Source organism: Meles meles, chromosome 2 (genome assembly GCF_922984935.1).
Source record: "Meles meles chromosome 2, mMelMel3.1 paternal haplotype, whole genome shotgun sequence".
In the NCBI taxonomy this organism is placed as follows: Eukaryota; Metazoa; Chordata; class Mammalia; order Carnivora; family Mustelidae; genus Meles; species Meles meles.
The window spans coordinates 168,053,911-168,125,513 of record NC_060067.1 but is presented as its reverse complement, the minus strand read 5'-3'; the positions used below and the strand labels follow the sequence as shown (position 1 = coordinate 168,125,513).

Below are 71,603 nucleotides of genomic sequence, written 5' to 3'. Positions count from 1 at the left end.
GTGGTGAATGTGAACAAAAGGCCCTCAGGGGCTGGGGTCTGGAATTTGAGGGCTCACACCAAAAAGTTAAACTTTTTGGAGGAGAGGTTAAGACCAGGCTGTATGTGTGGACTGTAACCTCAAGTGGGTCTTGATTACTTTTGAGTGTTATACCCCTCATGTCCACAAGTGGGCAGCAGCTCGTCAGCCCTGTACTGGCTCAACACCACTCAGACACTTCAGAGGCAGCAACAGGCCAATCGATGATTCACTGAATCACATGGTTTTTTCTGGACTACACATTAACCTGGGGGCTATAAGGGACCATGCCGTAATAAAAATAAACCAAAATCGGTGCCAAGAGCCCTGGACTGGACTCGGAAGTTCTGGGTTAAAAGGATTTCGGAGGTCCAACTCTCCTGATAATTGAAGGCCCTTTTAAACATCAGAAGCATGGAAACCTGGTTCTGGTTAACATGGAACTGTCCGAGGAGGCCATCTATTTCAGGAGTTAACCTCTCTGATGGCTGGGGTGTTCCCAAGTCAAGGTAAAATGCTCTATAACTTTACCTTTTTGAAATTTTTTTTTTTTTTAACCTTGGCCTGTCCCCCAGGGCTCCTCCATGTGATAACCCTACACGACCTTGAAGATAGTTGCCACTTCTAATTCTTCAAATTTTTCTAGTTTCCTTACTTTATGGGTGATGGAGTTTTTTACCTCTTTAGTAACTGAATAGGATTAGGAACTGTATCTAACCTCCTAGAACAGGAATCTTTATACTTCTGTTATTAGCATGAAGGAGAAGTTCTCCATAGAGGCTCAGCCCATGAGAATCAAGTACCCTCCCAAGCATATAGCTGGAACCAAAGTTATCGAAACACTGTACATGGTCTTTGGGATCAACTCCCATTGAGGCAAGTACTCTGATTCAAGTTTAGGTTACTGGAAATCTCAATATGCTCTGAGGTAAGACATTCTGTTCTGGTTCTATTGTACTTTCTCTAGGATCTGCTTATTCAATAGCTCTCAGGTGGAACTCAAGCACTAGGGAAGCTTCATTAATGGTTTACCTAATAGATACTGTACAAGTAAGACTCAAAAAGTACAGATAAAAACAAAGAAAAATCCCATAATCCTACCACTCAGAGAAACAGCACTTTGTCATAAAGAATACCTTAACAATCATGGCTTTGCCAACTGTGGCTTTGCCCACTTAATCTCGTTAAGCCAAAACCCACGGCAATTATGGCTTCTTTCTCCCATAGACTATATCAGATTATGGGAATCATGTCAACAGGAGGTGTGGTTAAGCTACCAACTCTTAATACTTACAGAACAACTGTATGTTTTAATCTGAGTGCTATCAGAGTTAACACAGCTCATAACAACAATAATTTCAGATAAAGTTCTTTTGTTCAGATTTCTTCAACTACCATGAAGGGAATTACGGTTCCCTGGCAGTACTTCTTAAGAGCCCCCTCACATTGGCCCACTACTTCTATCTCCTTCAGCTGCTTTGATCAAGGTCACAGGCAGGTGTGAGGAAACTATTTTCCATTATGCTGCTTTCTATGCTTCCCTTCCCCTTTCCCATCATGAGACCTCAGGAACCAGAGGGGTCAGGCTGAACCCTGCAGGAGGGCAAGGAAGAAGAGCAGGCTGAGGTGTGAGGAAAGCTAGAAGCCCCTACCCTATCGGAAGGCAGAGGCAGCAGGATAAATGCTGAAAGGTTGGTATTGCTCATTTCTGGGCCATTTAGAGAGTGACTTGGCTCAAGAAGCGTACCCCCGAGTGCTTCAACAATGCCAGGCACAACACCAGTGTGTTTTGCCAAAGATTCTGAAAGATAAAAAAACAAAAAACAAAAGGTATGGAAGAAGTTTTAAGTCAATAAGGACTGGCATGGAGAAATTTAATCACAGGTTCAGGCTGCACACCATAGCTTACAGGAGAATCTGTTTTTTGTTTTTTTTGTTTTTTTTTTTTTTTTAAAGATTTTATTTATTTATTTGACAGAGAGAGAGGTCACAAGTAGGCAGAGAGGCAGGCAGAGAGAGAGGAGGAAGCAGGCTCCCTGCAGAGCAGAGAGCCCGATGCGGGGCTCGATCCCAGGACCCTGAGATCATGACCTGAGCCGAAGGCAGCGGCTTAATCCACTGAGCCACCCAGGCGCCCCAGGAGAATCTGTTTTGACAGATCATTGCCGAAAGCACTGGAATGTGCCCGGGACCATTGCAGGTCATAGAGTTGCAGATCATGCAGGAGAATGGTTACTCCTGTGTGTGTGTGTGTGTTACTAGCAGCTGTATTAATACATGATTTACCTGCCATACAGTTCACCCATTTAGAGCATGCCAGTCAGTGTTCTTAAGTATAGTCACAGAGTTGTGCAGCCATCACCACAATCGATTTTACACATTCTGTTATTTCCCCAAAAAAACTCTTGTACCAATCCGAAGGCACTCCCTATTTCCCCCGATCCTATCAGTTGCTGTGGGTTTGCCTATTCTGGACGATTTTACATAAATGGAATTATGTAATAAATTGTCTTTTGTAACTGCTTCTTTCACTTAACCTAATGTTTTTCGGGTTCACCCATGTCTAAGCATGTGTCATCTTCCATTTATTTTTATTACTGAATAATATTCCATTTTATTTACCCATTCACCAGTTGATGGATGGGTCTGGGTTGTTTCCACTTTGTGGCTCTTCTAAATAGCACTGTTATGAACAAAAAGTTTTTATGTACTTTTTTAATGTACTTTTTTAATGTACTTTTGTGTACAAGTTTTTATGTAGACACAGATTTCATTTCTCCTGAGTATGTATCTAGAAGTAGTACTGCATTGCTGAGGCATGTGGCGACTCCGTTTACTCTTTTGAGGAACTACTCTTTTCCAAATCAACTGCATCATTTTACATTCCCACCAGCCATGTGTGAGGGTGGGATTTTTTTTTTAATGCCAAAGAACTCTGTTTGCTTGAGAAGCGAGTGACTTCTAGAACTCAGAATTCTTACTATGAGATCAAGTGCTTAAATACAGTCCAAACTGAGAGACATAAATGCTGCATCCTGCCTTTTTACATAGTTGCCTAGGAAGCTGCACTTACCAAGCACTCATACAGTTTAATGACTATATAACACTTTATCATAAACAGACCATATTTCCTCTATTGTCTAACAATCAGGACAGTTCTAACTTTCACTTATGCTGTGATGAATTTGTTGGCATGTAAATAATTGTCTGTATTCTGAGATATTTACTCAAGATATTTCCATAAGTATAGGAAAAAGAATACAAACATTACTAAAGCTCTTGACTTGTATTGGCAGACTGTGTTTAACAAATATTTATGACAGCTCATGGTCCCACCATCAGTGTATGAGTATTCATTTCATTGTGCCCTCACCAGCACTGGGTGTTCTTTCTTGCTAAACAGAATCAAAAGCAAACTCTTAATTTTATTAAGAAAAAATTCCATTCAAGTAACATATATATAAATGTAAATCATTGATGTATATAGCTTGATGAATTTTCACAAATTGAACACACCTATATAACCAGACACAACTCAATAGACTGGAAATTTCCAGCACCTCAGAAGTTACCATGATGCTCCCTTTCTGTGACCCAATCATTCCCCACTCCCTCGCAGGGAAACCACTATCCTAACTTTTGATATCATGGAGTAGGGTAAGCTTTGCTAATTTAATGCATAAAAATATATATATTTTAATAGTTGAAGTAAATCAAGTTACCACAAAATTCCCAACCTTTTTAGCCATTTGTGTTTCTTTTGGAAATCCAGGGCTTTTACTTTGCAGATATATTTATTTCAAGATCACCCACTGGATGGGGAACCAAGGAGCCCACATGATTTCTAAATCCCAGGACCTCAGATTTGACCTGGGCCAGTGTGCCATGATTCTTGTGCCCTGTACCCCTCTTGGAATCCAGTGGGACTTTCTAATCATCTTGCTTAGGTATTGAGGGCTTTTTCCTTCCCCTTGTATATCATCAGACTAATCTCCACAGAATGCCACTCCAGGATTCTAAGCCAGCAACAGAATTTTCACACAATGAACGAAACATTTTACCCAAGACAAGACCACTGCTAAGCTCTACTGCTAATCAGTTTCTCTATAAGTGGTGAACTCCTTTCTAGAACAGGATAGAATAAGTATTAGGAAGCCGTTGCTCTTTTCCCCACAGACCTGGGTAGAAACCTGGAATGGGAAAAACTACTGTTTTTCCAGGTCTGGGAACACAGGATACATTTTTCAGAAGATTCTCCAGGCCTGCCTTGTCTGCCAGTTTCCTATCTTTCTCTTACACTAAAACCCAAGAATGAACATACCAGAAGTGATGTCCCCACAAATTCAGGAGATTAGAACACTTACTTCTATGCTGCTACCATGTAAAGAAGAAATAAGGAAAATAGTGTTTTCCTCAGAAACTCTTGAAAGATCCAAGTGTATTGCTGTTTTCAGCACTATCTACCAACCCCACTGAAACCCACCATACCATTAGGTTTTTTACAACTATCCTAAGACAGGCCAGTATAACCTTATTCCTTTTTATCCAAGAAGCAGAGAAGTCAAATAATTACTTGGATTTGCTGGTAGAATAAGAACTGTAACTCGGGAATCCTGAAATCTAGTCGCATGCCTTTCTGGCATTCTGTATCTTGACTGTGATGAGGAGTCCTCAGACTCTGGCAGCCTAGTGTGGATAATCATGGGCTTTGGAGAACAACAGGTCCAAGAGGAAATCTATGTTCTACGACAAAATTATTAGAACTTAGGCAAATTATTTACCATCTCTGACCCTGCTTACCATATAAGTGGGGACAATACCTACTCGAAACAGATTAAGTGAAAACACCACCAAACACCTAGCAGAATATTTAGGTTTAAATCTCTGCTTTGCCTCTTTCTTGTTGACTGAAATATTGTTTAATCTCTCATTCTTCATTTCTATGTATGTAATAGTATGACTTTTGTTTTTTTTTTAAAGGAAAGATATGAAAAACATTTTTTATTGATGATCAACTGATTCACAGTTATGGCGAAATTTAATGCCTACACCTCAATGAATAAATCAGTCAATTTTAGCTTCCTCAACTATAAATCAATCGGACCAGGTGTCATCCCTATAATCATCAGGTGGTAATACAAATCAAAAGTAAATGAAAACCGATTTATAATGCATGATCTAAAAACAAAGTAGAAATATCAAGGCTTCATGTTTCTTAAGAGTTTACGACCTTAAACCTTGAGTGTTCAGAAGAAGCTAACGCGTCTCTTGCATGGTGGCTTGTGAGATACTTTCCATTTTATTAGTGTCTGCACTGAAGCTAGATATTAAGTAACTCGCCCAAGGTCACATAGATGGTACACAATTGACCTGGGTTTAACTCTGGGTTTGTTCTCCAAAGACAATGTTTTTTAGAATAAGAAGTTCATGAACAAGACCTTAAATCTTATTAGAGAAATAAGACCTATAACCATAAAGGTGAGTCATATGAGTTTCTCAGTGGGCTGCCAGGATTGTATTCCTAAACAAAACTGTTTGAGGGAAGAAGAGGTCAGGACTGGCAACTTTTGTCAAAGAGCAAAACAAAACAGCACATAGTGACTCTGTACTGTCTTCTCTCCCCACCCACCACCATCACTCCCAACCAGATCAGCAGAGAGCCCTCAAGAGAGCATGGGACCTGGGACCTGGGAGATCCGACTATTCCACCAACCCAAGAAGACCTCTCGTCTCTGCTATGTGATATCCCCCAAGGACCAGGTCTCAGAGAACAGAGATGGCAGTGACTGAGAGCTCTCATAGTTTCAGGGCAAGATAAGATCCTGTGGCTTCTGAGGGACGCAGGAAGGTGCAGGAGCAGATATCAGCTCCAGAAAGCCTTTACCCTTCAAGCTCCAGAGAGTTTCGGCGGCATAACTCTCTCCCTTCCAAGAGAGCGTGTCCTGCCCCAAGAAGTTCTCAGAAGGCAGCCTTGGCACAGCCCCAGGTAGCAATTGGACATGCTTGAGAGAGGGATTAGGTCCTTGAACCACAAGTCGCAGCCACCGCTGCTCATGGTTTGATCATTGAAGACGTCAAATGTTGGGTGGGCCCTGCCTTTCAGGTGATGCCTACTTCATCCTCAGGTTGAACGCTGTTAGGAGACCATGCCCTGTTAGCCAAGACAGATCAGCATGGTGGCCCTGGAAGAGGCAAGTGACCCTGTCAAGTAGTAAAGGGACCAGGGCAGAGAAGGAACAGACGAAGGGGGTGGAAGGAGGAAGAAGGAAGGGAACAGTCATGTCTCCCGCCTGTCTGAGCACCAAGGATGCGCTGAGACCTAGACTGCCTGATGTTTTTTTCCCAAGTCCCTTAGCCCACCTTCCAGGGGTGGTGCTGAGACTTTAACCTTTCCTGAGGCTTCCTGCATCCTCGTGGGGAAAGAGCCTGTTAGATATTATTGGTGGGCACTGTGTTATATATACTTTCTCACGTCATATATACTTTTCCCATGATCCATGCAGGAAACACCCACTCCTATTGTACAGATGAGAAAATTAAGGCTTGTACTATAGCTCTCTTGAGCACAGCCCCACTGAAGCTGAGTACCAGTGAGAGTCACCACATCTGTGCTGATTCCCAATCCCCAGCTTTGGGAGCAGAGCCCTGCCTAGTCTTGGGTGCTGACTTTGGCTTCAGGGTTGGAGGTGAGCCAGATGGTGTTACTGGAGCGCCCCTTCTGCCAAAGGGATGTCTGTGCCTCCTAATCACCAAGTTCGCTCACTGATTCTTATCAAAACCATCCAGTGTCCTATCCCCTTCTTGTAAACTAGTTCAGATGCCCCGAAGGCTGCCTGGAAGAAAGCTGCCTGTGAAACAAAGAGTCCCTCGTGCCTTCCTCCCCTCCCCCATCATCACAGCCCCTGTGGGGACAGCAGGTATCTAAGCAAATGGCGAAGCAGGACCGCAGCTGCCGCCCAGCGCATTAAACACTATTTTCTTAATTCCCTCTCCTACTAAGTGGTGATTACCCGGACTGCCTGGGGGCTGATCCTTCCAGCCACCTGACTTGAGCCCATGCTGCTCGGAGCAGCTGGCGGGCACACTTCCGGCAGGGGTAGAATGAGGCGGCAGATGCTAGGCACTGATTATTCGGGGGGGGGGGGGGGGGGGGGGAGGCTGCGTGGAGGGGCCGCATTTGCACTTCAAAGGGGGACAGGCCCCATTGCTCCACTCTTGGGACCTGGATCTATTCTGGGGAAAATCAAGTTGCTTGGAGTGAGTTACCCATTGTGGCCCACCCCTTCCCTAACTGGGGTGAGGGCAGTTTTAAACGACCCCCCGCCCCCACCCCCGAATTAAGGGGCACTGGCTGGAGACTCCCAGGGCCCTCCTCACTCTCGCAGCTCTGCTTGGATGGGGTTTGTTTCAGTCTCCGCTGGGCAGCAGCGGTCTCGCTCTCAGGGACCAGCTCCCTTGCTGTATCGATGCCCTTTGATCTCAGACCTCCCAGTAATCCCTTGTTATGGGTGGACTTCTGTCCCCCGCAGAGATATATTGATGTCCTTACCCCCACTACCTTATTTGGAAGTAGGGTCATTGCAGATGTCATTAGTTAAGGTGAGAAGACCCCCTAATTGGATATGACTAGTGTCCTCAAAGAAGAGCAGAGACACAGCGAATGCCGGTGAAGGTGGGACAGGGAGGAGGTCAGGGAGATGCCGGCAGAGGTGTGACGGTGCTAAGGAGCATGTGAGCTCAGCTGCAGAAGCAGGAAGAAAAGGAGGAGTTCAGAGGGAGCAAGAGGGCGGGTTCAGAGGGTTCAGAGGGCGGGTTCAGAGGGAGCAAGACCTTACTAACCCCTTGATTTCAGAATTCTAGCCTCCAGAACCGCGAGAGAATAAATGTCCATTCTTTCAGGACACCCGGTTTGTGGTGTTGTGGTGCTCATTAGGCAACCCTAGGACAGTAACAGACACCTGAAAGGGAGGTGGCATTATCCTTATTTAACCAAAGAGGAAACAACCTCCAGAGCTCCCCTGACTTCCCTGACTTCCCCAGGAGCAGGAAGCTGAAGTTGTGGGGCCTCGCTGTCCACACACCAGCCGTCTTGGCATAATTTTGCAAGGACCTCCTTATAAGCCCAGAGCACTCTGCTGTGGGGTGGGGGGGGACAAGCCCTGGTGCCCTTCTCTGGCCCCCATGGGATGGGCTCCTGGGAATTAAGGTACAGTAACAGCACCACCCATTGTGATCTAATGGGTCAGAGGGAAGGCTGCTAGGATTCAAGGGGGAGGTTACATCCCCACCCACAACCTGCCCCCGCCCAATCCCCCAATTACCAGGAAGCATTTCTTTCAGAAATGTTGCCCATCAGCATTCCAGGGAATGCAAGCCAGTTTGGATAAGCTCAGGAGATCAGAGCACAGGAGGGGGAAAGAAAGCCAAGGCAGATCCAGGACAAAGTGTTGTTGCAAAGGTCATTAGCCACATGGGGGTGACTGCTGCAGTGTCTTAGTCATTCGCGGTCCTATGAAATAGGGATAGCGTACCTCACAGTACCGGGTTGCCATGGCTTCATGGGGCATGGACCTGAAGCCATGGAGCCAACATGCTTTTCCACAGGGTCCACAGTTCTGGGCTCTCTCCTTTCCATGCCTCTGAGAGAAAGGAGGGACTGTTACTGTGCCTGCCCTTTGGGGACACAAAGGGGAGAGGATCCCTCCCCAGCACAGTCCTGGCCCAGCCTTCTTTCCAGGATGCTGAAGCAGACTTCATGATTTCTACTCACCTCATTAGGCTATTGCATGGAGAGGCATCAGCCCTCCCCAGGCCAGTATCCCCATGGTCACAGTCATTTGTCTTCAGGCCTTTTCCCTATCCTCTATGTAGAGCACAATAGTCTGGAAATGTCTACTTCTTCTGTTATTTACTGTCTGGGATGGCTTCACCAGGCAGTCCAAGGGTAAAGAGACTTGTTATGTACCCTCCAGATCACCAGAACCATCTGGGAATGGGAAGCCAGGCCCTTGGAGTTAAAGGGTTTGTTCAAGGTCATTTGGGGAACTGGCAATGGAGATCCATGGGAAGTCTGACTCCACATCCATAGCCATCTGCCAACTACTAAACACCCAGTGTGGCCGAGAAGTTGCTGGGCCAGCTTCTGGGCTACTGCTCAGAGGTTAACTACAACCAAACTGGCAAGCTGGTTCTTGGGCAACCCACAGAACAACACAACACAGCACAACCCAGCACAACCCAGCACAACCCCCCTCAGCCCTCCTTCCCTGGCCAACTCTAACTCTGGTTGGACTAGCTGTCCTGTGGGCACCTGAAGTTCCACCATTGGAGAATTGCTGGAGACATCCAAGGATCCTGAAAAGTGTGTGTTCACTAAGCACACTGGAAATACTCAACAAATGTTCCTTCTGTCCTCTGTAATCTGTCCAAGTTTATAAACAAGTTTGGTTCTTGGCAGTGAGCATCTCTGAGCATCTGTACAATTGTATTTTGGAAGCAGGAAGGGGAGAGTTGTGAATGTTTTACCCAGGACCCTTGGTTTGGTGTTGGTGCTGTCCATGAGGGCTTAGAGGGTGCCTAGAGCCCCCACCGCAACCATAATGCTTTGGTTTGTCGTGCAGTGTTGGGGGGTGGCAATTATAAGAATGCAGAGAGGAGGGGGAGAAGAGAGCACAGGGGACATGGCGTAGGCCATGGTGGGTGGCCCAGATTCCCCCTCTAGGAAGAGACTCATTCTCTCACCCGCTAGCAGTGAGTGTAGTGGCTGCGCTCTCAGCAGAGTCCCTCTCTGAGATTAGCCCTGGGCACCAGAGAGCTTCCTAGAACATAGCCACACTGCTTCCCAGGGTCCCCAGGTGATGGCTAGCATGGAGGGACAGGAGAGATGATGGCACAAGGCCCAGTCCTCTCAGCTCATCTTTCGTGAGGCTCTGCTAAGGCCTCTACTGTGACTGCCTCAACGTGAAGTCCCCCCTGAAGCCCTAAATTTCAACAACTTAACAAACATCTAGAAACTAAGGAAAAGGAGCACTTTTTTTTTGTTGGTCTACTTCCATGTATGCGTGTGAGCGTGTGTGCTCATGGGCATGTGCAGAAGAAATGCGAATGATCCGCCTTCCTAAGCTTTTTCCTTTCCTGATACAGGTGCTATCTGGGAATCTATAAGTAGAAAAATGCCCCACCAAACCAAGATTTTTTTTTAAAGATTTATTTATTTATTTGAGAGAGTGAGTGTGTGTGTGACCAGTGGGAGGGGCAGAGGGAGAAGGCGAGAGTCCTCAAGCAGACTTCATGCTGAGCTTGGAGCCTGATTGGGGGGGGGGGGGGGGCTCATTCCCAGGACCGTGGGATCGTGACCTGATCTGAAATCAAGAGTTGGCCACTTAACCGACTGAGCCACCTCGGTGCGCTCAAACTAAGACATTTTAAAGATAGCAGTATGAAATTGAACCTGAGAATATTTTGCTTTTCTTGGGCTCAGGAGGCAGGAGTAGGGAGGTGGTAATGAGATTGGGGAAACAACACTTTGGGGTGGGGGCTTTTATTTTTGTTTTCCTGTATCTTTCTGTGATGCTAGTTCTTGCTTGGAGCTGGCCAGTTGGCATCACCATGGCCCCTCCCGCTTTCTAAGTACAGTTTTTGAGGCTAAGCCAAATGAGAGCCAGAGCCAGAAATTCCCTGGAAGGCATTTGCTTCCACAGGGGCAGGGGCAGGGCCAGGGAAGCTGATGCAGAAGGCTGGTAGGACTGGAGGTGTGTCAGTCCCTCCTCAGTTCTTCTTTCCTGGAGTGGGCAGGGTTCCCTTGGGCTCTCTGTCTATTTATGAAGGGCTTCAGTGGATTGTCCTGAGGTTCCTCTCAGGCTGACGCTAGACTGGTGGTGACAAACGCTGGGGCCAGAGCAAGCTCTAAGCTGCTCAGATTGGCATTTTCGGGGGCTGGAGGGTGGGTGGCTCTAGCAAGCCGGGGTCTGTCTTGTGGATAATGGGGGAGAAAAGCAAGATAACCTTGAACCAACTGACATTTGTCTACTAACCTCTGCTTCCGTGCTGTACCCTCTTCCCCTCTACCGCCACCCGGAGCCCAGATTTCTGCTGTAACTCCATTCTTCTCCACTTTGGAAAATGCCTCAGAAACTCATTCACTTACTCAGGGGTCACCTCTCCTGGGACACTCATGCTTTTGAAAGCTCAGCCCGAAGAAGAGCATTTCTATCAGTGAAATTTCAGGACTGTGATGGAAAAGGCCTGCATTGAGGGGAGTGTGGGACCTGTGTCAGTCTGCGGAACAGTGAGGAACAGGAGTTCAACCTTCTATTGCTAGTCAGGGACAGCTGGATCCAAGGGCTGGAATAGAGGTAGAAGAAAGAAGCAGCCTAGTGTCAGTGAGAACTTGTGTTGTGGCCACAGTTAGGCCCCACAGCTCCATCATATGTAAAATGTGGGGGTGTCGTGAATAAGAAATGCAGATACCAGCTTGAGAAGCCATCCAGCCCCCTTCTCCTGGGAATGCCCTCACTCCCTAGCCTGCTCTATTGTGCCCCTGTCTTCTTGCCTGGAAGAACTGATCAAGCAAAGGGAATCTCAGACCTGGAACTCTCAGGCTAGGTGTGGACTGCTTGGCTCTGGGGCCTGCAGCCCTAGAGGGTGCCTGCCGGTGATGGGTTGTAGCCGGCAAATTGTACTGTTACTTCTGGTGTGAGGAATTTAATTTGCCTCACCTGTCACTGATTACAAATGCTGCTCTAAGCTGACTTACAGCTCAGTTAGTGATAATGGAGGCAGTGGGGGATGGTGGACGCGAGAGGAACAATACAGTGGGGACTCTGTGTGTGCTTGTGTGTACGCTAGAGCCGGCATGGTGCTGCAGGGCTAAAGGAGGTCTATTTGACAGGAAAGGCTACACTTAGAGGAGTGTGAATTGGACTCTAATTGGCTCTCTTTGGGCATGGGGTTTTGGTCAGTGGCACAGGCTGGCTCCAGCCTAGACCTGCCCCACATGCTGCCTAACAAATCCCTCTCTGCTCCTTTCTTCTCCTAGCTATGTGCCCTCCCTCTCTCCCGGGGTTTTGCCACACAAGTCAGCCTTCTGGAGTTGAGAGCTGGAGAGAAAAACTTGGGCGGGGGGTTGACTAGAATAGTCAGCTCTTCCCCAAGGGATAGGGTTTTGCTGAATCTTCTGGAGTCTTGGGCGCCAGTGTAGTTCAGCACAGCTGGAAGTAGTGATATTTTTATTAACAAATAATAATGGTAGCAATGAATCATGATAGTGGTAATAAAAATAATAGCAATACTTTAGCTCCCTTTCAGAGGGCATTATGTCATTTAATTGTCAAAAAAATTCTCTGAAACAAAGGGAGGTTAAGTAACATATCCAATGTCATGAGCTCAGCAGTGACAGAGTCTGGACATGAACTCAGCTCTGGTTCTACAGATTGGGCACTTGACACTTTGTCACACTGTGTTCCACTGGGGTACCTCTGGCCAGGTCTTAGGGTTGAACACAGTGTTGAGGAACAGAACAAGTTTTTCTCACAAAGATTATAACTGACAAGAGGAATGTCTTGGCATTTATTGAGCTTATATGGATGGTAGGTGTGATGTTTCAGGAAAGTGCTCTAGGTTTGCCAGGTAGGTGTCGGAACCATGAAGTGCAGAGACTCAAGGCCAGGTAAGGGGATTTAACTTTATTTGGAGGTCAGGGGGAGCCCCTGAAGGTTTTGAACAAGGGAGAGACATGGTGGGAGAAGCACCGGGTTGGGGTTAGGTGATAAAACTGCATCTTGTATGTAAACAAATTTAATGGACCAGAGTGGGAACAAAGAAATCAGTGGGGTTATTAGATTGTCAAGGTGACTACCTCTATCATTCACTAGCTGTGTGACCTCAAAGATGTCTTCTCTCCTCTCTGGGTATCTCTTTTGTCATCTATAAAAGTGAGGTGGTTGTAATCAGAAGATGTCTAAGAGATCTTGGGCACTCTGGGAGTCTTTTGGTGACCTTAGCTGGCCAGTAGATGCAGGAAGGAAAGAGGGTGGAGGAAGGGCTTTAAGGAGATTCTACAGGATCTAGGATCTGATTGGATAGAGAAAATGATGGAAAGGCAGTGGGTCAAGGATGGCTCCAAACTGCAAGGAGAGCCTGGTGGAAGAGAAATATCCTGCAGGAATAATCTGGATTACACAGTCGGTTGAATAAACTGCTTGGGGCCCTAGCAAAGCAGATCCCTCCCACCAAAACAGACATTAAAAAATGTGTATATGGATACAATAAATGAAGCATAACATTTTTCAATCATGTTACATGGAGAGACGCTATTTTAACATTAGCATCCATATAAGGATTGTGTCATCTCACAAAATTCTGTTTTTAATTTTCTTGTGTGGAAGGACAATGTTTGATGCTAAATTCAAGCTTTCCCATGCTCTCCACTGGAAGTGATGGGAGGAATTGCTTCTGAGGGAGAGGAAGCTGAGGTTGTAGGCTGCTCAGGGCTGCTGGAGGAGAGGTTCAGGGCAGCAAGCGAGAAGCTGAGGAGGGCGAGGCCCTGCTAGCTCCCTGTGGAGAAAGTTTCTGCTGAGGCCCCCAGCGAGAGGTGGGACTTCCGGAGGAGGAAACAGGGGTGGGAAAGGCAGATCCGAGTCAGAAGGGATGAAGACTGACAGAGTCTCCCAAAATGTTGAAATAAGAGGACATTTTGGCTCTTCAACCTTCCTTTCCCCGTGTTGATTTTCCCCACGCCAGCCATCCATGCAGCACCACGTGCCCAGCCGGCTTGTGTTGTCCTGTTTCTCTCCTTCATGGCACTTACCTGATTGAATGAAAATCATCTGATTTATTTACTTCCAGAGTGAAAGTTCCTAAGGAGAAAGGCCTTTCACTATTTTTGTCCACCTCTGTGTTTCTGGTATCTAGAATAGGGCTTGGCATAAAATAGAAGCTCAATAAATATTTGTTGAATGAATATATGTATGCACAATGAGTGAATGAAATGGTGATGTTTCAGGCCTTCTGATGCCTGGGTTGGAGAGAAAGTTAGAGGCAGCTTGATCTTCTTCATGTAATTCAGAAAGCTTCTGCTGTGGAGGCCACCTGGGGGCGGTGGCCACTCTGCCTCCCACCTCACAGGCACAAGTGTACATAGTCTGTTCATGAAGTCATGGGAACCCTGGGACTGCTCCCGGCGCTGGTCAGGCTGAGGCCCAGCTGCTTCTTCTCAGGGGAGGAGGAGCCCCTCTTTCCCTTTTTCTTTTTCTTTCTCTCCCACTCTCATTTCCCTTTTGTTCTTCTTCTTCTTCTTTTTTTTTTTTTTTCCTAAAATGGTAAGTAGGTTTGGAGTTTAAGAAAGGCTTTTTCCTCAACAGTACTCCAGGGGAAGATGGGCAAGGAGAAGGCTTTGCTCCCTACTTTGCTGCCACTGCCACTAAAGCAGTCTTTTCCATGGCCCCATGACTTTCCAGGACTCCTGCCTTTCTTAGCCCAACAGACAGTCTAGTGGAAGTGGCAAGTAAGGGGGTTGCCAGAGAGTGTCTGGTTATCTATTTCTTTGCCACATGAGAAATCACCTTGAATTCAGTGGCTTAAAAATACTGCTACTTAATGTGCTCATGGTTCTGAGGTCAGGATTCTGGAAGGGCAGAGTGGGAGAAGCAAATCCCTGTTCCATGGGGTCTGATGGATCAGGAGCCTAGCTGGGACAACAGGATCCCTCCCACTCCATGGGGGTCTCTCCAGCAGACTAAAGGGGCTTTTTACATGGCAGTTCAGAGCCCCCAGGAATATAAAATTGGAAGCTTCCAAGCTTAGGCTGCCTTCTAAGCTTAGGCTGGAACTGGTGGAGCATCACTTCTATCAACTTCAATTAGTTTTTTAAAAAAGTGAGTCTCAGGTCCTGCCAAAACTAAAGGGGAGGGGGACACTTCTGGGTGTGATTAGTGGAAGGCATATTTCAGTGGGAGCCACCAATGCAACAACCTACCCACCATGAGCCAGTTCTAGGACAGAGAACAAGAAGGGTTACTCCAGGGCTGATATGACCCATTTGTCCAGGTGCTGGACCTTGGAATTAGACAAATACAGGCTCCTGTCCTGGCTTGGTCACTTCTCAGCTGCCTGACCTTGCTTGAGCTTTGGAGATCCACCACTCCCTGGCCTCCTGCCTCTCCTGTCACCTTTATAGACAGGCAGGGAGCCCTAGGCTGGTGTGAATGCCTGTCCTGGCTGTGGTTCCTGTCTTTCCCTTTCTGCCCACTCCTCTTCTGTCCCATACTTGTCCCCAGACCCTTTCTTGCCTGCCACCTTCCCTAGAGACCCTGATTCGTCCCACTTCAAAGGCATTGCCACTTATCCCTCATATGTTCCATTTTCTTTTTACAAGTCCCTTCTGTCTCCTGCCAATTGATTCGAAGCCCTTTGTGTGTAGGATTTGAGCCCAGAGCAGTTGGGAATGCTTGTCGAGGTGAACGAGGCAGGTTGGCATGGAGGAGGCTGGACAGATGGCCACCAGAGTGACTGCACCTTCCCAGCTGGGGGGCCCTGAGGTAGTGACAACAACAGCCACTCTGGTCTCTAGCCAAAGAGCCTGGCTTCGATAGGCCAAGAAATTGGAGAGAGAGGGAGAGGCCTTAGGTTGGGGCTGGGATAGGTCCTTCACAGAAAAAAAACACAGGGTTGGAGGGTGGTACAGACTGCCTGGAAATCTAGCTGATGCCAAGGCCCCTGCTTTCCCCCAGCCAACACTTCCTTCATCAAAGCTGTCTGCACTTCCTTCACTGGCAGGGAGAGACATCACCTTTCCTGTTCCAGAGGGAGGTGCCCAGAGGAGCTGCCATGCCATAGCCTGGAGAAGCAGGGTAGCTTGAGGAGACAAAAGTAGCTCTGGAGGGCATGAGAAATGGCATTCTTTATTCATAAATAGAAACATAAAATTATCAGAAATAGTTTACATGGACAAAAAGGGGCATCAAAAATAAAATGAAGCTGTCAAAAGCAAATCAAACAAACAAAAAAAAACAAAGAAACAACCCAGAGAAAAATAACTGTGTACATATTCTTCTAAAGGCCAGTCTATCCAAAGCCAGCCTTGGCTGGAGGTTCCAGCTTTGTCTGCAGACTTAGCACAAGACTGATCACACAAGAAGCATCTGTTGTACAGGGTACACAGCTCCGGCTTAGGAGAACTCAGGACCCACAGGAAAAGTCCTCTCACAAAGCTGCTGCTTCATCAGCAAGAGATGGTCCAGGCTGGGCCGGGACAAGAGCAGGACAGGGAGCAGAGGGTCAGCAAGTGTTTCTCAGGAGAGAGGTAACCCTCCCCAGTTCCTATGGAGCTCAGTGCCTATGGGGGTCAGAGTGCACCCAGGCAGGAGTTACCTGAATGACACAGCAGCCAGAAGACATACCTCCAGGGGTGCCCTGCCAGAGTCTGGTCATTGCAAGGCCTGGAGGCAGAGTCCCCTTTTTGGTAAGGAGGTACTGGGTGTTGCTGTCTCTTTGCAGGCAGCCAGAGCATATTCAGGCCAAGCATCCTTTGGAAGAGCAGAGCAGGTTGATCTGACTGAAGGAGCAAGCATGCCAGCAGGAGTATTCAGAGCAAAGGGCAACGAGCTCATGCTGGCTGGCCCTGGGCCAGGCCGTCTGCTCTGAAGCCCCATCATCTGACTTCCCAGTCCCTGCTCAGCCTCTCTTGTTCAGATCCTTCCGGAGAGGCTGGGTTTGGCATGGTCTAGGAATAGTAAGGATGTTTTTCCATAGGGAGGGGAAGAAAAACCACATGGTGGTAAGGTCACTATGTTACAGGACACTGTTGCACTCTGGTGCCACTGTGGGCCATGCTGGGGTCTTCAGCGGGGGGGCACCCAAGGGGGACATCTGGCCTTAGGCAGGGATGTGGAGTGCTTGGTGTGGTCACACCATGGTGGAGCTCAGATGTTGCCCCTGAGTGTCCTCCCCATCTCTTCTCAGCAAGGCAGGGCAGGGCACAGGGTTTTTGGCTGCTCTTTGTGGGCGGGGAGTGTGTATCATCAGCCTGGGGAGGGAACAGTAGCCCCTTTATCTCACAGCCGTCTCACTGGGAGAAAGAATTCAAACAAGGCACAGGCTGGTGGAAATAGACGGGGTGAGGGCTGTGTGTCGGAGTGCTGACCATACGGACGCCATCTTTGGCCCTCAGTTTCGCTCATGCTTGCTGGATGACCTCCCCTGGGGCTGTGTTCTGGGCCTCTAGGACGTTAGCATACACACATACCTTAGAAATGCCTTCCCAAGCTGGGATTGGGGGAGGCTTGTTTTGGCCCCATGAATCCGTTAGGACAGAGTCTTCCCTCTTGCTGAGGCACGGGTGGTGCCACAGATCTAATGAAAAGTTCGCTGTCAATCAGGGGCATGCAAACCCTTTGAGCTCACCATAATGCCCTTCCTCTGTGTCCCACAGCTTTATAAAATCTGTGCACTAAGTTCCAGGCTTTGTGGAGAATAAGTCCTCTTCCACCCGATTCTCCCGTCAGTAAATTACCCTGAATAAAACTCTGTGTAGACTGTGTGGAGTCACCTCCTTTGTTTTCTTGTCTCAAAGTACCTTCTCTGTTGAAAGAGAGTTTACTATCCCTCTCCCACCTGCTCCCAGAATGGCCCAGGGAATGGGACATTTTTGACTTGGGGGTCTGCTTTGTGCCCAGTGGAGGGTCCTGTCCTCCAGGCAGAAGGGGGACATTTCAGGTTTAAATCTGGCCTATGACTAAGACCAGTGGCTTGAAATTCCAGAAAAGCTCCTCTGTCACAGGTGCAGCTTAACCCCAGGGACCAGAAGGCAGAGCCTGAAGGCAGGGGGTGATGAGAAGCAGCTCCCACTCCCACTCTGGGTCCTGCAAGGACTGTGGTCAGAGAGAGGCAGAATCAGGGGTTTTGGTCTCAGACTGCTAAATACCCAGACTCGCTCGTCCCTCCTACCTCAGTGAACCCCCCTCAGCAAGCAGGCATGAAGCTCAGGAATCCAGCAAGGCTTGGCTGTCCTAAGAAAGAACAACAGCTGTAGTTTGAGTCAAAAATAGAACATGAAACAGTTCTGGTTGCCTGCTAGATCTGGCTTGCTTCTGAAAAGACAAGAAAGAAAAAAAGAACACCAAAAAAAAATATTTTTTTTTCTTTCTCTGAACCAAGCTACTGAGGAACTCCACCATTCCCTCCTCCCCCAGCTCTGCACATCTTCAGAAGACAGACACCAACCTCCCCCAGGCATGGCCCAGCCCCCAACAAACTGAAGCTCCTGGATTCTTGATAATTGGGAGTTCCTGTGGGGCCCAGGTAGAGGGAGGCTAGCCAGTGGCCCCCAGTTCATAAGGCTGTATTTGTGTCTCTTCTCCCTGCCTGGAGCTCTGGCCCATCAAACTCTGGGGATTGTTCCTGACCTGAAAGGAGTCTTGTCCAACTTTAGGACTGGAAATGCAAAGGGGAAAGGGTGTGCCCGTAAACTGAGCCACAGGCAAAGGAGGGAAATGTCAGATCATCCCTGCACCATTTTAGTTGTATATAGGATTATTCTGGATCAAGCAAAGGCTGGATTCTTGAGAAGAAAATAAATTCAGAGTAGCCACTGGGCAATTTAAACCAAGTGGGGAAACCCCTACCTCTAGCCCCATGAGGAGAGATCTGGAGGCTCTCCCAGGGACATTTGGAAAGCCATACCTTCCCTGTCACAGTGCCTTCAATCCTCCCTACCACAGGGCCTCAGTGTCTATGGCTTTAAAAAGAGTGGTCACTGAAGTCAAATGTTACCAGCTGTCCAAAGGCTGCTTACCTCCAGTTAGCAGGGCCCAGCAGGGTCTGACCCTCACTACCTGGCTTTTTCCTCTGACCCCCTCTGGGCTTTGCTGAGTCTAGACATTCCTGGGATGCCCCAGATTTCCCCTTCTTTTCGTGGCTTTCCAGGGTTGGGATAGCTCTGATGTTGCTAAGCCAGGTCCTCCATACCAAGATCCAACCCCTACAGCTCTGAGGCCAGAGAAAAACAGCTCAGGTTATGACTGGGTCAAGTGCCAAGGTTTATGATCACAGATGGCTTCTTTCTAATCTCAAGTCATCCCAATATGTCCAGGGGCAAAAAAGTGGTTGTGGGAAGAGAAAGAAGGGAGCTTCTGTCCTGGGGTGACCATTGACCAATACAGCAGTTACCACCTAGGAGAGGGTCTAAGTATTTTTGAACAAAAGGCAAGGTTTAGAGATCTCTTAACCAAATGATGGAGATCCTTGAATCCATTTCTTAAGGAAGCTGGAGATCTAGTGGGCTGCAGGGATGGTAAATACTGGAATGTGGGCAAGGATTGGAAAGGTTATGTAGCAGTCCTTCTCCTCTCCCCTCCCCCGGATAGTCCCGAGTCTGTGCCCTGGAGAAGGCCTCTCACAGAGGCCTGCGTTACTGAGCAGGGGAGTAGAGCGAGGAGCCCTCCTTGACAGGCTCTGTACCCCCTGCCTCCCAGTGTCAGATCCCTGGCTCTCCCTCTCCCAGCAGGCCCCTCAGATCTCAGTGGCTATGATGTCCTCATAGGGGATGTCGGCCCCTTCAAGGTCAATTTCAAAGGGCTCCCCTGCACCGTCCCCATGGGCCAGTTGCTGCAGAGCCTTCTCCAGGCGCTGGTTCCGCTGGTACATGGCTAGGTAGCTCTGCTGTAACTGCTTCTGGTACTGGATCACCTTCTCTTTCTCCTCCTTCCACACCAGCCGCTCATGCTGGAAGCCTGATGACATCTGGTCGTGGCCTTGCCGCTCCTCCTTGAGCTCCGCACGCAGCCGCTCCAACTCCCGCTGCAGGGCGGGGATGTCCTCAGAGAACGTAGTGCCTGGCCCAGGCCCTAGTCCTGGCCCCAGAGACACAGCCTCTCGCTGTAGGGCAGCCTGGGCCCGGAGCTCCAGAAGCTCCTGCTCCAGCAGGTTCACCTTCTCTCGGAGAAGCTCAGACTCATTTTTCTTGCGCTGTAGCTCATTCTCACAGACCTCTAGCTCCAGGCCCTTGGTACGCAGAGCACTCTCCAAATCCTGAGTCTTCAGCTCCACACCCTCCAGTTTGCTCCGTGTGTCCTTCAGCTGCGCCTTCAGACTGAGAATCTCACTAGTCTTGGCATTGATCTCTGTCTGGGACTCCTTCAGCTGCTGCTTCAGGAGAGAGATCTCACCTGACTTCTGGCACACCTGCCAAGGGTTGGGTCGGGGAGAAGAGAAAGTGTTAAGATGTGGGAGGTACTTACCTGGCGCAAATGACATCTTAACTGCCTGAGGAATTAGGCTGGTCCTGATACAGTCTCGAGAGCATGATGGTCTGGGTGACCCATGAAAGCTGAGCCCCTCTCTGCACTTCCTTTCATTCTGTGGCCTGACTTGGTCTGTCCACATGCTGCCTCAATCCTAAATCACAGTCTAAATCTGAATTGGTACCCAAAGCCACGGCTGTGTAAATCCGTGATCACTACTGGTAGCTCTGTCTTCCACACTCAACATCAATGGTATTGATTTCCATGTCAGCCAAACCTCTATCATTCCTGCTTGTGCCCACATCCTCTGACCTCTTCCCTGTGCACACCCAGCTGCCCTCCCTCCCCACTGGGATAAAGACTGTATTCAAGCATTAACCGCTGCACTCCAATGACTAGCAATGTGCCTGGCTCAGAGTGTCAAATTCAGATCTGCCAAATGGAGCGCTACTATGTCCTCCCCTGGCCCCACCTCTCCACTCTTACTATTCTCATTTCTTTTCCAAAGTTGGCCAAGAGCAGCACACAAAACCAAAAGCACTGATTCAGATTCATGAGTCTCCAGGGTCTTGGCCATTTTTGGTCATAGGTGGCTTAAAAGAAGATCGAGACCAGTTTGGCCAGCTGTATCGCAAGAGTGACTTTTCTCCTGCCAGCCTGGGGGAAAGCTGGACAGAATGAGGGTCATGTCCTGGGCCTCTACAGAATGGATTCTTGGATCAGACGAGAAGTCACCTTAATTTCTCCTCACTTGACTCACAGTAGTAATCCCCAACCCCTTGTTCTCATCTACCACTTAGGAAGCAATGCAAAGCTCCACCGACAACGCTTGTGTGGGACCAAGAAGGCCTTTCTAAGACGAAGCCTGTATTTGTTTCATGGAGGCAACAACATAGAGTCCTGGTTGAGGCATGGGCCTGCCTTGGAATCCTGGCTGGACCGTGTATGGCACGATCGGCTGATCCCAGTGACACACTACTTCAGGGTTGTGGCACTGAGGAGTAGTGATTAAAAATGTGAACTCTGGAGCCAAAGTGTTAAGATCAAATCCTGGCACTGATACTTGTTACGTGGTGACCCTTGGCAAGTGATTCAACGAGCTATTTGCTACTACAACCTCTATGTACCACAGTTTCCTTAACTAAATTAAGGATTAGTAATAGTACCTACTTCATAGGCTTATATAAGAATTAAGGGAGACTCTAGGGCTTGGCCCTTAAACACTTGATAAGCTATTATTATTCTATGTTTGTAATATATTATCTGTTATTATATTTATTTTATTTATTGTTTTGCTATATAGTCTGACTGGACAATCTGGGAATGAGGTCACAGCAATGCCCAGCTTAGCTGGGGATTGGGCAAATAAGGATGGATGCCTAGTGCCAGGATTAGTTTATATCTCTGAGATGCCCCAAATGTCCTGAGCCCTGGCTGAAAAACAACAGCTCAGGGAGGGTCTGCTATCCCAGCATCAATGGGAAAGAGAAAAGGCACTGCTCCCACTGCCAGCGTCCTTTCCTCTTTGGGAGACCTGGCAAACACAAGTGATTTTCCCTTCTCACCTGTCCAGTCCCCCGTTCATCTCTGCCACAGAAGGGATCCTTTTCCTCTGCTGGAATCCATCCTGATGACACTTGTCATTCTAATTTCTAGAGTAAGTACAGAAAGCTCCAGTGCAGGTAGGTAGCTGGACCTGGGGGTGGCACTGATCTAACCAGACACAATGCCTCCTCAGTTCCTTTCCAGGGTAGGAGTCTTTGGGGAGAGTGACAGAGCGGCTATGCCCACGGCCCTACCTTCCCACCCCACTCCCACCACCTTGAGAGGGTCCCTCAGGTGAGGAAAGCTACTTTCTGGAGAGCAGGATGTAGAGGTTAAGGAGGCTTTCCAGCAAAGCCTCATTTCTAGGTGTTGTGTGCCCTTCTCTTGCGCTTTTATGTTTCCACTGCAGCCCACCAAATCAAAGCCCCACCTACACTTCTGTGAGGAATGAGCCACTCTGTCAGTGATACCTGCCATAAGTGAGATCACTCTTACTAGTGGATGAGGCCCCTTCTCTCAAAAATAACACAGTCCATGCTCTCTTGTGGTCTCCTGAACCAGTGTGAACTCAGACTCAAGCATGACTTATGCTTCTTTTGAGCCTCCGGCAAGATGAAGTGGGGCAGCCCTCAGATTGCCCCACGAGACCTCTGTTCTCCTGGTTCCAGCTTCTCAGTCAATGCCTCTTTTAGAAAATTCAATTCCAGAGGCCATGAGGCCCTGGGGTAGGAGAGAGTAGGAAACTAACACTAATTGTATTCCCCAGCGTGGTTTATCATGGAGCTCCTCCTTTAGGTCGCAAGGCTGGCACTTTGGCTCACTTTGCTTAGGCGGCCTGTGTTCAAACACCATGGGCCAGGACCTGGAGAAACAGGGACTGGCAGCAAACAGCTGACCCAAGCCTACATGGTAAAGCCTCACCTCCCACTGGGTCTCTTCCAGTGCGGGGGCGAAGCTGGTCTTCTCCTTCTCATAGGACCTGAGCTTGGTCTCTAGCAGGTCCTGCTCCTTCATGAGGCTCTCAAGTTCCTGCCGGAGCTGCCGCTTCTCCTGCTGGAGCTGGAGCACCTGGAGGTGCAGCACCTGCTGCGTGCGCTGGCTCTTCTGGGAGGCCTGCTTCAACTTGCCGCTGCCCTTCTGCTCTAGGCTCTCCGGCTCCTCCTTGCAGCGCCACGGCCGCTCTCCGTAGGCCTGGCTGGAGGCCAGCTCCTTCTCCTCGAGGCTGCGCTGCAGCTTCTGGAGCTCACCTTCTCTCTCCAGCAGCTTCTGCTCAAGCTCCTGGATGGTACACTCGTCTGTGGAGATGGGGGAACGGACACATGAGGAACTTTTGTCCGCCTTGCTTGGGTGGGCCAGCTTGCTACCCCCATCAGAGAAAGACAGAGCCTTCAGGCTCATCATGTTGCTGTCCTGGAGGATGATGCCCTGGGTGATGTTGTGGGCTGAGCCCCCAAAACGGCTGGTGGGCCCCACTGGTGTAACCAGTGGGTCCAACTGGTAGCTGCTGCTGGTGCTGTGTGTGGGCAGGCTGGACATGGAGTTCCGGCCGGAGTCAGACAGCGCCCCAGAGCACAGGCTGGGCTTTGGCTCCTGTTCCTTGGGCCTGTCTGGAGGGGCAGGGTGCAGCTGGTGGCTGGAGCTCTCAGGGGATGAGTGGAGGATGGCTCCTGACCGCGGCAGCACAGGCTTGAATGCTGTGGGCCTCACTGCACCCTTCTCTGAACCCTGGTGAGAAAAACAACCATATTGATCCCATGTCTCCCTTCAACTCCCCTCTCAACTTTCCCTCCCTTGCCTGGGTATGTATGCCAGCCACACGGCATCCTTCTTGGTCCTAGCCATAGGCAACCTTGCCTGTTGCTATGAAGCAGCTAAATATGGTGAGTCCCTCTCAAGAAGGATAAATTCCTTTGCGTGTAGGGGATATCCTTAAGGATCACTGAGGTACTTGGCTTTATAAATTGCCAACCTGTCATGAGCTTGTCCCAGCCCTCCTGAGAAAATGAACAACATTTTTAGGTTCACTTGCTGAGATCCCTGGGCCAGGGCTCTGGCTCTGGGTCTCTGTGTGGTGTAGGGTGTGAGCACTGGGCTGGATGAGCAAGGTGTCCCTGTAGAGGTCAAGCCCTTCTTCACCTTCACTGCCCCTTCCAGTAGGCCAGGCATAAGGAAACTGGCTGTGACCAGTATCAAAAGGCTGGGGGGAATCACTTGAAATAACAATACTTTTCCGAAAACTGTCATTTTCATTGGGAGAGTACACTACAGTCTACAAGCCCTTTAATTTGAAAAACATAAAGCTTGATGCAAACTAGGGGGGTCTTTTCCTAGTATATCAAAGCCATGGACTGATTCCCCCAGGTGGGGGCAGAGGAATAACTAGGAAAATTGTTTTCAGGTCCACTGGTGGAACCCATGAAAGTCTAAAGTGGCATAAGGGCCGGATTTCTGAGTATGTAGGGTTCTTTTAACCTCATCCTTGCTAACCCGATGATAACAAATTTGGCTCTTTTCCAGCCAAAGACACTTCCAAGGCCCAGCTTGAGCGAGGAGCTGCTGCACCACAGGAGGAGTGAGTGAGGGAAAGGCCCAATCCAGGAGTCAGCTAGCAGCTTCTCTGCAACCTCTCTCCAAGTGGATTCTCCATCTGCTCTTCCAGATATAACAGAGCTCCCTCCTCTTGCCATGCACTTGGAAATGCTGCGGTTGGTCCTGTTTTGACAACGAGTTACATTCTAGTAGAGTTCAAAAGGCTTTCATTTCCCCTTTGCTCTTTGCTTAGGGCTCACCCCTTGGGTAATCTCCCAGATTAGGGGACTGGCCAGGGCTTCAGTTCCCTCATCCAGCCTTTGATCTCTGTGGTGTAACTGAGCACTTCCGTCCTTACCACTCCTGCTCTCGCCTCTTGGGAGGTTTAAATGTTAATATCATTGCCTCCGTTTCCCGCCCTGCCTCCATCCTCTTCATTCCCATTTTGCTCTCTATTGGTTTTCCCACCCACCACCCTTTCCAGAGACCCTTGCTTACCATCTCTAGCTGACTGGAGAAGGGCATAAGCTTGGGTGGGGTGGACGGGCCGAATTCCACCCCAGCCTGGCCGCCTATGTCCCCACTAGACAGTGCAGTATAATCTGGGTGGTGGGAGCCCCGGGCTTTCTGGCTGACCTTGATGTAGAAGAAGTCTTCACTTTTTCCCATTTTTGAGCTGGACTTGCCATGGCCCGAGTCCTGGGAGAAGCCAAATCTCAGTAGCCCATCTGAATACCGATTGAGCTTCTTGAGATGGGAAGACTTGCCCAACTTGTATCGTGAAGCCCGGCAATGCTTGCCGTGGAAGCTGTGGCCAGAGATGAGGCTACTGACGCTACCCATGCTGACTTGGGGCCAAGGATAGATAGGGTAGGATGGGGATCTGGTGTGGCTGTGGCAGCAAAGGACAGTCCTGGTAACACGAAGAAACTGTGGTCATAGCAGAAGCCTCACAGAGCCTGGGAGAGCTGTACACCTGGAAGGGGACAGAAGGCAAAAGTCAGCTTGAGATGGGCCAGTCATTCCATAGTCCTCGATGGTGACGTGGAGGAGTTGGTTCTGACTGCTAGGTCTGAGTCGTAGAGAAATGTATGCTTCCTCTAATGAAAGCCTCTAATGAAATTTCAATGCTGACTGTTAACTCTTTGTTCATTCTTTCTTTGTCTGCTAAGTCAACAAACATTCACTGACACACCCTCCTTTGGGATGGCCTTCCTCTAAGTCGTGGGATACTCTGTAGTGACTAACATGGCTACAGTCCCTGCATTTGGGCTTGTGTTCAGTAGAGCGTGGACAGACTATCAACAAATCAGTGTCTACTACGCTTAGTGGTATACATGCGATGGGGGAAAATGAAGCAGACTGAGTAGCATAGAATTCTGGGAGGTGGTTATTTTTCACAGGCAGCACAAAGGAGGCCTTGCTGTTATGGTATCATTTGAAGAAACCTCAAGAAAATGAGTGAGCAAGCCAGGTGGAAATCTGGCAGAAGAGAGAAGATGCTCAGAAGCCCCAAGAACAAAAGCCCTAAGTCCCTGTGGTGGTCTGTGCTTGGCATATATGAGACCAGTCAAGAGACAAGTCTGGCTGCAGAATAGAATATACCCCTGGCTGGGGCATAGGACAGGCATAAGTTAAAACTAGCAGGTACCAGGAAACAGAGCCTGGTTGGACATAGGGCTGGAATTGAACTCTGATTGAGATGAGGAGCCCCTGTATGGCTTTAAGCAGCTGATTACTTGATCTGGCTTAGGCTGCAGAGGGTCACTCTGGCTGCAGGGTGGAAAAATGGCTGCTTATGGGTTTGGATGGAAGGGGGGCCAGATACATTAGGTGAGTGACTAACATGGATGCGTCAGGGTAGTAGCAGTGGCTTACATTTTAGATGTAATTTTAAAGTCCAGCTGACAGGATTTGCTACAGGACTGGATGCAGGGAATGAGAGTAAGAGAGGAGTCAAGGATGACCTCGATATTTTTATCCAAGCAACAAAAGGACATAAGTTGTCATTTATTGAGTGAGATAGAAAGGACCATGAAAAGAGCCAGTTTAGGATGAGGTGGGGGTGGAAAATAAGAGCTTGGTTTAAGACATTAAGTTTGCAGAGCCTCTTAGGCATCCAAGGAGTGCTGTAGAGTAGGCAGTAGGATGGGTGGAGAGAAGCAGATTTCCATTAAAAGCTGTTTATTATAGAAGCCAGCTACGCAACTAGGTGACATAACTACAGAAGTGAAGGCAGGAAGATAAGAGAAGTCAGAGGACTGGTTCATGGAGGTCAGAAGGTGAGGAGGAATGAGGCAGAGAAACTGAGAAGGCTCTGACTGATAGAGGAAAACTAAGAAAGAAACTGTTCCATAAGGATGGTGTCAAGTGCTGCTGCTGCTGCTAAGAATTGGTCAATGGGTCTGGCCATGTGCAGGTAGGTTGTTAATGACCTTGACAAGAGCAGTTTGGGTGGAGGGCTGGAAACAAAGGCCTGACTGAAGAGGATTCAAAAGAGAAAGAAGAGGGAAATAATTGTATCCCCAAATGTTAAGTTTAAAATGTTTTTAAAAGTAATAGGAATGCACAATCCAGGAATTGTACTACTGGGTATTTTCACTAAAAATACAACAACACTAATTCAAAAGGATACATGTACCCTATGTTTATGGCAACATTTCTTACAATAGTCAAATTATGGAAGCAGCCCAAGGGGGATGGATGGATAGAGAAAATGTGAAAAACATTGGTAGATATCTATCTATCTACTCACACACACATACATACATATGATGGACTATTACTCAGCCATAAAATACAATGAAATCTTTTCATTTGCAATGACAGGGATGGAGCTATAGAGTATTATGCTAAGTGAAATAAGTCATTCAGAGAAAGACAAATAGCATATGGTTTCACTCATAAAAGATGATGTAGCGGCACCTGGGTGGCTCAGTGGGTTAAGCCCCTGCCTTCAGCTCAGGTCATGATCTCAGGGTCCTGGGATCGACCCCTGCATTGGGCTCTCTGCTCGGGCAGGGAGCCTGCTTCCCCTCTTTCTCTGCCTGCCTCTCTGCTTACTTGTGATCTCTGTCAAATAAATAGATAAAATCTTTAAAAAAAATGATGATGTATGTAAGTCTTAAATTACTACTGTACATTATACTGGAATTAGAATTTTAAAAGTTAAGAAAAAAGTAATAGGAATGCATTTTATAACCAATGCTGAAAGTAACAACAACCTTGCCAGTCACCACACAGAGGAATATATTGGGATGTCAACATCAGCACATTTGCAAATTTGGACACATCTCTAAGCATAGGTCACATGACTTTCAAAGCTGGAAAAATCTGTGTTGTTGTCATGCATTGTGAAGGACTATTTCTTAGTTAAAAGATAGATGATGGGGGGAATTATAAGTTTAATAGAATAGGAAGCGCAGAAGAAACCTTGCATTCTTTTTTTTAAATTAATTTACTTATTTTTAAAGATTTTTTCTATTCATTTGACAGAGATCACAAGTAGGCAGAGGCAGGCAGAGAGAAAGTAGGATGCAGGCTCCCTGCTGAGCAGAGAGCCTGATGTGGGGCTTGATGCAAGGACCCTGGGATCAGGACCTGAGCCAAAGGCAGAGGCTTTAGCTCACTGAGCCACCCAGGCACCCCGAAACCTTGCATTCTTTATTCTGCTCTAATTTAAACCATTAATCCTAAATTGTGAAAGAAGTCCCAGGTGGGTTATAGAGCACTATATGTGCACAGTGGAAGACAGGACTCTTCAGATGCTGAATAAGAAGGCTTGAATTCAAACTTGCATTCTTAGCCTGAACTATAAAGTGGTTATGTTATGATTAAGTGAAGTTCATTCTATATTCCATTAGTAGAGGCACAACACAACAACACATAAGGCATAAATGCAATGTATGTTTTCTTTGAAATGCTTTTATTAAATTGATGGTCTCTTAGAATCAAGGAAACACAGTTATGCCTACCTCATAGGATTATTAAGAAAAGTTTATGAGACACCAAAATAAGCTAATAGGTCTGGTACGTTTACTAAATGCCCAGTACATAATAGGCACCCCATAACTGGCAGGCATTTTCCTTAGTATCTATCATTGTTTTCCGCAGCATTCATCATCCCCCTGTTATCCTCAATGCCTTACCTCATTTTCCAGAACTAGTGCCCTCCATTCCATTGGGATGCAACTTTCCTGCATCCCAATCTCCAATGATGTTACTGAGAAGTACAGAACTCCTCTGGTAATTTACCAGTTGGCGATGACAAAATGTGTTTTTCACCCCCACATCAGCCATCTCTTGCTTAGCTGGGCCTTCAGATCCTAAGAAGCAAAAATTCTACTGTTGTCTATATACAGGGAGATGTTAGGGCTCCTGTCCTGGATAGCAAAGTAACTTTCCAGGCATTGGGAAGAGAAAGACTAGAGGAGAAGTCAGGGTCCATGGCCTCTAGCCATAGCCTCATTTCCCTTTTGGGAAGATGACAATAAGGTTTTAGGAAGAGGTAAGCTTCTTGGTTCACATAAGCAGCAATGTGAATGACCTGTGATGCATGAATACTGTGGTACCCTAGAGGATTGAGAGGAGGAAGACAAATGATACCAGGGAGCACAGGAGAGGAGTGGGTGCAGGATGGCAACCTCTGAGTGCATTCCTGTCCCATAGACCCAGATCCCTATTCTCCACTTCCTAGGCCTTGACTCAGAGAAGAGCTTTGAAGTTTGATATTATCCCCAGATACACATGAAACTAAACTAATTACCTTTAAGTGTCTAGACTTGTTTTGTTACCAAGTTGGAGAGAGCATCACAGAAAATGTGGCTATGATCCATCCTCGTTCCCAAACCCTAGGTCTTCCCATCCACCCACCCCTGCCAGACTTGCTATCTATGCACTCAGGAAGGACAAGGCTAAGAGGCACATTTGTGTTCCTGGGAAACAAAACCCTACTGGCCCAGACTACTGTATGTACTTGGGGTAAAAATAAGCAATCACGCAGATCCTAGAGGTTCAAGAAGGGGAAAGAAAAAGGGAAGAGGACAAGAGAGGAAAAATAAAAAAGCCTCAGAACCTCTCACTGAGCATGTCATAGCAACCTTCATCACCTTCATGTCTGCCTACTGACTTTCCAGAAAGAGTCAAGCAAGAATTCGACTCCAGGTTTGGAGAAAGGAAGAAAAGAAAAGAACAGCCAAAAACATCTGGGAGAAAAAGACCCCCTAGCCAATACTTCTTAAAATATGGCCCCAGGGTATTCAAGAGACTCCCCACCACCCAGTACCAGGTCAGTCCTCTCTGTCCCCTACTTGACCCCACCCCCTGCCTGCCCTCAGTATGGCCACTACAACAGAACCAGGAAGACCTTGGAATCTTGGAAGGCCCTCCCTTCTGAGCTGCTTCTACTCCCAGCATAGCTGCTCCTCCCCTGTGCCATTTTGCACTCTCTTCCCGAAAAGAAAGCCAGGGCTCATGCTAGAGTGACATCTCTCTCTGATCCCCTTTATGGAATGTGAAGATGGAGACATGGAGTTGAAAAAGGGTCTGTCTGGACTTACAAAGGTGAGAAAGAATACTACTCACCCTCCTATCCCAAACCCCGAGGAAAAGCAGCTAAGGCCTTGCCCACGGGAATCCAGACTTCTGGCCTGGAAGACTGAGGATCTATGCCCGCTGTCTCCTCTCCCCTTGCCCTGTCTGGAGAGGTCGCTCATAAGATCATCATGCTCAGCCTCTGAAGGGTTATTTTCCCTCCTCCTTCTCCTCCCCACTCCCTCTCCTCCCCACCCAGTCCCTGCCCAGGAAGTGGTCCTGCGGGAAGGTCCAGCAGGACCCCACTGCCTTGCTGTGGGGCATCTCTGTACTCGGCCTGGCACCGTCCCATGGAGATGCCAAAGCCCATGCTCACTGGAGACTCTGGGAGGAACAAATTGCTTGTCTTAGATTACTGACTTAATTGATGACTCCCTGCTTCCCTTCTGGGTCTGGGGAGATGGGAGCAAGGAAAGGAAGTGAAACTAGAGAAACTCCTCCTCCACTCCACCTTCCCATGCTCAGACTCCAGGGTCCTGCAACCCTGCTTTCTAAGACTTGAAAAGATTTCAGAACTGCTTTAGAGACGGTCCAAGAGGCGAAAGGCAGCAGGCACTGGAGGAGAGAGCCACCTCGACTGTGATGGACAAGGCTCCCTCCAGGCAAGGTATCTCACCATGTTTGCTCTGGTACCTGACATGTCACTCTTAGAGCCTTCTTTGTCTACTAACTTTAATTTCAACCCATTTGTAAAATATTGAAATACTATAAAAATAATCTAAGTAACTTGTGCAGAATTGACAATTGTCAAAATGTTACTTGTTTTGGAAATAAAACATCTCAAAGGTAAAATCCGCATTAGTTCTTCTCTCTCCTTTCCCCCATATCTCTCTCACTGGGAGAATCCCTATCGTAGATTTCCTGTGTACCTTTTTTTAAATCATTAAATATTCTTTACATAAAGAATACCACATGTATCTTCTTTTACCTTATATAAATGGTATCCTGCTGTATGTATCATTCTGCAACCTTGATTATTTTATTCAACATGATATATTTGGGACCAGTTCATGTTCCTTCTTTTACATGCTGTGCAGTAATCCTACTACATTCATTCATTGCCCTTTACTCAGATGTTTCCATTTTGTTGCTAAAATTCTCTTGTATATAACTACTTCTCCACATGGGTGGGAAGTTTTCTAGGATTTATTTTCTTTGAGTCTTAGATGTCTAGTTTTTAGGAGAGGTGACATCTGAGATCCTTATTGGCCAGTACATAATCACAAGAGGGTGCCAAGAGTGAGGCAGTGACCCCAAATTACACTTCACTATATTAGCCTGGGGTGAGGAAGTGGCACATTGCTGATATTAAGCGGGTGCCACTGGCAAAGAAGAGGTGAGAGGCAGCATCCCTGTGATGGGGAAGGGGAGTAAAGGAGTTTTGACCAAACAGAGAGGTCATCCTGCTGCAGTTGATAGAGTCTGGACAATGAGGCCAGCATCTTCCATGGTCAAAGTTTCAGAATGCTAGAGATAGCAGGACCTCAGATATCCTTTACCCCAACTCCTTAACTACACAGAGGCTACATGGAAGCCCAGAGCAGGGAGCCCTGGACTCAATATTCCCATTTTACCAATGGGATACGACCAACTGGTTTCCAGTTTCCAGATTGGGGGAGGGGCTGTATGTAGGCCGCATGTGTAAAGAGGGGCTGTGGTGTGTGTGTGTGTGTGTGTGTGTGTGTGTGTGTGTGTGTGTGTGTGTGTCTGCGCGATACAAAGAGTTTCCATCCTGTGGGCTGACAGTACTGTACCATTCAGAGAGGATCACTCAGTCGGCATAGTGACTAAGAAGGCAGAGGTCACTGCAGGCTCCACATGGGCCCCAGCCACAGATGGGGAGCTGACCTGCCTCCAGGAATGGCTGGTATTTGCTGGGCTGGGGCCAGAGCTCTGATAGCAACTGCCTCCTTCCTTCTGGTGGGATGTCAACAGTCTAGGATAACTTTGAATCTTAGCCATGGGAACCACATCTGTGCATCCTCATATTTAGTTCTGTCTGTGGAAGTTGGAGAACTTCACACTGTTATTAATTTACATTGTTTCTCAAGGTGGACCACATGCCAAGCAACGTGTTGGGTGCTGAGAAGAAGAGGGGCAAGGCCTCTCACAAGGAACTTGATTTGGTAGTGAAACTGTAGCTTCCTTTCAAAGGAAGAATATGGCCCTCTTCCAGGCCTGGCTAGTGTGGCCCTAGGGAAGACCTGAAGACCACAAGAAGCCTCTCTGCTGGGCCCACAGCTGCTACTCTGTGCTTGGCTCAGTAAGCACTCAACCTTCAGGGCCTACTGACAGCTCTTGCACTATTGAATCTTTCAAGGATGAATGGTTATCTCTCAAATTATCTTTAAACTTCTTGAAAGCAGGATAGACTGAAGCTTCTTATATCCTACATAGTATTGAGCACAGTGCTAAGAACACAGTAAGTGCTCAGTACATGATTTCAATAAAATCAGCTCACAGGGAACACAGGGATTTACTGAGCAAGCTTGTGGGAAGGAAGGCGAGGCACAGGGAGACTATACGACTTAAACTGAGATCGCACAATGGGTAGATAGGGAACCAAGTCTTCAAAACTAGAATCCAAATCAAGTTTCAATCCAAATTTCCATCTTTGAGACTCCGAGTCAACAGGTCACTTGGGGCAAAGTCAGTTTACCCTCTCCTTCATTTCCCAGTCCTGTTCCAAGTTTTTGGCCAAGACAAAGAAATATAAGGCAGTGTCTGTTTTTAAGGATCTGGTTGAAAGACGAGACAAGTACACCTAAATAAAGAGCTTAAAAAGCAGCACTGGCTTAACTGAAAATACAGGAGGGACTGGCAGGAGTTTGCTGAATTGGAGCCAGCTCTCTCTACCCCCAGTACATGAGTGCTTTTTAGTATTTATTCTTTCGTATGGAAGTGAGGTAAAAGTTCTCACTGTATTGTCTGCCTATCACAGACTGAAGGTTTGTGTACCTCATAAAAGTGATATATTGAAACCCTAACCTCCAATGTGACTAATAGTACTAGGAGGTAATTAATTTTCAATGAGCATGAGGATAGGGCCCTTATGGTGGGACTGGTGCCCTCACAAGAAAAGACCAGAGACCTTGCTCTGCTCATTTGTTCTTACTCTCTCTCTCCCTTTCTCTTCCTGCCAAGTGAGAATACAACAAGAAGGTGACCATCTGCAAGCCAGAAAATCTGCCAGTGCCTTGATCCTAGACTTCCAGTCCCCAGAACCATGGGAGATAAATGTGTGTAGTTAAGCCCCCCGGTGTGTGGTATTTTATTATAGCAGCCTGAGCTAAGACACCCCCTCCCCCCACCCCACACACATATACCCACACCAGATACCCTGGCAGAAGATGCTGTCTGGGCTGTCAGGTTACCCTCTTTCTGGCATTGTCTTCATAGTCCTCCCTCCTGCTTCTCTGTCTGCATGGTGTTGATAGCCCCAAAATGCAGAGAACTACTGTTCTTGGGGAGAGTTCTAAAATGGAAAGATTCTTGGTGGGAAGTCAAGAAAGTTGAGTTCTAGTTCTAATTCTGCCTCACCCCAGCTCTGACATAAATAAGCAGTTCACTTTCTGGACCTACCTGCTAGGACTTCTGTGCTCATTTAAGCAAAGTCCTCAAAGACAGGACTTGCGCCTGCACAGTTGTGTGTCCACAGGAGGAATCATCAAACACCATTCAATTAGGTATGTTCTACCTGCATTATCGCATTAGGACTCCAGCAAAGAATCACAGATTGATGGGTCTGTTTTGTCAGCTGGCATGAGATTTAACCTTCCAGCATCTCTATTTCCTTATGTGTCAGATGAGCACAGCTGATACCTAACTCACAGAGCAGGTATTCACAGGATTAAATGAAATCACATATTTGATAATGCTTGGCCCCAGAAAGAAGAATGGTACATAGGGGATGAATTTAAACCAGGGCTTATGAAATTATAAGTCAGTATGAAAAGATGCTAGAACTAGAGCCCCTCATGTCTTAAAGTTACAAGAGCAGGTCTTTACCTATAAATACAAAGAACAAACTGCGGGTTGCCAGAGGGGAATGGGGGTGGGCGAAACGGGTGAAGCAGAGTAGGTGATACAGGCTTCTCGTCACGGAATGAATAAGTCATGGGAATGAAAGGCACAGCATAAGGAATATCGTCAATGATATTGTAATAGCAGTGCATGGTGACAGATGGTAGCTATACTTGTGGTGAGTGTAGATAAATTTGTCAAATCACTGTATTATACAACTAAAACTAATGTGACATTGTGTGTGAGCTACATTAAAAAAAAAAAAAAAGCAGGTGTTTAGGGAAAGATTACCACCTCTACTACCACTCCCACTTCCCTGCGGCTGGCATGGCTGGGTTCATGGGGACTTGCCACAGCCAGACCTGCCTCTCTGCCTCCAAGAGGGCAGCTGGGGCTTACAGAGCAGCTCTGTAGCATCTGCCAGCCGGGGCAGGAGGGGCAGGAGCTGGGGGCTGGCTGGTGGGTGGGCCACTGGCCAGCTCCCCAGCAGAGGTCTCTCTGGAGTTAAAATGGGACAGGTGCCCAGAGTTAATAGACTCCCCGTTCAGGATGACTCTCCCCCGACCCTCAGCTTCCCCACCTCCATCCACAGCATACTGACTGATTCAGCTTTACTAATCTAGAATTCCAGTGTTTGTATTCCTGTTCTTGACCCCTCCTCCCATTCACCACTCTTGATGAGGGTGGGGCGCTGGGGCCAGTGCTGGGGCAGGTTAATCATCTCAGCTCAGTCTACAAGTCCCCAAAGTTTGGTGTGCTGATGCCTGGTTTGGTTCCATGGGCAAAGCTCAGTACGTATTTTCTGAGTAAACCAGTGAATGAAAAGGAGGCAAGAATGGAGGAAGAAGAGGGTGGGAGAGTGTGGGCAGCATGAGGAGGGCTGAGGTCTGAGGGGGAGCATGCGGCCTGAGGGCTGTGAGCAGAAGCCCACGCAGCTCTCAATTAAGTGCACTTGGGTCTGTGAAAAGGCAGAAAGTGAAAGGGAAATCGCTGGCAGGCTGAGTCATTCCATTGGGGTGAACAATCGGAAGCAATTCTGCTTCCCACTGCTCAGGAGGAATCAAAAGCCATTCTGCCTGGCAGCCTTTTGTGTGCAGGTCGTCAGCTTTCAGCTGTGGCAGAGCCTTCCTCCATCCTGGTGGGCAGCTTGTGATGATTGACATTTCTCCTCAGGAACATGATTACCCACCGATCCCAACGTGCCCTTCTCTCTTCCAAAAATAAAGCCACAGTTACATGCAAAGCTCATGCAAATTTAACCCTGCTGCTTTTAGTGCAGCAGCTGCTCCCCTGTGAGAAAGCAGAAGGCAAGCCTCATCCACATTCATGACTCAGGTGCCGGTAGGCACAAGGGCCCCTGTGAGCAGGGCAGCACCCAGTGAAGAGAGCCACTTCTCCTGGTGAAGGGGGCAGCATCCAAAGAACAGTGACTCCGATCTTGAATGAAAGAGTGAGTGAGATATCCAGAGGAGGTCTGGGAAAATTGCTAGGCTCCTTCCCATCTCACCTGGTTAGACATAAGGAACCCAGGACACTTAGGACTTTGGAGGCCAGAATGCAGGGGTCAGATAGCCCCCATTCCTGCCAAACCCTTACCATCCTAAGTACACATTGAGTAGGGCACCTCCTGGAAAGGTGGATTTGAAGATAGGTCTGCATCTAAGTGACTGATGGTCAGAACCAATAAGGTCTTGGACAGTGATTGAAACAGGTTTTTTCTATTTGCCATCTTTGTGGTTGCCTAAAGTATTGTGGGGCCAAATATAGGTTCAGTAGGAAAGAATCTGTAATAAATTAGCAATGTGGGCCATGGTCTAGGAAAGGGGGGGGTGATAACACACCGTTAACTACTTGACAGCCCTGGTCCAGGTACCAAAGTTGGCACCTGGTTCGTCTTTGACAAATCAGACAACCTAGCATCTTGATTTGGATGGGAGAGTCTTCAAGGTCCCTGAGGATTTTTGACTCTGTGGAATGCTGTTGTGGCTCCACCTCACCAAAAGTCTGATTCTTCCTTCACCTATCCCCAGCTCCATACTGTGGTTCTCTTCACTCTCCAGAGCAGGTTCCTTGGCCAGAGAAAAATATGACAGGTGAGCTATCTCCATTGCATCCTAGGAGCCAGGGGGAGGGAAAGGGCCACCTGACAATGAGATGGCTTTGAGGATCACAGAGACAAACATTTAATTACCTATTCATGAAACCCCTCCTAAGGGGGCAGAAGCCCCAGGGCAAGGAGGATGAGAAACCAGTTGGTACCAAATCATAGACAGCACAGTAGAAGGCAAAAAGCCTTTAAAGCCCTGGGGTACTGCTTCAGTGTTCCACAGTAAGAGGCTACTGATAACCAAAGAGTTTGGGTTATTTGTCCAAAGCCACACAGCAAGGCAGGAGCAGAGCTGGGGCTAGATACTTGGCTTCCTGGTTCCCTAGTTGGTGTTCTTCTCACTTACATATTTGTTAACAGGAAAAAAGAAAGGGCTGGAGTGGAATTATTCTATGCTGAGAGATACTCTTTAAAAATCATCAGATCAAAGATGAAATCAAGCCCCCATGCATATACCAGCAACCTGTGACTTCATGGGTCATCACCAGCTGTAAGCAGCCGCTGAAACCAGGTTATAAGTAGCACCTTTCCACAGAAAATCAGTGGAAAACTGGAGCTCCTGAGTTTGCTTGGTGTGAGGGTGTGAAAAGGTACAAAAGGTAGCAAGACAGAGTAGAAAGAAGCAGGGAGAGTACTAGCCTTTTTCACCTACAAGACCCCTGGGAGAGAGCACCAATTGGGAAACTGAATAGGAAGACCTTATAACAGAAGGCAATGACTCTTAAAGAATATAGGGAATTGTGACAGGAGGATGGAGGGTGGATGCAGTGGGGGGAGAATGTGCTTGTCCTAAAGAAACTCCCCTTCCCTTTTCCCCTCACCTCTACCACAGACTGGCTTTTATACCCAATGAGTATATCCAATAGATATAAACATGTTCTGGGGAGCAGGGAAGATATCTGGAAGGTTTGGTATTCAGAAAGGGAATGGAATTAGGAAAGCCCTGGTGGAGGGCCAAGCTCAGATTCCTGACTGTGGACACTGGAAATGACCCAGAGTGGCTTGAAGAGTTCAGCCTGGTCCCTTAACAACTGTGGCTTTGGGGATTTGGAGTTATCTCTGCGCTTTTGAGTGTGTTTGTTTGTGCTCAAAGGCATGGTCTGTCTGTTAGGAACCGTATGCACAACATGGGAATCCTGTGACCATTCTTGATGAGTCTCCATGTATCTGGAGTTAATGTTCTCTCAGTACCATTGGATGTGTTTGGCTGGGGAATTTTGATTTACCCTGACTTCTCAACCTCCCCGCTTTCTATTCGAGAGTGTGTTCCTGTCAGTGAACTTGAAACCTCCCATCTTGCAAAGGAGCCTCTGGTGAGCATAAGGCAATCCTTCTGCCCTCCTGGAATCTGATGCTGTCACTGGTCCTAAGAGTGAGATAATCAACCTCTCTCCAAAGCCCAGGGATCCTATAAGGTTGGCCCATGACTGTCCCTAAGTCCCTCATTTCTTTCCTCATCACCTCTGTGATACCTTCTAGTAAGTGTTACACATTAAAGAGACTCTGAGTGCTATATGGAGATGCTGGGAATCGAGAGTTACTGCAGCTTTGCTCCTGTCCCTCCTTCCCTGTCATGCTCCAGTGATGCTGAATGGCTTATGGTTCCCCAACTTGCCAGTCAGTGCTTTTCCACACACACTTTTCTTTGCCGGGAATGACCTCCCTGACCTTGGCTACATCACAGGGAAAGGTGGACAAGCACCTCTTCCTCCCATGGCCTTCCTTGGCTGTGTCATAAGGAAGCAATGCCAGTCTTGTTCCCCACTAGGAAATCAAATCCAAAACCACAAATGTCCATTCCCTGCACTCTAGGGGAGCGGAGGATTGGGCACATGGCAGCTCCTCCTGGGGGGCTTAGAACAGAAGTTCAGACCTAGAGGTCTTATAGAACCCAGCACAACATCTCCTACACTGTGTCCCTTCACTGTTTTGACCTGGTAAAGCACACTGGGTCATCTATTTCCTCAGTGCCTTTGTGGACAATAACTATACCTACTTCAACCAATATCTCTGAGGATTAAATGAAAAAATGCAAGTAGAGCACTTAGACACAGCACCCCGCTTATCATAAGCTCAACAACTGTCAGCTATCATCATTTGATATCCCCAACCCTATTTAACTTTTGAGCCCCATCTCAAATGTTGCCTCCTCTGTGGAGTTTCTCACATAAATTTGAGGTATATGAATCTCTAGATCCTCTTTGGCAACAATACTCAAATTGTGGCCCTCAATGATGAAGCAACAGCTTCATCAGGAGCCTTGTTAGAAATCCACATTCTCAAACCATCCCAACGCTGATTTCTGGGGACCAAAAATCTGTTTTAATGGCCTTTTGGAGGAAATGGAAGTTTGAGAACTGCTGTGGTATTTTCTTTGTCTTCTATCATTGTGTTAATCATAGTCTGACCTGAATTATCACTGTAAGTTCTTTGAGGGTAGGGATCTTGTTTTATATTCTGAGAAAATGCTGGGCGAATTTGAGGTAGGTGAACATTTTAATTAGATTTCAACTGAATAATTTCTAACTCCCCATTTCTCCCAAGCCGTCTCCGGATCCCCTCAACATTTCTGTCCACCCAAGGCCCTGAGGAAAATCTTAGTTGCCTTCATTAAGAGAAGACTATCTTCTTTCCTTCATTCCTGCCTCCCTCCTTTCCTTTCTCTCCCACTTCCATCTTCCCAATTCAGGGTTCATGAAATTAACAGAGAGCATTTCTGGAGTCTCAGAAGGAGCCAGATATTAAAAAGTTTGGGTCAGGAGTATAAAATACTATCCCTGCCCCAGTAAAGTTGCAAAAGCTTTAAAAACCTTTTAGGTGCTTCTCAGATCGAGCTAATCTCTCAAAATGCAAAACCAGGGCAAAGAAGTCTGGCCCAAACTCCCTTATACACAGAGTCCTTCAAGGATACCCTGAACAACTTGCTTACCTTTTATATTATAGTCAGGTAGAAGAGAGCAGAGGGTATGAGAACTCCCCTTAATACCTCCCCATCCTGCCCTATTGGTTATAGGGCTCCCATTCTCTGCCCTGGGGGTAATATAACTAGAAGATGGGGTGACTGTAGCCAATGAGATACATACATTGCATAAACATGTTATCTGCCAGCCAGACTTGGTTATCTCTGTGTCCAAGTAAAGCCACTGATTTGCAAACATAAGCTTTCTAGTGAACACAGAAGCTATAAACAGAGCACAGGCTATAGTAGGGTGACCATATAATTTGGACATTTTTAAAAGTGAAAGGAGACACTGGTATCCCCTTTATACCAGGACAACAGACATAAACTGGGGCATATGGTCACCTTATGTATCAGCCATTATTTCTTCCCATGAGGGCCAGGCCATGGATGAGGATGTCAGGAAGGGCATCTTTTGGCTCCCATCCTCTCCTCTCAGCCACTTAGTGTTCACTGATTATAAGAAACAAGGAATAGGGGCTCCTGGGTGGCTCAGTCCTTAAACATCTGCCTTTGGCTCAGGTAATGATCCCTGGGTCCTGGGTCCTGGGTTCAAGCCCCATGTTAGGCTCTCCGCTCGCTGGGAAACCTGCTTCTCTTTCTCCCAATCCCCCTGCTTGTGTTCCCTTTCTCACTGTCTCTCTCTATCAAAAAAATAAATAAAATCTTAAAAAAAAAAGAAACAAGGAACAGGAAGAAACTGGTTAATAACTAAGGGACACAGGTGCTTTACCTATAATGATACATGGGTTGTATGAGACCTTATACGTTCATCACCTTTGCACTGGGTTCTTTTTTTTTTTTTTTTTTTAATTAGCCAACTTATGGTATATCATTAGTTTTAGATGTAGTTTTTAATAATTTATCAGTTTCATATAACACCCAGTACTCATCACATGTGCCCTCATTAATGTCCTCACCAAATTATCCCATCCCCCCACCTCCCCTCCAGCAACTCTATTTCCTATAGTTAAGAGTCTCTCATGGTTTTCCTCCTTCTCTGATGACTTCCCATTCAGTTTTCCCTCCCTTCCCCTATGATCTTCTATGCTGTTTCCTATATTGCACATATAAATGAAACCATGTAATCATCTTTCTCTGATTGACTTATTTCACTCAACATAATACCCTCCAGTTCCATCCACATCAATGTAAATGTTAAGAATTCATCCTTTCTGATGGCTGAGTCCATAGTGTATATACATACCACATCTTTATCCATTCACTTGTCAATGGACATCTCAGCTCTTTCCAAAATTTGGCTATTGTGCACATTGCTGCTATGAATATTGGGATCCAAGTGCTCCTTCAGATCATCACATTTATATCTTTGGGGTAAATATATAGTAGCGCAATTGCAGGGCCATAGGGAAGCTCTATTTTTAACTTCTTGAGGAACCTCTATACTATTTTCCAGAATGGCTGTACCAGCTTGCATTCCCACCAACAGTGTAAGAGGGTTTCCCTTTCTCCACATCCTTGCCAACATTTGTTGTTTCCTGTCTTGTTAATTTTAGCCATTCTAACTGGTATGAAGCGGTATCTCACTGTGGTTTTGATTTGTATTTCCCTGATGCCAAGTAATATGGAGCATTTTTTTCATGTGTCTGTTGACTATTTGTATGTCTTCTTGGGAGAAATAACTGTGGTATTGGGTTCATATTTCATCTGTGCTCACCACAACCTTGGACAGGTATTATAAGCAGAGTTCCAGGGGTCACAGCTAGAACCCAGGACTAGATTCTAGAACCCAGGACTCGGGTTCAAAGGCCAGAGCTTGACTATTGCCTCATACAGCCTAGTCATGGGGCAAGAATGGTGAAAGCAGGATTGAAATGCATGGTGGGGCAGGCACAGCTAAGTGTCACCTCCCAGTCAGGTGTCAGCAGTAACTTGGATAGGTAGAGAGATCTGCCACTGTGGAGGTGAGCTGCTGGGAGTACCATTGCCTTTGTCTCATATTCACAAGTATTTGGAGAGCATTTACTATGTGTAGTCACTATCAGGACTCTATAGATACAACAGTGAGCAGAACAAACATAAAATACAGAAATACAGAAAACATGTAATATAGAAAATGATAGATCTAGCTTACATTCAAAGTCCTGTACAATCTAACCTCAATCTGCCTTCTCACTTCACCTCCTACAATCACAAGCTTCACCAGCTAAGCACTCTTTCTGACTGGCCCCAGTACTCAGGGTCATGGACACTCAGAGTTGTATCTGACATCTAGAATGACCTCCTTCTTAACACCTTTGACAGCTCCCAGGGACCCATCTAGTCCTTCCCCTTTTCCATGCCTTTGTTTGTGCTGCTTCCTCCCATCTGAGGCACAATGCTTCTCTGCCTTTCCTGGATCCAGCCCTCCCTGCCATCTTCTACTCTGCACTGTGTTTTCCTGAGTAGTGATTTTGTCAACTAAATCGATAAACTCTTTCTGAGCCTGGGTTCTAGTGTCTACACCAAAGAATAAAGATCTCCTAGCAAGCTCGGGCTTTTACTGCTACCTTTTGTATTTCTCAAGTCACACCAATAAGCCTTCTTCAATGTGTAAGCCCTGTACCACCTCTGCATCTTACTCCTTGAAGGCAACTTCATCTCTACAATACACAGATAAGTAGAAGCACTGGGAGCAAACTCCCTCAATTCCCTGAACCCATAAGCTCACTTATATTTGAAGTGATTCTTGCCTCCTTTGTGCCTGTCACAATGGAATGTCTTCACATCAGGCTAATCCTTCTAGCCATGGCATGATTCCACCAGCTCCAACCTTCTCAGGGGTCTGGCACTAACATTTATGTTCTATTCCTTCTATTTCTCCAAGTTCTGGCTTTCTATTTTTCCATCTCATGAGCATTTGCACATGTAGAAGTCTGCCAACTCAAAAGCAGCACAGCAGCTCCTAAACACCATTCCCCCCACCCCCCACGAATTACTGCCTTTCCTCCTGGTCACAAACAAGCTTCTTGAAAGAGAAGACCATACTCACTATTGCCATTTGCTCATTTCCTACTTGTCCTCTGTCTACCAAAGCCTGGTCTCTATCCCTGATAATCCACTAGAGATGCTCTCCAGGGATGGTGGTAAATCCAACCCAACTTTTTAACAGTTGGTAAATCCAACTTTTTAACAGTTACAAAATTGATCTCTCAGTCACTCCATGTTTGTTTGTTCAGGTTTTTTTCCCCAGTCCATTCCTTTTGAGATACTCTTTCCTTGGCTTATATGATACTGTGATTTCTTGGCTTTCCTCCTATCCCTTTGGCATCTCTCTCTGTCACTTTTCCCTCTTCTGATCTGAAAGACTGGTGTTCATCAGCTTCCATCCTGGACCCTATCTTCTCCTCCTGGTTTGTCCATCCTTTCTGATGGTTAAAGCTGCATCCACATAGTAATGGTTTTTGGATCTGTGTCCATAGCCATAGCCAAGCCTCTCTTCTGAGCTCCTGACTTCAATATCCAACTACTTGCCAGCCATCTTCACTGGGATGGGACACCACATCTCAAATTCAACATATGCAAAATGAAATTCACCATTCTCTCTCCCGTTACCCACTTTCCTCAAGTCCCTCTTTCTAGGTTCCTAGTCTTGGAGAATAGTACAACTGTGACCAAGCCAGAAATCTGACCCTGAGAAACTTGATCAAACCCAAAACCCTTTGTTCCTTCTTCTCACCCCTATAACTGACCAATTACCAACTCCTGTCTTCTTAGTGATTTTCCTGAAAACCAGTATTTCCTTCCAATTCCACTGCCCTATTTTAGTCTAAGTTTCTATCATACTTCCCTTGGCATATCAACAGGCCTGTTATTTGCTCTTTTCCAACCTCTCCCAAGGCTTCTCTATTGCCCAAGGAACAAAATGAGAATTTCCTACCTTGGCAGAGAAGGCCTTCATGATTAGAACTGTTTATCTTTGTATATCCATATTATGTGGCCTGCTGCCTTCCCTCCCGTGACCCTGTCCTCCATCATTTTGACTGACTTGAGATACGTAGTATGAGATGTGTAGTGTTCTTCCACAGGTTTTCCCACGCTGCTCCCTAGGCCTAAGTTCCTGAGACTTTCCTGAGACAGGGGTTCCACTGGAGGCCTTCCTGTGTCTTTAACACACCTCTGCTTGTTCTTCTAACAGTGGTAACTACACTGTAGTGCAGGTCCTCTGTATTCACACCTCTTTCTCAATAAATCACGAGACTTTTATATACTGTTCTCCCAGCCCAGAGCTCAATATGTGTTTGTTGAGTAAATAGATAAGCATGTGCTTAAAAGTCATATTCTAAAAAATAAAAAAAAAATCATATTCTATGTTATGGTTTGTGGGTTCCACGAGCTACCCTTTCCAAGCTGGAACACCAGAAAACACTAGACAGTGGGAGTTTACAAATGTTTTCATCCCTGATTGCCACCCCCAGAACACACAAGATGGCCTGGAACATGGCTGTGACAATTTGGTTCCATTGTGCTTTAGAGGAGAAAGCTTCTCTGTGGAGCACTAGAGCCTGAGTGTCTCCTATCTGCATGTCTGGTACCCACTGCGGGGGTGTTGGAATCTGCAGGTTTGTGTGTTAGACTTCCTTGCAGGGTGAGAGTACAGTTGAATGACATAACCTGATAGCGCTGAGTGTGCACTGGATTCAACATCTGTGTGGGTGCTGTGATTTTCTAGGTCATCTATACTCTGCGTTCCATTCTGTGAAGAGACCAGTTGTGCCAGGACTGTGGAAATTCCTAGGATAGTAGACTGTAGTACTGAAACAAGGAATGTCTCAGTAAAACCCAGATGAGTTGGTGGCCTTATCTAGTCAGGAAATTGGGATTAGCACAAAAGAAGACTGAATTAGTCCTGGATAACACCTCGACCTGGCCCTTGGCTCCTCCTTGGGCAGCTCCCTGGGTGACTCAACAGAAAATAAAGAAAGAATGGCTGGATGTGTGTTTCAAATGGTTTATCACTGGGGTCTTGGGACTGTGGAGGGAAGTGTCTGTCAGGCTACAGTGAAGGGCAAAGAACAGTGTGGAGGAGAGTGAGTTAATTTGCAAGGAGAGAGGGAAGAAATGGAAGAACTGATCATATCTGTCAGCTCCCATCTCCACACCTCCTCAATTCCCTGCTTTCAAGCAGACCCAGAGAGGTGAGCAGGAAGTGGGGCAAGGGCCTGAACTGGAGGAGGAAGTCTAAGTGGATGTGGGAGGGGAGGGATCCACAGGGGTGAAGGGAAACCAGGAGGGAGGGGAAGAGAATGGACCAGTGAGGAAGAAGGAGGAACCAGGGAAAGAGGATAGCAGCCGGAGGAGGGGGATGGGCCTTCATTGTGATGTAAATGCAGTGACTGGAAAGCAAGCGGGAGCTGAGTGAGGGAGGGGGAAGGTACTGTGGGGTAACAGCAGTGGAGATGAAGGCAAAGATTATATCATAGCTGTTGGTTATGGAGATCTGATTTCTTTTGTGCAGGCATCACGTGCTGGGTGAGCTGTTATTAACTAAAAGAAGTCAGGGCTTAGTAGCAAGGAGGTGTGTGGCTGAGTGCATCTGAGCTTGGTAGAAGAGATGGGACTGGAGCGTATTTTAATGTCTTTAAAGCTACTAGCCACACCCCTATCCCTTACCTGGGGACCACCACCAGGACAAAAAAAAGAAGAAAAAAAAAAGCATGAGATGCCTGAAGGTTGTCAAGAAACAATATAATCCTGCTATATATATGTTTTATTTCATACATTTTAACATATAATGGTTTGAAGAGTGAACAACTGTTAAAGGGGTCCCCAGGACCAGACATCAGGATTGAAGGTGAGTATAAATCTGGTATTTGTTTTAACAAAACAAAACAAAACAAAACAAATGGTTTAAGAACTGGGCCTTTATCTGGGAATTTTCACTCTGAAGCTTCCACTCTCGGAGGATTTTCACTCAGAGAGTTGAAGGGTGGAGGGAAGGGGGTACAAAACTCCATCAACCTCAGGTGGGAAAACTGTCCTAAAAGTACGTTTTTCTCCATTTCTACCTATCTCAGGGGTTAGAATCTCGTACAAGATCCAAAACAGCAGGACTCACCAGCGTCCTGGAAATTTCCCAGAGAGTTATGTGTGTCGACTGCCAATTCTGGCTTGGTACAAAGTTGGGGAATTCTGGGACTGGAGGGAAGCTGGTGATAGCAGAATTGTGTGAAACCCCCTCTGTTCATTCAGGGGTGTCCTGGTGTGCCTCAGGAAAGAAGTGTAGGAACAATACCATCAAATGTGAGTCCTTTGAAATGTCTTATTCACCACTGTATCATTTGGGAAAGTACTTGGTACACAGTTGGGGCTCAATAAATGCTCACTAAATGAATGAATGAATGAATGAATGAACAACTTCCTCCCTTAGGTTTCTTCTATCTCAGATCAATCTTCTACACTGCAGCACCTAGATATTACCTTGCAAAAATGCAGACCTGATCAGTTCATGTTGAAATCCTTTTCAGGTTCTCCCCTTGGGAAAATTGTCTTAATTTCCTTTCTCAGAGACCTGCATTCTCATTCATGACTCCACATGACCCAAGTCCTAGCCCCCCTTCCCAGATCTCTTCTCCACTTCTCCACTGGTTCCTCACCATTTCCTCCAAATGCCCCTCAGTACATAATACCCTCAAGAGCCTAGCTTGGCTCAGTTTAGAATTTCTTTCACAACTTACCCCTGTGACCCAAGCCTTCAGCCCATGAATACCCACTCTTCAGGGTCCCACAAAAATATTGCTTCCTCCATGAAGCCTTCCTGTCTTTCTTGCCTCTTTGTCCCCGGTTTCACAAGAGAGGGCCTGAAGCTATGGCAGCACTGATTTCATGCTCTCTCTCAAGTCACTTGTTCTTTACCTGTCTACAATCCCTCTAGGCTTTTGGCTTCTCAAAGACTCACACTTTGACTTATCTCCACATATACAGCTAAATGACTGTTAAGTGAAGGAGTGAGGGAAGCCAGCGAAGCTCAAAGAGGTTGGAAAAAGAAATGTTAGTGGGATGATGTTAGGAAAATATAAAATGGCACATACCTACCAAGCTTTGCCTCAGAAATTGCTATAATCAGCACTGAGCTTCCCATTCCCCAGCCAGCTTCCATCCCAAGGAGTAGAACTTCTACTGACCACAGGAGGAGAGCAAAAGACCCTTTGTCCAAGGAAGATGTTCTCATTCCCTTAGACACACCCCATCCCACCAAATGTCATCAGAGTAAAGATGAGGTTGAAGTCCCCTACTTTTCTCAGTCTTTTCTTTCTAGGAATTGGCCCTGATCTTCTTAGAGGATCCCACACCAAGGGTGTGCCCTTCCTCCTGCTTTTATCTGCCTGGTAATAGTGCTAATTGGAGGGACTCCAGCTCCTCCTGCAGCCTTGTTTTGTCAGGCATAGAAGTCCTCTCTAATTTTCTGGATGTGGATACCATTCCCGCTGGCACCCTTCCTCTGGAGTTCAGTTGTCACTCAGGCCTCATGAAAGGCACCTTACAATTCATTTATTCACTGTACCTCATTGTTCCTGTCTATTCATTGACATTCACTGGGATTATTCCTCCTGCTGCCACATGCACAGAGACGCGTGCACATGTGTTCAGACCCCACATCCCATTAACAGCGAGGACACTTGAAATAAAGAGCAGCACTGCCTGAATGTGGGACTGCCCTCCCCCTCTAATAGCTGGGGAGTCTACCGCACTAATGTTATTTCAAGAAGTATCAGAACTGGCGACCTCTGCAGAGAAGGCAGGGAGGGAGGGGTAGGGGTGTTCCTGGCAGCATCTCTCATTGAAACACCATCAGCTGTATCACTCCACGATATTGCTCCCTAGCCTGTCCCCTCCCCCCTTTCCGCCCAGAACCAGCTAGTTCTTGAGATCCAGTTTCTGCTTTCCTCTTAGCCATTAGCCTTTTATTCAAGTACCTCCCACCAGGTTTATGCGCTATGTCCTCCTTGAATTGAATTCTACTCCTACCAACTCGGTCTGCTCCTCGGATCGTTAGCTCACGCTTTGCTTATGTATTCTCTCTGATCACTGTTTAGGAGCCAGGTGGTGGCAACAGCATAGAGAACAGTTACTCTACCTCAGCAACTTGGCAGAAATGGTGTCTTTTCCACATTTTTAAAGCTAATGGTTAATAAGATAGTTGTTAGGACTATAAAGATAGTCATGAGAGGAAGCAGAGCAAGAGTAAGATCATGAAGTAAGAGATACAAGAGAAGAGAGTCAGGGGAATGGTGGTGCTTTGTTATGATCTGCTGTCTACCCACCACAGTACAGGACCCCTCCAGCCTAGCCCCGGAGCAGGCTCACTTCTCCCTGGTGTAGGATCCCAGTTCTCCACATAGTACTGAAACCCCACTACGAGGCCTTCCAGGACCTATTCTAGCCTTGCCCTTCCATGAAGGAGACCTTCCCTGATCCCCACCAGGGCCCACAGTTCTTCTGACTCCCATGAGCTTCTTGGTAGTACCCTGGAATTCAAAAGGCCTCTGCATGTGCACATACCATACCTACTCTGAGATCCCAGATTTCTGGAGGGAAGAGGCAGTGGCTTATATCTCTATAACCCACTGCTCCCTGAGTTCACTGGGCAGCTGGTCAGGCAAATGCAAATTGATTGCTTAGTCAGAGAATGACATTTTTTCTTTCCCAGGACAGATAGGACCTGGTGGTCAGTTGCTCTGGAAACTAAAAGAACAGATAGATACGGACTGCAGCAGAGCTCTGCCACTGAATACCTTTAAGAGCCTTGGGGAAGCTACTTCACTACTTTGACACCAGATTTTCTTTTAGCATTTGTAAGTTGCAGTTGGGCTTCTCAGCCTTGGTGTTATTGACAGATTGGACTAGATAATTCTTTATTATAAGAGTATATATATGTGTGTGTATGTGTATATAGATACACACACATATATATAATATATATACATATATATATAATCTCCTCTCTCTACATATATGCCTATATATATATATATATATCTCCCAGATGCCTATTATACCCACCATCTGCCCTACCTCTCCCGCCCAGTTGTGAAAATTAAAAATGCCATAGATATTGCTGAATGTTTCCTGGGAGGTAAACCAGTTGTAAACCACTGAAGAACTCCTTGGGATTATTCTCAAGATTAGATAACGTGATGGCATATGTAAAGCATCTGACAGCATCTAGCATGTAATAAGAACTCAATAAAAGTTAGTGCCATCAGATATTTTAGGTCGAATTTGGCAGTTTCCCTTCCATCTTCACCCACCACAAAGTGTCCCCGGGCCCTCAGAAGTTGGGTGGAGTGGGGATGGCTCTAGAAAGGAAGCTCGATAGAAGGTGTCTAAGCCTAGTGATCTCTCCAGCGTGTTCAGTGGCCTCAGAGGAGACATTTCTCGGACATTCAGGTATGTCTCAGAAGTATCTCTGGTACAGGGATGGTGTAGCTGGAGGCCCAGAGAGACATGCATTCAGCAGTTTTGACAGAGCCTTTTATAAGCAGGCCGTCCATTTGTGCTTCCGTTTCCCCTCCCCACCTGATTGTTTCAGGGGCAGATATATGGCTCATTCCAGATGAGGAATATGTCTCATGCAGAGAAGCAGCTTGTACCAGCGAGGAGAGGATGTGGAAGATACTACTGAGACACTAGCTGGGTTGGGGTGCAGAAAGGAAGGACTCAGAGGAAGCTGGCTCTAGAGGACAGCTGTAGACCCTAGAGGACAGCCTTCCTGCCCACCTTGCCCTCACTGCATCTGGTCTTTGCAGTTGCCACATTCTGCCTGTCTAGCTCCAGGCTTCCCTATTGGGGTGGGAAGACAGAGGAAGGAGAGAAGTCTCCAGAGGTAGTACTTCATTCAGGCCAAGGATATATGGAAATCTTCCAAGTCTGCAATTGGCTTCTGTGAGAGGCAAAACTGACCCCACGTAAGGAATTTCAGAGTTGTCCGAGCTATAGACACCCAACTCTTTTTTCTTTTTTTTTTTTTTTAAAGATGGAGTAGAAAGGACAATAGACTAGGGCCTTGAATTGTTCCTCTGGGCCACTGACTGGTTGTGTGGTCTTGAGTGAGTCATTCTCTCTGGGGCTCCCCTTGATCATCAGCTTTTGGGCAGCACTGCAACTGCTCTTTCCAATGCAGACACTCTGAGAGGCTCCGGTGAGATCAGCATCTAAACATGTTTTGGAAAGAGAAATAATTCTTGTGCACGCCCACCAGCAAGTTCAGCCTCACACTGAGGAAGAACACACTGCACAAGAGCCATGTGAAAGGGAGTCACTGGCTGAAAGGACGGAGCTCCCAATATGAAGACAGACCAAGGTGGGCCATCTCTGGGGGGCTGGAGTGGAGCTGTCCCCTGAAGGTTACCAAGGTCTGTATGTAACAGGAGCTGGCAGAGGGGTGTCTAGTGGAACAGGTGAGGAAAAAAGAGTTCATTGTTTTGATTTGGTTTTAATCATGAGATTAGCCAAGAGAGGGTAAACACAAGCCATGTTTCACTCTTTTTTAAGTGGACAGTATGTGTTGCTCAAGGGGAGCTGTGACCTGGCCCACTGTGGTTCCTTTGTATTTGCTCTCCCTTCTCTCCCTGAGGGCCTACATCATCTCATGCCTAACGTGGTGACAACCTTCAAGATGGCCTGCCTCCTCTTCCCACTAACCCATTCTGCACAAAGGTCTTCTAAACACAGATTTCAACACTTACCTCACTTATCTTCCTGATAACCTTTTCCTGCTCCCATGGCCTAGCTCATTAGGACCAAGGCTACCATCTGATAGCATTAGAAAACCTCCTCACTAAGTAATAAAGTCAAAAGTCATGTGCTTGAAAGTTATTTCACCAGTACCTTCTCAGGGAGAGAACGTGGTCAAGCCCCTTAACTCTCTAAGCCCCTTTCCTTATCCCTGAAAATGGCATAAGGACCTCACAAGTGGTGATTTCATAGGTGAGCAGTGAAAATCAATGACACAGTAGATGTGGAAGGGCTTTACAAACTATAAAGTGCAGCACCAACATTAGAATCCTTTCAGTTCTCTTGAATATCTCTCAAAGTTTATTCTAGATGGTTTTCTTGTTTTCCTATTGTTTCTCTCCGTAGGGATTTTCCCTCCAGTAATTAACAGGCAAATCATTCCCTCCAGAGCTCAATGACCTTCCTAGTCTGGTGTTTTCCTCACTATCCGCACCTTCTTATTGAGTCTCTGACCTGCTTCCGTTCTTCAGCACACAGATCAGAGTTAGTGAGCTCCCACCAACAGGTATGCTTAGGGTTTACCCAGTATCTCATTTAATCCTTGCAATAAATTTAGCAAAGTTTCTGGATATAATTTCAGTATACAAAGCCAGTTGTACTTCTATATACTGTCAACAAATAAACAAAAAATTTTTAAAACATACCATTTAAAAATGTACGGTTTAAAAATAACTGAAGTTATACGTGGTCTCTACATTGAAAACTGGAAAGTATTATTTAAATTGTTATTTAAATTATTTTATTAAATTATATAATTATATATTACATTAAATTATCATTTAAGGGGTACCTGGGTGGTTCAGATGGTTAAGCATCTGACTTCGGCTCAGGTCATGATCCCAGGGTCCTGGGATGGAGCCCCACATAGGGCTCTCTTTTCAGCAGGGAGTCTGCTTTCCCCTCTGCCTCTGCCTCTCTCCCCTGCTCATGCACTCTCGCTCTCAAATGAATAAATAAAATCTTTTAAAAAATAAAATAAAATAAAATCAATTATCATTTATATTATTTAAAGTAAAGTATTGTTGTGATAAAGAAAATCTAAACAAATGCAGACATATGTCAGGTTCATCGATTAGAAGACTCAATATTCTAAAGAACTAAATTGTCTCCAGATCCATCTATAGAGTCAATACACTACCCAAATCCCAGCAGCTTATATATTGAAATGCAAAGGTCCAAGAATAAACAAAACCATTCTGAAAAAAAAAAACAAAAACAAAAAAACAAAAAAACAAAGCTGGAAGGTATATGTTACCAGATTTCAAGACATATGAAGTGGCAATAATTAAGACAATGTGGTATTGACATAAAAGTAGATGGACTGACCAATGGAATAGAATAGAGTCCAGAAACAGTCCCACATGGACATAGTCAGTTGATTTGTGACAAAGGGGACAGTACAGAGCCATTGGAAAATAAAAGTTGTTTTTATTAATTGCTGCTAGGTCCACTGGTATCCATTTATAAAAAAGTTGTCTTGACTCCTACTTCATACCACATACAAATAATTTCTGATGAACTGCAGATATAAGTGCAAAAGGTAAGATGCTAAAGTTTCTATCTAGAAGAAAACAAAGGAGAACAACTTTTGGCCTTTGACTAGGCAGAAATTTCTTAATCAAGACATAAAAAATACTAATCTTAAAGGAAAAATACTGATCAGTTAAGAATTTCTCTTCATCAAAGCTCTCCATTGAGAGAGAAAAGACAAGCCAAAGAGTGGAAGAAGATATTTCTATTATACATATCTGACAAAGGACTCTCAACAAAAAAGAACTTTTGTCAATCTCTAATATAAAGATAGAAACCAAATTAAAAATGAATGAAAGATTTTAATTAGTCACTTCATAAAATAAAATATGCAAATAGCCAAAATGTATAAACAGGTATTCACAACGATGGGTCATCAGGGAAGTACATATTAAAACCATTAATTAAATACAACCACAACAATGACAGAATGAAAAAGCCAGAAATCCAAGTGCTGGTGTAGATGTGAGGCATCCTCTGATCAGATATGCTCAGCAACACTAGGAAAATGGTGGTATCGGCTCAAGTTGGACATATACCTGCTTTACGACCCAGCGGTTCACTGCTAGGTGAATATGTAGAAATGTTCCCATGTGTTTACTGAAAGACCTAGCAGCATTATGTGTAAGGGTCCCAAAGTGGAAATACGCAAAAACCCAAGTCCTATCCACAGTAAAATAAATGAGCGATGGTGTATTCAAACCATAGAGCATCATGGGGCAACGAGATCCATGGAGCTACTGTTCCACATGACCACACAGCCCAGTGTCTCACAAAGGGTTCATGCTATATGGCCTTATTAAGAAAATGTTGAAAAAGAGGACAAAGTTATGGTATCAGGATGAGGGACAGAATTACAAAGGTAAGGGGAACAAGAAGGATTTGGGGGATACTTTTAAAGCTTTATCTTTCGCTTTGGGTTCTATTTATATAAAAATTTTTTGAAAATTCATCAGTTTGTTCATCCATGCTTTGTGCACTTGAGAAAGATTTTCACTTAAAAAATTCTCACAATGACCCAGGCAGAAAGTGATTTTTTTCTCCCAATTTGCCAATGACTAAGGAGGCTTGGGGGAACAAAGAATAGGCCCAATGTCAGACGGGGATGAGCGGCAGAGAGCTATGCAAACCCACCATGTGTACCTTCCTTAACACGTCTCCTGACTTTACATCTAGTTCCTCACTGGGGCTTTGCACTTTGGAAGCAGAGACACTGAACCCAACCTGCCTTGTAGTCCCTCTGCTGCCTGCACACAGCTAGATATGGCAACCCAACAAATGTGCAGTGCTATGGACTGAAAGTTTTTGCCCCACTAAATCATATGTTGACCCCCAACCCTAGTGTGATGGTATTTGGAGGTGGGCCTTTGGGAGACAATTGAGTTTAGATGAGGTCATAAGTATAGGGCCCCCATAATGGGATTAATGTCCTTATAAGAACAGTAAGAGACCAGAAACCTCTTTCTTTACCACATGAAGACATAGCAAGAAGGCAAGCCATGAAGTGGCCTATCACTAGACACCAAATCTTCTAGCACCTGGATCTTAGACTTTCCACCCCAAGAACAGTGAGAAATGAATGTTTATTATTCAAACTACATGGTCTCTGGTATTTTGTTATAGTAGCTCCAGTTAAGACCCTCAGTAGAAAGAAGACCAGAAGATAAATCTACAGACTTGCCCATCTTTTCCTTTCCCTCCCTACCTTCTACTCTCTTTTCCTTCCTGGCTCTAGAGAGTATTCCTGAGCTTGCCTGGTTCTTGACTCTGTCCTCTATGACTCTGTCCTCTATTTGATAGAGTGGTGCCAATTTTAGGATGGAGATGGCAGAGTGGTATCTGCAAAGTGGCTTCGGCCGTGCTCCCAGAATGTGGTGCAGAGGTGGAGTGGGAGAACTGCTCTGGTGCCCTCATAACCCTCAGGCCACCTGTGCTGGGCCACCATCCAGAAGGGTGGGGAAAGATGAGGTGGGAACCAGACTGGTGTGGCTCAGCTCCTACCTCTCTCTGTCCCCAGGGGGACAGACTCCTCCGCTTCCATTTCAGGCTTGAAAGTTTTTTTCTCCTGCTGCAGAGAGGAGGGAATGAAACTGTTCCTGTTGGCAGATCCTTGAGCAGAGCTCCCTCCCCCACACAGCTGGGGGATTCTTCAGTTTCCACCTCAAGAATCAGGACTTGGATGCTGTCAGAAGCCTCCTTTGAAAGGCTGAGGGCCAGCCTCCCACGGCTCAAGAAGGGGGTCACCCCTGCGTGGGAAAGGTTGCTGGGATACAGTTTACCAGTTTACCTTCCTACTGCCTCTAGCCAGAGGTAGATGCCCAAGCTGAGCTAGCAGAGTCCAGTCCCCTTGGATAGTAACCTGGGGGACAGAGTTCCTCTTAGGCTCCCATCTGCTGAGTGTTTCCTTAGGTTTGGATGAAGGACTATACATACATGATCTGGAGCAAGCTGTACCCCAACACTGAGGGAGGGCACTATTATTATTCTCATAAAACAGATGCAGAAAATGAGGTCTCAGGTTTCATATCTAACGAGGGTCAATGCCTGGGTTTGAACCTGGGCTGCAGTCAACAGTGCTCTAGCCATACACACCACCTGTTTACCTCTAGTGGCATCAGGTGCTCTGTAGACCTCAGCACCAGCCAGTGATCCTGCTGCCCCTTGCCCAACCCTCTCCCCACAGGCTTGCTCCTCCAGACCTCAGCCGAACCCTGACCTGTTATCCTCCATCATCTCCCCCTGCACTCTGGCTTCAGGCCCTAATCCTTTTCAGTCCTTTATGCTCCTAGTCCTGGGCCACCACTGCAGCCTCTCCAAGCCTCCATCCCTGTCTGTAAATTGGAGCTAACAGTAGTACCTACCTCATGAGTTCCTGGTATGTATTGAGTGAAGTTTTATTTGTAAAGGAGCTGGGATAAAATTAAGAGCGTAGTAAATGGGAGATAGATTTTATCTTTGTTTTTGTTTTTTAACATATGGAACTTTTGGACTCAAAGCATTTCTGAGCTCTAATCTTGATATAATTTTCTCTGACTTCGCTGTTCTCTGGGTTCTACTTCTTTCCTTTCATTAGCCAAAGAACTGGGGACGTTTCCATGTGGAGCCTTTAAAGATTAGATTTTTTAAAAATATGAGTAATTATCTATCCACTTTTTGTAGGAATTGCTCTTAAAGTGTTTAGAAATCACTAATGTAACAAATAAATAGCAAACTCCCTGAGGATGCCGAGTATCCTTGGGGCCTAGCACAGAGCCATGCCCAGCAGAACTCAGGACATTCAAAGGCGTAGATAGCCAGCAGCACAGGTATGAACAGTGGGGAGCAGTCCCAGCCTCGTAAGCTAGCAGCACCTATCCTTTAGAGGGCTATGGGATGGGGGACATCTCCTCATTCCCCCTGCTCTGAGTCATAGCCAGCTATTAGCAGGCCAGCCCCAGGGTGTAAATGAGATCAGACATCTCTGTCTTCCCCAGAGGCAATTCTGTAGGTCTCAGGCCCTAAAGTCCTCTTGGGCTGAGGCATGTTAGGGCCGAGGCATGTGATGTTTGCCTGCTCCAGTCTCTTGCTGCTACTGTTCAGCCCACATTTTCTGCCGCCACCTCCTTGAGGAAAACTAAACAGGAGCACCTGTGGGAAGTCCTACTCACCTGCATCTATAGCGGGGTAGGGGGGGAGTGGCGGACAGGGGAATCCAAAGGATCATATCAATTCAGTGGCTTGGAGCAGGCGGAGTAAATGTGAAGTCGTACAGGGGCTGGTTTGCACGAAGCAATGCCTTTCTTGCACTGGATCTGGTACATACTGAACACCCTGTGGTCTTCTGGCAAGAGAAAGCTTCACAGTCATGTCTTAGAAACCAGACTCTACCTTCTACTGGCACACTCTTATCATTCAATGTGGAAACATATTTTTCTGCAAAGACTGAGACCCTAAAAACCCTTTCTGGCCCAAGGGAGAAGTGGCTGATCCCTGAGGTCCTCCCACCACTGCACCCCTGCAGACGCATCCTGGCTGCCTTGGAAGGGCTGTTCAACCAGCATAGGTCTGGGCAAGGCAGGAAGAGAGTGCTGCAATTAGACCAGATCCCAAAAACCCCACCTGCCTCCCTGTCCCCATTCCCGAGCTGCTCCAGGGCCTGCCCCGGCAGTGGCAGTGGGGTTCTCAGTGGCTGACAGAAAATGTGTGAGGAGGGAAGGAAGAAGAGAAGAGCTCTTGGTTTGTCTTCATTCCTTCATCCTACTTTCCTGTCCTGGGACACACATGTCTAGTCCCCTGCAGATGGAGGCATCTTAATCAGGGACCTCATAGCACCATAATTTTTAACCCTTGGCAGTCGTCCCTGAAACCACTTTATGCTGATGAAAGTAAGGCCTAATTCCAGGCTGCCTTGTGTTTCTCTAATAGGTTCCACGTCTCTCATCAGCCTCTGAATCCGTGAAGGGCAGTCGAGTGGGAGTTTATAGCTTCTGTCCCAGGGATGGTACGGAGGGCAGTTCTTTGAACTCTGTCTCTTTCTGCAGGCTGGAGATTCCCACCACTGCCTAATGGAGGAAGGCAGAGGTTGCTGGAGGGAGGTCCCATGGCTGCCTTTGTTCCTGGACAGCTCTTTAAGATCTCTTCAAGCTGTTCTGGCCCTAGAATCAAAGAGCCCCGAAACTAAGCTAACATCACCTCTCCCAGATGATGTTAAAAGCCATGACAGCCTCTTGTTGTTGGAGGCACTGTCTTCTCTCCAGCAGATACAAACCTGCTAGAATGGAGAAACTGCTGAACTCTGAAGATGTAGGTTCTAATGTCAGATCAGAGACCTAACAGCTGTGTGCTGTGTGCCATGGAAGAAATCACCTCAACTCTCTAGGCCATGCCATTAAAGTGGCCTCCATTTAAAAAAAAAAAGGCAGGGGGAGAAGAAAAACAAACAAAAACAAACAAACAAACCAAAAAAACGACAGCACAGAGAGAGATGCAAAGGCAGGTGGAAGGTGCATTAATGCCAGACTGCTCATTTCCCATGGGAGGACTCGTGTATGTGTCCCTGGTACAGAATGTGTGTCAAGACAGGAGCAGCTTCTCCTTGGTCCATCTAGGCTGCCTGGCCCCATCGTGTTTAATGCCATTTAGGCAGAATAATGTTTGTCTAATTTCCCAAGGCAGAAGTAGACTCTTCAGCCTTCTTCATTCTCCTATGTGAGACTCAGCCAGGCCTGGGCCTTCTTACATCTGTGCATTTCTCATAAACTAAATGCAGAGAGAAGTTTCATTTTATTTGTTTTGCTTTCTCCCCTTTTCCTGACCTTATGTGCTACATAATCCAGAAAATGATCCAGATGGGAAAGGCATTGGCTTTGAAGCAAGAGGCAAGAGAGGAAAAAAAGAAAGAGGCATAACATAAACCCCCTTGTATCCAGACATTCACTCTGGAGAGAAATCTTCCTCCCCTAACTCCATTCCACACGTGTTCCAGATGGGATTGTGGGGTCTTCTGAGGGTGGAGGGAAAACCCAGTAGATCTGCAGGGTCTCTGAGACCTCCCCTCTCCTACCTCCTGTCCTCCATACATTTGGTGTAAGCCAATGTGAGCAAGGAACCTCCTTTCAACACCAAGTCCCCACCTTAGGACATGCAATGATGCCATACTCATCTGTTCTACACAATTTCATCAATCAATTTTACTTTAGTCAAACTGATAAGGTAGATGGAGATTCAGAGTGGCAAAGTCAGAAGTGTTCCACTCCCATTTTGTTTTTAGTTACAACTGTCTCCCTCTGCCAGAGTAAGCAGATAAGAGAGTAGTTGTCAGGCAGCACTGCCTGATCCTAAAGTTTCCCCTACCTACTCTCCTGTACATGTCCTACACCAAGGGCTCATGACCTTCCTATACAGACATCTTCGTCTCATATCTGCTTTCCATCCCCTGAAGCTGATGGGAAAGGGATGAAACATGAAAATAGAGCTCCTGTTACATTTCACATGCCTTTACTTATATTGGATCATGTAATTTTCATAAAAATTCTCCCCAGGACACAATACATTTTATAGATGAGAAAACCGAGGCTCAGAGAGGCTAAGTGACTTGCCTGATGCCATACAGTTATTAGGTAGCAAAGCCAAAAATCATGTTTTTCTGCTCTCCACTCCCCAACTTGCCTGGAAGCGTTGGCAAGCATGACAAAGGCCAAGCCTCACCTTTAGGGCTTGCCTGCTCTCTCTACCAGGGATGTAGGTTGCTGTCCAGGTGAGGATTAACTTCTCTGGGAGACTACAGGAGCATGGCATGAGATGAAATGTTTCCTGAGCAAAGCCTTGTCTCCAGGGGTCAGTTACCTCACTGGAGATGTCACAGGACACTGCCATGGTCTTGCCCTTGGCTAGTTCAACTTTTAGCAAACACAAGGGAAGCTCTTGGGTAGGTAGGGGAAGAGAGAGAATGATGTTCTAAGATCTTCACTGACCCTGTGAGCAGGAGGACCCCCCGTCCCCTGTTCTTCTGAGATTAAAGGAGGTCTCTACTTGACCGGACCTGACCCTCCTGACGCTGGGAGGCACACCTGCCTCATGGCTGGGACTCTTTCCCAATGTGGCATCAACTGTCTGGGTGGTTAGCATAGCTCACTGGCACCCACAACCTTCCCATTTTGTTCAGGTTTGGTTTAAATTGAGTACATATGAGGCAGAGACAGCAAACTTGATTTTCATTTTGGAAAGGTGACAACTGGTCACAACTGACTGGCATAGTCACTATCACATTAGAAGGGAGCTTCTCAGAACTCTTAGAACAAAGGAAAAGGCAGAGGAAAGGAAGGAAATAAAAATGGAGGCCATGAGTATTAACTGTCACCAAAATAAAGGAACTCCTTTGGCCTGAAGGGGGGGAATCCACTAAGACTGAGAACATCCCATTATTGACAAGTTCTCATATGTCCTCTGAGGCAAACCTGTCTAACACTAAAGATTTGAGGATCTGATGAATTCTACTGGCCCTTCTATCTTTATCCACAAATAGCAGTGGGTTACTGTAAAGAGCACCAGTCCTGGTTCTGCCACTAACGAGCTGTGGGGCCCTGAGCAAGTTCCTCCCCAGTCTGGACCTCCACCTGCATCTTCACCTGTTGAAAAACAAAACAAAACAAAAAACAAACAAGAAACAAGAAAAAGTTCCCCTGTGATTCCACATCCAAAAGTGGTGCAAAGCAACGTGTTACCTGTGTATCCCATCATAAATAATTTTCTAGACACACGGATACCTGGACCTTTGATATTAGACTAGGAGCTTTCCTTTCCTTGAAGCTTTGGCACCCTATGTTTCCAGGCTGTGTGAGAGCTCTGGGAACATGTGCTATCAGCCAGGAGATAGGAAGGAGGATAGAAAATCATTCTAATAATAATCTTTTATTTCTAGAAAGAAGCCTCTCCACCTTCAAATCTATTATTTTCTCCATTGCTAGATTAACATCCTAAAACCAAGGTCTACTATAAATCACTCCTCTACCTATCACATTAATCACTTCCCATTGCCTACCAAATAACAAGCAAATTCCCAAGGCATGTACAAGGCCTTCTCAATATGATTCAACTTGCTTTTGTTTCTACCACCTATTGTCCCCTATCTTTGCCACCTACCACATTCCATCTCTTAAAATCACACCCAGACCACAGGGTGCTTCCCAAGTTCTATGTCTTCCATGAAGACTTTTTAGACCGATTCATCTCTGTAGAGTGATATTTTCCAATGCATCTGTTGTCTCCTCCAGTACCAAGCCTGTCTGGAACAGTGTGTCTCCTTTTTTTTGCTCCTCTTAGGATCTGGTAGAGTGCTTGATATGAACCTAGCATTCTCTGGCTTTAAAAGAATGTAACTAAAATAGAAAGAAATGGGCTCCTGGGGTCCAGAGCAGGAGTTTTTGGAGGTGAGTAAAGACAACAACTTGGAGAGGAAGGGTTTGAGGGGATTGGGAATAGGGCATAGAATAGAACTTAAGTGTCCTTTCAAGTCTGAGATTTTGTGTTTCTAAGCAGAGTACCGGACATTTCATCAACACAGTCTTCTTAGTTTCCTGATAAATCTTGGAACCTTGGGCTTGGAGGTCCTATCTGTTGCTCTAACATAAAAGTAACTCCAGCCAAGAGAAGTTTTTAAATCCTGAGGAAGCTGAAAGTCTGGTGCTCCTGGTAGATGAGGAAATGGCTCAGGTAACACCAAGCATCTTGCCCATACCCACTCCCTGCTAGAGCAGTGCCTTTGATCAGAGCAGTGCAGGCCCATGGAGGGGAGAAGTGTGGGCAGCTGTGAGCAGGCAGCTCCCTTCAATGGAGCACTGCCCTTTCAGTGCAGGTGGAGGCTGGGGCTTTGCCTGGTGGCTCTCACTTTCCCCACCTGCCGGCAGTTCAGTTTGCCTGCCGGTACCACTCAGGCGTTGGGGCTGGGGAAGGCTGTCTCCTCAAGATGTGAGCACATTCTAATCCTTCCCAGCTCCTTCGTGTGTGCACTGTTGAGATGCCCTTCACTGGGAAGGAGAAGAAGAAAGCTAAAGCTGGAATGTCTGAAGGTTTCAATAAATAAGGGAGGTGTTCTGAGTGGTTAAAGCAATTGCTGTCCCTGACTTTGCTGCTGAGGTGGCCAGGGCAGACCCAGCACAGGCATCCCCCAGACACACTGGTCAGACTGCATCTTAGAAGTTAGCAGAAGGTCAAGAACAATCTCAGGGCTCATTCCACTAGACTTCTATCCCTTGACATACTCTGTGAATCCCCCATTGTCCCTGCTTCCCTAGTTGTGTGGTGGCTTCTGTGCTCAGGGTTTTCTTATTCTCTTCCTTGAGGAGAGGGTGAGAGGGAAGGAACCTGGGTTGGGGGATCCATCAGGTTCCAGGCCAGCTTGTGTTGGTGCTGTGTTCCTTTTCTAACCCCCTCCTTGGGAGACCAAACAAATGTTATCAGTGACTCAGAGAACCTCCTGTCAAGGTCACTCTGTTCTGCCTGATGCTGTCTCTGCTGTCTGACATGAGAACCAACTCTGTTCTCCACCTCCTGCCAGCCCCAGTGCAAACCCGGGTGCTGCGGAACTGACAAAGAGTGCCCCATCTGTTGGCTGGAGATCACGTGGAGCCTCTGCACCAGGACAGAAAGTCTCTAAGTTTCTACTTCCCTAGCTGGTCTGTCCCTATGTGGTATAACCCTTTCCCTCCCTGAAGCTTCCCACTGAGATAGTAGACCCAGCCTTGAAATTTCCCCTGTTACTCTTTCTCCTCTTGCCTACCTGGTTCCCAAACTCTGTGGTCCTTGAACAGCACAGGGAGATCTGAATGGGCTGAGATGGAAGGGTCACAAAAGGCCTCATCACCATTACCCTCAGCCATTTGGGGCTGAGCCCTGACTGTGTCCAGAGCCTGGTACTATACACCTGAGACATGACACATATTCCTTTCAAGGGATTTAAAATCTAGGTGGGGAGGAAGGGTAGAGAAGCTAAATAATAATACATGGGAACAGATGCTCAATGGGTGTGATAGTACATGTTGCAAAACTTAAGGAACAGGGAGCTGGTGGGGGGAGGGGTCTTCCTCTCCCCACAGCTGATGTCCTTTCTTCCCCTCAGACCAGGCAGGTGCAGCCCCTCAGTAGTGAGTGTACCTCTCTCACCCTAGAATCCTGTGTTTCATCCTATTAGCCAGAACACACTCACCTATTGCTCACCACCCAACACTCCAGTGTTATTGGAGTTACTGGGGAAAGGTGCTGGCAAACCCAAGCTTTGTTTCCCTGCCTCCTTAGCTTTCTCTTACCTCCTTCCCTTGCATGCCTATACTCAATTCTCTTTTCAGCAGGAATATAATGTTCAGCTGCTTCACACCCACTCTCTGAATGCTGCCAGCGAATAATGACTAAGGTAGTGGGTGGAAGTACAGCAAGTTGAGACCAATTTAGCAGTCCAGGGTGCCAGGAGGAGGGTGATTTAGCAGCAAATGGCTTTGCAATAGCAAGGAGAATGAAGATGCCCCCAAAGCCAACAGGCCAGTGAGCCAAGTGCACAGCCCTGCCCTGGCGCCTCAGGCAGGGATTGCCTCAGCCACCTGGCAGTCTGTGCTTTGCAGTTGGATTCATGCACAGGGCAGTATTCATCCTTTTTTTTTTTTTTTTTAAGATTTTATTTATTTATTTGACAGACAGAGATCACAAGTAGGCAGAGAGGCAGGCCGAGAGAGGAGGAAGCAGGCTCCCCACTGAGCAGAGAGCCCGATGCAGGGCTTGATCCCAGGACCCTGAGATCATGACCTGAGCCAAAGGCAGCGGCTTAATCCACTGAGCCACCCAGGTGCCCGGCAGTGTTCATCCTTAAACACCAATTGATTTTCAAAGCAATGCCCACCCTCACCCTGATCTCCACTTTGACACTTTTGAAGGGCCTATGTCCTTGGGTACTCCTCAGTGTAAGAGTCTCACCTAGAATTATCCCTCTCTGTCTGGTGAATACCTGGTGTCTGGTGAATGTCTGGTGACCTGGGGAGCTTCTGAAGTTCTGAAGAAAGATGGCAATTCAAAAGACTGCTCTGGGCATAGCAGAAACTGAGGTTCTGTAGCATCAAGGAAGGGTTAGCCCAAGCACACTTTATATAATGCCAGAAAGGCCAATGCAAGTAGACATAGGTGTGGCTCTTCCAGGTCCTGCTATCTTGGGATGTCTGAGGATTCATGCTATGGGATGTGACTGTGAGTGTGGATACAGGAGGAGAGCATGTCTCAGTGGAAGAGATGAATGAATGAATTTGGTGTGTGTGTGTGTGTGTGTGTGTGTGTGTGTGTGTGTGTCTGCTGGCAGTCATCCTGAAGGCAGTTATCTTCTCCCACAGTGATTAACTGACATGGAAGCATATTTATGGGTGATCTGGACAGGGCAACTTTTTATTGTCTTTGTTCCAGGTACTAGACAAAACCCATATCATATCTGCTTAGATACCAATTTGGCCTAACACTTAGGAAGAAAAATCACCAGTCTACTGGATTGACTAGAACAACTAATTTTAGCTTTTAGCTAACCAACACACGCACTCACATTCTATTTGCTAATGAATGAGGACTGACAATTGGGTGATTATAGCTTGGGATGGGGAGTCAGGACAGCTGGGTTCGAATTCCAGCATTCCACTTAAAATCCTGGGTGAACTCCTTCACCCTGGATAGGCTCATTCAGTTTTCTCATATGCCAAATTGTGGAATATATCTTCTCACGGGATTGATGATACTTAACAACAACAACACTAATAATAATAATAATAATAATGTCCCCTTTTAAAGTGTGAAGTCCTGAACAAATAAAAAGGACTATTAAGATTATTATTACCAGAAGCCTAGAGATGGTGATAGACTGTCGGGTGGAAGTTGATGTCTGGCAGGAAGCAGGAGAGTAACAGAAGCAGGATGGATATTGCCGATACAGAGGTAGCACTGCCAATCGGCAGCTAGCCCAAAGCCCAATGCAGCCATGCTTGATTTTGACACATCTCCACCCACTTCTCTAAATCTTTGGAGAGGGGGATCTAGAGCCAATATGCACACTCATGTTGCTGGAGGCAGTTGTTAGAGGTGATTTATTTCCCATCCTTCATTTCCCAGCTCTGTCTGGTCTGGGTGTCTTGCTGGGCTGCACGGAAGGAGGAAACAGGCTCCCACCTGAGTTCCCCTTGGAAGAAAAAGCTCCATCTCCTCAGGTCTCAGCTTGCATCTTGGAACTATGACCTTGCTGCTATATGTTTACTATTTTTATACCTTCCTGAGGTTCAACTTCGACGTTTAGTTCATGACCACCTCTTCCTTGGTGTCTTTGAGTTCACCTCCCTCGTGCTGAGCAGCTGCTGTGTTCAAAGTTAGTACAATCCAATTTTCAATGTACTTGTCAAGATTCATGTGTGCTGGTTCCTCTTAATTCTCATCACAAATTTTAGTCTCAAGCCATTATTGAACCATTTTTTAAAAAAATCCCCCACCTTCCCGGCACTTTGCGTGGGTGAAACCTTGAAAAAATAATGAAGAACAGTTTTAAGGAAACTAAAATCATCACAAATCCCTGAGAAGGCATGTGGCAACCCTGCTATGAGAAATAATGGGGTGGTGTAAAGGGCATGGGAAGGGAGTCACCAGACTGAAACCATGTGACCTTGGGCAAATCATGGCCAGATTACCTCCCCAAACATGGTTGCAATTCACATTCCAAACAACAGCGTGTCTATTTTAGATCAGCGATTTTTGGACTGCAGTAGCATAAAGATCTATTCAAAAGTAAACTCAAAGACCTACCACTTAAATTGCCTAAAGATTCCCCAGACAGTTGGATACTTCTTTGTTGGCAAACCCCTAGAAACACCTCATTACTGCCCTGGAACCTCTGTCCTCCTTGGGTTCCGAGTACACAGTTTTAAAAACCTTAACTCTATATTATACCTAGCACCTCCCACTGGTATATATTTGTTGGTTGACTGACCCTGGGATAGAGTGTCCAGTTTGGCAGCATGGTCGGGGCTAGGTTTCCTTGTGTTCCCAAACTGAAGTCAGAAACTGAGATGGAGGATCCCTGTCTAGACCGAGGCTCTGAAGGAGATGACCCAGTAGTAGGGGCGGGAAAGCCAGAGGCCACACCAACAAAATGTGTCCCTGCAGAAATCTGCTGTTGGGAAAATTCTCCCGGCCAATTGTCTCTGACAGCTCGTCCCCTTCCCATTACTTTATTAAACAAGCATTTACTAGGCCCCTACTCATAGTAGCCACACAGTATACTCTGAGTTAGGCATCTTTGTCTCTAAGAACTTTGCAGGCTCTTCAGGACCAGTGGGTCAATGCTGGGATAGTGTGAAATGATGGTAGGAACTCAGAAGAAGGCATGTAACAAAGACTAAGGGAAAGGAGAGGAGAAGATTTCTTGGAAGAGTTGATTCTCATGGTTAAAACCAGAAGTCCAAGTGGGAGCTTGTTAGGTGGAGGTAGAGGGACAGGGCAAGAATACTTGACAGAGAAGAAACATGAATTTCTATTTTCAAAGGTAAGAGAAGAACACGGAAAGAGCCAAGTCCAAGTTGAGTGGAGTTCAAATCCCTGTTCTTTCATTCTTTACCCTAGCTACATTATTCAACTCTCCTCATTTAATAATCATACACACCCTGCAGGGCTGTGCTGAGAATTAAATGAGATAATGAATAATGAGCACTGGGCACATAGTACACTTAGTGAACGGTATTATGTGTCATTAAATATTACCCATTACACCAGTCTATAGGCTGATTAACCACAGATTTGCCCTCATTACCGTATTCGTCTTTGTAGCCTCATCGCCTGACCCAGAGGTTTGCATTTTGTAGGCACCCAATGAATATGAAGTGAATGTTGAATAAGTGCAAAGACATATACATACGTTTTCAGGATTAGAAAGCCACTTTTATATGGCTGGAACCCCTCTACCTCTGTCCATACAGGCAGAAACATGGCTTCTCAAAACTCCCTAGCCAGTCTTTCCCCCACATACTCCCAAAGCATTGGCTCTCTCCAACACACACTGTACAGAGGCATACCTTCAATGGCGGCAGCAACACACATCTACTGGGCACACACAGACAGATAGGAGGCTCCTCTACAGACACCCAAATGCACAAGCTGAATTGTTTTTGTTGCACAAAATGGTTTACTTCGTGAGGTGCACAGAGGGGCCATAAATGTTAAATAACAAGCATCTCAAATGTCCCATCTTTCTTCCTGTTTACATATACACACTCTTGTGTATATAACAGTAATGACAACATTTTTTTCTCTTACCTGGGCTTTTTCTCACTTCATGAGGAGTGAATGTCCACACATACATCTTCTCAGCTGAGACCTTATAGTTGGACTTCCACTTGCTAAACCTAATTTTGTCCCCATTAGCTGTGGACCTTAGGGAAAGCCCTGCCTCTCTGGTGCCTCAGTTCTTCACTGGTAGAACACAGAGAATTAACTCTGTTTCATGCCAACCTGGTAATTACGTTGTGAGGATAAAGGAGATAACAAATGAGATAACGTCTGTGATGTGCAGAAAGCACCTCAGAAGAAAGGCACTGGATAAATATAAGGTGTAAATACCACACCTGATTAGTGTGTATGCCCCTGCCCACAGACTTCCACCCACACACTCTGCTCTTCTCCACCCTTGAACACAAACACCCTTCCGGCCTGTAAATGCTGTCTCTCATACCTATTTTCATATGTGTGTGTATATATATATATATACACACACACACACTTCAGCACCCTGTGTTTTCCCCCAGCATGCCTACAGAAAATTGTTTTTAAACTTGGAGCAACTTGAGGTTATAAACACTCTTGAGGCCCCACCCACAGACTCTTCTCAAGGGTCTCTGGTGCTGGCAGAATTGCCAAGCTCACAGCTCATCTCTCTGGGGCTGGACTCCTCTGTTCCCATGATTGCAGTTAGGTGGCACTTCCCAGCAGAGCAGGAGACCCTCTACCTGGCACAGCTCTTGCCAAGAGCTTTCCAGAGCTCAGTGCCTCCACGCTAGTTTGTCAGCACTTAAGACCCAAGAGCAGGGCTGATGGTTGCAGGAAGATGTGAATGGGAGAGAAGGGACCCAGGAAATAGAGATGCTCCGATCCCTAAGCACTCTTTGTTTCTGGGGAACGAAGGGCTCTGAAGCTAGCAAGTCCTAAGCACTTTTCTAGGCCTGACACACTCCTGGGCCAGGAGAACATTCATTTGCTACACTGTTCACTCTTTTCCACTTGGAGCAGGAAGGAGAAAGATCATCTGGCCTATGGTGTTTTGATGCCTGTTGCTACTGAGCTGTATGCTATGAAAGCTGGAGTTCAGCATGTTGGAGGGTGTGTGTGTGTGTAGGGGTGGGGAGGGAGTCAGGGTCTGGCTGCCTTTGGTGGGTGAGAGAAAGAAGTTAGTGTGGCTTGTGTGTAGGTGTGGGACTGTGTGTGTGTTAATTTGGCTGAATGGCAAGTCCAGGGCTGATCCTGGTTGGCCCACAACTGCAGGGGGCCAATTTCCAGGATCATCAACACCCTCTCTATCCACCTCAGCCCCTGTGACACATTCCTGCAGTGAGACGTTCCAAACCTCCAACTGCATCAGTGTCCCTGCCACCTTGGGAGCGCAGACACGGCCCAGCTCCAAAGTTCCAGACGCAAAGTGTAGTGGCCTGACCCCAGCTGTCAGACCCTCTGTCTGGAGCCAGGGTCACGCACATTCCCCTTCTCCTCCTCTCGGACATCCGTGTCACCCAGCACTCAATATCCATCAAGATCAGATTTAGGATGGCAGCCGATGAAACCAGCCTGCCGAGACGGAGACAAAGCCAGAAGGACAGACGCAGCATCCCTTCTCCCGGCGGGGACCGGAGCAGCAGCACCCACCGTCGCAGCAGGGGAGACCCTGGCAGTTACACGCGGAGACAAAGACACCTAGACAGACCCCGACACAGACAAAGACCGACGGACGCACGGACGCGCCCGCACGCCGCGGGGAGCGCAGCTTCCCCCGGGAATGCCGGTGCTGCCGCGGCAGGAGACAGGAAGACCCCGCGCCCGCCGCACCTTACCTGCCCCCTCTCATCGGACCGACTGGAGAGTTTTTCTCCGTGTGTTTCACCACGTGCTCCCGGCTGTGCTCCCAGAGCCGCGGCCGGCGCTCCCGCGGCGCCGTCGCAGCCCGCGGCTCTGCTCACCGGACCCGGCGGCCGGAGAAACTTTCGGCCTCGCCGCGCGTCCGCCGCCTGCCAGCCCCGGCGCGCCGACCTCCGCGCGGGTCCCGGAGCCGAGGGCGGGGCGGGGCGGGGCGGGGCAGCGGGGCGGGGCGGGGCGGGGCGGGGCCAGCGCCGGCGCCGCTCATTGGCTGGGGCGCGGCCCGCAGCCTCTCACTCGCCGCTCGGCGGCCTTTGTTCCGGCTGACAGCTGCGGCTGCTCAGGACCCTCGGCTCCTGCGCGTCCGCCGCCCGCCGGCTCCCCGCGCTCGCTTCCCGCAGACGCCGCCGAGCGGCCCTGTCGGAGTCTCCCGTCCGCCCGCCGGCCCTTCCCGCTCTCCCTGTCTTGTCCGTGTCGCGTCCTTCTTGCCCTTCATTCGCGCGCGCCCGTTCTCAGTGCTTCGCGTTCCCTGGATCCGTCCCTTCGCTTTCGTCCTCCCAGCCCACCCCGTCTTCCTCGCTCGCTTTATCGCTGCTTCCTCTTGCCCACCAGGTTCCTTTCCCAACCCTGTCTTTGCAGCCCCAAAGCCCAGCGAGAAGGCCGGGTTTCCAGGTCCAAAGACGGGACGAGTCGCCGAGTGACCAGCTGGGATTACGGACCGGAGCGCAGGACACCGGCTCCCGAGACGTTTCAAAAGCGAACTTTTCCAGCTCCCCCCCGCCCCGCCCCGGGGACCAGGTTTCGGGTGAAAACTGGGGCCTGTTCCAAGTATCTAGCTATACATCTCACCCAGCACCTTTTTGACGCTATCATTTTCTCCACCACGCTCCCTTTAGACTTCTAGCAGTTGGGCTAGGAAGGAAACCGAGCTCACAAGCTTTGGGGGGGACGAAAGGACAGTTAACTGGGGTGCCCGGCGTGGCCTGAGGCGCTGGTCCTGAGGGTTCACCCAGGCTAATCTGCTAAAACCAGGCATGGCTCTACCCAGGGAATGTCATCCTCAGCCAAAAGAAGACAGAAGACTGAGGTGGTTGGTCTCTGACTGTAAGTGTTGTGGGGGAAGACAGCTCAAAGAGAAGCAACACCATTTTGTTTCATTCACCCGGCTGCTCAGAACCTCCTAAGAGATCCTTACTACTTCCAGATCTTGACCCTGAACACCCCAAACTCTCAATTCCAGGCTTCCTGGAAGGAAACACAACATAGAGTTTAAGAGCACAGACAGGCTCTGCTAATTATCATCTGTGTGACCCTGAGCCAGTGCCTTAAAGACCTTATATTTCAGGGGATTTTTGTTTGTTTGTTTGTTTGTTGTGTTTTTTCCCATTCATGAAATGGGGGTAACAATTCCTGGAATGTAAACTTCCTGAGGGCAGGGACTTATTCTTTTTTGTTCATAGCTGAGGGACTGGGTCTGTTCTGTTCACAAGATGTACCCTCAACACTTAGAGCTTGGCTGGTATATCTTAGTCATGCTATAACTACTTGTTAAATGAACCAATCCCTAGTTTATAGGTTTGCTGCAGGGACTAAATAAGAATCCTTGGCATGTGGCATGTACATACACATGGTAGCTATTACAAGTAACATTGCAACTTCTCTGTATCAACTCCAAAGGCTATTTAGCCTTCTCAGAACATCACCTCTTCTCTTCCACATTTGCACATACTTGTCCCTGTTTGAAAGACCTTTCTTTACCTATCAACATTTGAGACCTAAAATGCAATCCTTATTCATACCATCTTTGATCACCTCAGTCAAAATTACAGTTCCTTTTCTAAAGCTCCATGTCTCTTGTCCCATTCATTGGCACAACATATGTACACTTGCTTGCATGGTGGCTGTGACTGCAGGTCTGTCTTCCCTTAGACTATGAGCTATCTAGAGTCAGGGACTGGACTCTTCATCTCCAGAGACAGATATGGTGCTTCACAATTGGGAGTTTCTCAGAAACATTTGCTGAATGGATTAATGTAAAATCAAACATCTCAGCATTAAAAAAAAGGGGGAGTAGAATCTTGGAAGGTAGAATAAGGGATCAGGTGGGCTTCAGATTTCAGTCAAACTCATTTTTGTGTTTTTAGATGTAGAATTCCATGAACGGGGAAAGATAATAATCCTGGAAGTCTGTTCCTCATTTCGGCCCTACTACTTACTATTTAAATACTATTTAAATACTTACTATTTAAATACTACTTACTATTTAAATACTTACTATTTAAATACCTGGCTAGGCCTCAGTTTCTTTATCTGCAAAGTGGGTAGTTTAGATGAGACTCTTTAAGGGTACTCTGGCACTGATGTATTGTGGTTCTCTGTCAGAGACATTCTAGGTGGAAGATAAGGCATGACATGTAGCTCTCTTATAATGACTGAGTTAGACAAAGGGTGTGGGCAGTGTGTTGGTGTGTATGTGAGGGGTGGAACCAGGATACAGTATGAAACAACAGAAGCACCCTGTGCAAGGGATTCTTCAGAGGTAAAGTAGGGTGCATTGAAAGTAGGGGTGGAAGGAAGGAAGGAGAGTAAGGAGAGGAGAGCTGCCATGGTACATACAGCGTGTGTGTGTTCATGAAAGCCTCAGGAATGTGGTCTCCAGAAGTAGAAAGCCATAATTAGCTCCCTGATTCAGCTGTTGGGTATGGTAATGCAATGACTGGGTGTGTCTGCTCCTAACACCCCTGGTGGGATTCTCAATGTGGAGCCTCTTCTTTCCTTTGTTTCATGAAGGAGTGCTGCCCCAACTGGGCCCTGGGTGTCCCATCCGAACCTCTGCTTCCTTTAGGCTCTCCCTTGCCTGAGCTGAGTCTGGAAGCTGGGTCACAAAGCATATTTTTGTAAAAAAAATCCCTACCTTCCTCATCTGTTCACCACCTAAGATTCAGTCAGTTTACCATTCTGGCTTATGATTTTGTCCTTCATTTCTAGGGCCTTAGATTGGTCACATAGGAGCAGACCTGTGGACCAATTAACCTAACATTTTCTCTGGATTAGAAATGCCCCTGCCCCTCTTAGTGTGCTTTCACCTATTACAATCTAAATAATTGCCCATCTCTTGTTTGTGTGCTCAACTTTTCTGAAAACTGAAAGTTTCTCATTCAAAGACCACATCTTTCTTTTCCAATACTGAATTCTCAGGACATTGTTGGTATACAGAAAGCACTCATACAATATTTGAAGGAATTCTATGGAGGGGAGAAAGACAATGTTTTAGAGAGAAACATGGCTCAAATACAAAAGATTCACATCTATTTCCACTTCAAATTTGTGGTCTTGTCACACCTTTTCTGAGGCTCCATTTGCTCATTGGTAAAATGGGCCTATTAACATTCGCCTTACCTATTTTGTGAAAATGAACACAGATGAGGAGAAATAGTCAGATTGAAGCTGGTAAGTAAAAGATGTCAAATAATTATTAGACATTATTTCAAGTCTAAAAACAATCCAGATACCTGTGTTAGAGAATAAGAAAACCTAACTATAGTAGCATGCCTGGCTGGCTCTGTCGGTGGAATATACAACTCTTATCTCAGGGTTGTGAGTTCAAGCCCCATGTTGGGTGTGGAGATTACTTTAAAAAGTAAAAGTCGGGGCGCCTGGGTGGCTCAGTGGGTTAAAGCCTCTGCCTTCAGCTCAGGTCATGATCCCAGAGTCCTGGGATCGAGCCCCACATCAGGCTCTCTGCTCTGCAGGGAGCCTGCTTCCTCCTCTCTCTCTGCCTGCCTCTCTGCCTAGTTGTGATTTCTCTCTGTCAAATAAATAAAAAAAAAGTATAAAAAAAAAAAAAGTAAAAGTCTTTCTTTTTAAGATTTTATTTATTTATTTGACTGAGAGAGCGAGAGAGTGCAAGCAGGAGGAACAATAGAGGGAGAGGGAGAAGCAGGCTCTCTGCCAAGCAGGGAGCCCAATTCAGGGCTCAGTCCCAGGACCCTGGGATCATTACCTGAGCCTAAGGCAGATGCTTAACTATCTGAGCCACCCAGGTGCCTCTAAAAAAATAAAAATCTTTAAAAAAAAAATTCGAAAAGCTGACTACATTAAACTGAGGCTGCAAAAATAGATGAGAAAATGTAGTGATACGTCACCAAACCACTACTCCATTTATCTCCAAGCTACCCCAGGAAAGTACAGGAAGGCTGATTTTCTTGATCGACAACCTAATGCCTCTTGACCTTAAAGGAAGCACCACCAGTGTCCTGTCTCCCTCCAGAATAAACAGAAACACTCAACACCCAAAGAACAAACAATCCAATCAAGAAATGGGCAGAGGACATGAACAGACATTTCTGCAAAGAAGACATCCAGATGGCCAACAGACACAGAATAAACAGAAACAAAAACAAACAAAATTTCCCTGGAGTTTCCCTGGATGTGAAGTTTTTATAACCAGAGTTTACATTCCTTACCCTTATGTCCCTGGGCACCTTGCACCTCTTATCCCTGAACTTCGGTAAACTCTTATTTGTGTTGGGAGGAACATCTCTTCCTTGACTTCTCCGGGGTTTATGAAGACAAATAGGATAAAATGCAAATAATGTTTTTTCTTTCCTAGAAAGTACCTAATGACTCCAAGGAACTGTTAATCATTATCATTGGGGGGATTATCTTTTGGAACTTCATTTTGAGTACTTAATCTATTCAGGAAACCAGGGAAGTTGGAGAA

General features: G+C 46.7%; 1 protein-coding gene across 1 annotated transcript; it reads right to left on the bottom strand.

The window, feature by feature from the left end:
- Positions 1–15,898: 15,898 nt before the first annotated feature.
- LZTS1 (leucine zipper tumor suppressor 1) lies at positions 15,899–67,048 on the bottom strand. Its single transcript, XM_045984581.1, has 4 exons — positions 66,859–67,048; positions 24,828–25,305; positions 22,722–23,525; positions 15,899–20,196 (listed from the first exon to the last, which is right to left on the bottom strand). The coding sequence occupies exons 2-4, from the start codon at positions 25,170–25,172 to the stop codon at positions 19,525–19,527; spliced, it is 1,821 nt and encodes a 606-aa protein (XP_045840537.1). The 5' UTR covers positions 25,173–25,305; positions 66,859–67,048; the 3' UTR covers positions 15,899–19,524.
- Between the last annotated feature and the right edge of the window lie 4,555 nt (positions 67,049–71,603).

Bases quoted from the DNA above. Each gene is read 5' to 3' on its own strand.
- LZTS1 (XM_045984581.1), bottom strand. From the start codon at position 25,172: ATGGGTAGCGTCAGTAGCCTCATCTCTGGCCACAGCTTCCACGGCAAG. The intron at 23,526-24,827 runs GTAAGCAAGGGT...TTTTCTCACCAG, and splicing joins TCTCCAGTCAGCTAGAGATG to GGTTCAGAGAAGGGTGCAGT. The intron at 20,197-22,721 runs GTGAGGCTTTAC...AACCCTTGGCAG, and splicing joins TGGAAGAGACCCAGTGGGAG to GTGTGCCAGAAGTCAGGTGA.